The sequence below is a fragment of the Ochotona curzoniae genome, unplaced genomic scaffold, assembly GCF_017591425.1.
Source record: "Ochotona curzoniae isolate NIBS_2020 unplaced genomic scaffold, NIBS_Ocur_1.0 contig_4612, whole genome shotgun sequence".
Lineage (NCBI taxonomy): Eukaryota > Metazoa > Chordata > Mammalia > Lagomorpha > Ochotonidae > Ochotona > Ochotona curzoniae.
The window spans coordinates 12542955-12615043 of NW_024466343.1; positions in this window are offsets into that span (position 1 = coordinate 12542955).

The following is a 72089-nucleotide window of genomic DNA, read 5'->3' on the forward strand; positions in this document are numbered from 1 at the left end:
CTTTGTGTTTGCACCAGTAGAGGCAGTCAACCAAGTCTGGCTCTTCCCTGATCTGGCTCACATAGGGCCCATCCATGTTGTAGCCCTGCCTGGTCTGGTCTGCCCCCACCCCAACTCATGCTCTCCAGTGGGTGGGATGCTCCAACAGGTGGGCCCTCCACATTCCCCCTACCAGCTCTAACCCCTCCCTTCCTAGTCTCTACTAGCATTGCATCAGTCTGGCATGGCCTGCCTCACCTTGGCATTTGCTAGTGGGTGCTGCAGCCTGGCCAGGCCCAGCCTACCCCCAATTCTTGCTGGTGAGAGTTATAGTCTAGCCCATCCCAGTGAGTACCCTATCCCAGCAGTAATATGTATTGGTATGTGTTGTGACCATACTTGGCCTGACCCACACTGTTCTGGTGCTCGGCTTCACCAGCAGTTGATGTGAACTAGTTCAGGCTGGTCTGCCCCTGATCTGTGCCAAATGTATGCCTGTGCTTGCCTTTCCCTGGCCTGGTCTGGGCTGTTCCTTATCATGCTTCTTGTGCTTACCTGCAGGGACTTTGTCCTGCCAGAGGAGTTGCCCAGGCTCCTGCATCAGAACCTCTCCCAATGCCAGATTTTGCACATATCAGTGGGTCCATGAGCCAGCCCTACTCGGTCCATCTCCTGACCTAGTAAGAACAGTGGCCTTTCCTGACTAGCCTTCAACCCATTCTGGTTCTTATTGTTGGATGTTTCAGCCCAGCCAAGGCTCGTCCATACCCAAACACTGCTCACACATGGCTCAGTAGGTGTAGAGACCTAACCGAGTCTGTGCTACATCTACCCAGGCTCTCCAGAGCACCAGATAGTGCTGGTGTCTAGCCCAGTTCGGTGTGCCTAGTCCCAGTTCACAATTGTGCCTAGGAAGATTGCAACTATATCCAGACTAGAATGCAACCACCAATGTGTCCTTGCACTCTCCCGTGGGAATCCCAACCCAGCAAGGGTGTACTCTCACAACTCCCCAACCGAGCCTATTTCCAGCCCTAGATTATGTGCATTCCCATGGTTGCTCTGACCCAGTTGGCTTAGCCTCTCACCTGTCTCAGCCTTTGCCTTTGTTGCTGTGGCCTAGTATCCCTGGCTCATGAAGAACAGTTGGTGTAAGAGTCTAGCTCGGCATGACTTGTGATCCATCCTGATTTCTATTTTTGCTAGTGAGCTGAGGTTTGCTCGGCCCTGCCTGGTCCACCCTGTTCCATTACTGACCCACACATTAGCCGGCCATTGGAGCTACTTTGCCCAGCTTGTCAAAGCCCCAAACCTGGACCATGAATTCACCAACAGGAGCTATGACCCACCAGTGGGGTTTCCCAAGTTCCTTAAAACTTAAATAGCTTCCCAAGAGGAGGAATTTGGGAAGGTATTCAAGTTTAAAGTAGATTTGTTCTGAGGTGTTCATGAATATGAAATTTTATTTAGTAGATCAGCTTTGTAATATTTCATATTTAAAGATTTATGTGTTTTTGTTGGAAAGGCAGATTTACAGAGAGTAGAGACAGAAAGAAGGATCTGTCCACTGGTTAACTCACCAAGTGGCCTCAATGACCACAGCCGAGCTGATGCGAAGTCAGAAACCAGGATCTTCTTCCAGATCTCCCACAGGGGTGCAATGTCCCACATGGACCATCTTCTACTACTTTCCCAGGCCAAAAACAGGGAGCCAAATGGGAAGTTTAGCAGCCAGGATACAAACCTACACCCATATGGGATCCTGGCAAGTGCAAGGTGAGGACTTTAGCTACTGAATCATTGCATTAGGCCCTAGCTTTGTAATATTTTAAATAGGTTGGTTCAAATCATTAATATGCTTGACATGTGCAACCTATGTGTGTATGTATATGTATATATGTATATGTATATATATTCATGAAAAATATGTATATTTCATGAGTATTAAATCTAACCAATTCACCAATGCATTACTCACAGTTATCGATTTTGTTAAAAATATGTAACATACAATCTGTGTTTCAAGAATACAAATATATTGTCTTTAATCTTCATTATCTTGCAGAATAATGGATCTTGTGAAATCAGTTTTCCCATTCTAACAATAATTATGTGTCCTTAATCTAATATCTCCCTGTATCCCCTCCCTTCTCAATCTTTCAGGCTGTGGTAATCTCTAGTTTATTTTCTGTTTAAGTGAGATTAAAGCTTTTAGATTTAGAATGTGAATAAGATCATGGATATTGGTCTTTCTTTCTCTATCTTGCTTCACTCAATGTAACATTCTCCAGTTCATCTGTGAATGGTGGAATTTCAACATTTTTGTATCTGGATTGTGTTCCCTTTTGCATATATATACTATGTTTTCTGTATTCATCTGTTAATGGACATGGGTTACTTCTACAACTTGGCCACTGTGAGTAGTAGTTATAAAAATGAGAATTCAAATATCTCTTCAACAAACTGATTTGATTTCTTTTGGATACATACCCAGTGGTGGGATTTCTGGATGTTTAGTGGATTTTGAACATTGCAGTATAATTTATGGCTATGCATCCATATTTAAAGCTGCCCACATGTTATCTTGACTAAATCTTTTCACAGATGATGTCTCCTAGATTTGGGAAAAAAGTTTGCAATAAGGCACTGATATATTTTAGGACCAAGGCAATTTTCAAGTGCTACTTGGGGAAAATGAAAAGAAAATCATCTTTCATATGTAAGAAATTTTATGAAGGAAAACTAAATCTAAGTTTTCTAGTGTAACTGATAAATTTTGAATGAGTTCTGTACCAAAAGAGCCCCACCATTACATGTGCCTCTACAAAGTGCAACATTAAGATGACAGAAAATGAGGTTGTGGTGGCTCTATAAGGCTCTATATAGAGGTCTTTCTTAAAGAAAGTAGTTGCTTCTCAAATAACCTTTTGCAAAGGCCTATTTGTGCTGGCTAGTTGAAGTGCTAGTGGTAAGAAGGCATTGTTTGGCACCCCTTCCAGGCATAGCTTCAGTTGCAGAGAACTTGCTTGTCCAAAGTCGTGGCCCCATAGGAATGGCCTACAATAAATCACTGATGGAGCATTCATGTAAATGCTGGGTCATTTTATTCCTGAGCAGGGCCAGTTTACAAGGTGACTTTACTTCCAACATTTCTCTATGGGTCTAACAACTGAATTAGGCAATCATCAGGCCAGCATCACATTTCAGCTAGGCCCTTTATCCTCTCCCAATATTTATCTGTTGCAAGAGTTGATTTATGCTAGAATGCACCTCTGCCATCTTCTCCAGCTCAATATATGACACATGGCAAGATCTTTATCGACCATAATAATAATCTACTCCTGGTTGAATAATTTACTTATTATAGGATTCATCTTGTCATCATAAAGAAATTTGAAAGTATGGCATCATAAAAATTAAAAGAAAAATAAGACAAATAAGAAGAAGAGGGTGGGAGTGAGGGAAGAAAAGTATGACGGAAAGAAAGTATTGCAGTCCTCTTCAAACTGTATATGTACATGAAATTCAAAACAAATGCAAATGAAACTTCATCAAGGTACTGAGATCAACTTCAGAGAAAGGAAATACTTTCTGCTGATTGGGACTACAGGTTATGGAGTTGGAGGTTATTTTCTTGTAGAGTTTCCCAGTGTGATACAATGGATATAAATCAAGGACATGTTTGGGATTAGGAGTGCCATGGGATAAACCCATTACATTGGACTCTTTTCTCAATCTCAGTACCTGATGTATTTCTGGGATTAAAACATGGGCATCTATCTACAGATCTCAGTTAACCCAAATGCAACTTTAGAAAGATGAGGTGTAAATTTCCAAAAGTTAGTTCAGCTTTGGTTTCATTTAGCAACACCAGTGTGCCTGGTTCATAAACCCATGCTATTTGATATGTTTTCCGCCTTACTTTATCAAGAAGCATACAGTCAGTCCCTGAAAATGAATCACATAAAACTCAATTACTGATTGAACGTGATCAACCTTATGTATAGTTGTACTCAAGCATTAAGTGCAGTCATTTCTTAGTGACTTTTGTTTTGATTTGTTTTTCTGAGGGTACATCACAATTTAATAGTCTAAAAAAATAGTATCAGGAAAATGTGTCCTGTCCACAATTTCAGTCTCTGCTTCTGAAATCTTTTGAAGCAACTTCACATTTGAAAAAATAAGATCCTTGCAATAATACACAAGAACACAATGAATGTGGCTTGGATTTATCTTCCTTGCCCCACAATTTTATTCTTAAGCCATTACTATAATTTATGAAAGAATAATTTTTCATACTTGTAAAGTTGACAAAAAAGAAATGTCTATTTTTTTGAAGATCACAGAAAAGATAAATCCCCATATGATACTGTATTATAAAATAATAATGATAATAATGATAAAGTAAAAAAATCAAATCTTTATACAGCTTTATAAAGAAGTAAATAAGAATTACCAAATGAAAAGCTTGATTCACAAGTATCCCTTACAAAACCTTCCCACAAACCCCCATTTACAATTATTTTGTGACAAAATTGAGATATACCAACCATTCACTTTCCCCATAGCAATACTTCGTTCGTATCAGCTGGCAAAACTTTTCTTTCTCTTTACAAGAAAAATTGAGCAAGCATATTATAAATTCCTTCACTGTCCTTGAGAAGGTAAATATGGTGACAATATAAATATCATCACCCGATGGAAAAGAATCTTATGTTTTTCTTGTTGTTATTCTAATTATGTTAGTATATCACAAATCTGTGTTTCCAGTAATGAATGATTCCTGAGTGGTGGCAAACAGCAGCTCACTAAGATTGAGCAGTAGCTGAAAAAGCTATCTTTGAGCTCATTCACCATTTTCTTAGCATTGGTCTTCTCTTCCCCCTTTGCCAAAGGCATCTTCACCCCTGTTACAGATTTGATTGTTGACCAACGAGATACAGATTTAGACCCAATTATACAAGCATGCTTGAAGACAATCTGGGAAGGAACAAAGAGGTCAAGACCATAACAAAATTCTCCACATTAAGAAAACAGAAGAAGCAAAACAGAAACACTTCGAGATCACTGAAAACATGGGATGATATTCACATTGATAGCATTTTAGCATAAACAAAAGTTCCATTAAACAGAAGTGAAAAGGTTCAGTGACCCTTAGAAGAGCAAATGATATTCCCAGAAGTTAGGAACAAGGAGAAATCACACATTAGGGCAATGTTTTCACTTTTTTTTTTTTTTTAAATGATTGTGGCAATTACAGGCATGGTCTTGCAGGAAAGGCCATGGATATTGCTACCCAGGCAAGAGTCAACCTATTGGTCATTTGAAATGACCCATTCTGAAATTACCTCTTCTATTTCTTAAAAATTATGGTATCTTCCTTTATTGCCTTCATCTATCAAAGTTAATTTTCAAAACTTTTGTATCCTGTTGCTGTGCCTGACTAAATGGAGTCTTAACCCCTTTTATCTTTTGGAAATTATATCATCTGGCCAGACAATTCTGTTTTTGCTGGAGTCTCAGTGGCTGGCTCACTCCTTTTATTTTTTTCCATTAACCTTTTACCGCCATCAATATTGGCAGAAGAATGTAATTATAAAAGAACAATTACATTAAAAATATAAAACATATTTGTTTTCTAAATTCAAACTTTACAATTCTGGGAAGAACTGGACAGCAGGGAAACTTGAGCTAACTGGCTTACCTGGAGTCATGTACACTGCCTCCCGCCCACAGACACAGGGAAGAGAGAGGAAAGATGGCCAGGACATCTGCTTAGGAAGGAGAGAGGCCAAGCACTGAGCTGACACAGTGATCCTCCCAGGCATAAAAAGTCCATCAGGACTTAATTTTGTCATCAGATAAATATTTGAGAATATGGAAATAACACAAGCATTGTGAAAATTAATATCGAAAGTAAGTTCCTGGCCTCAAAGCTCAGTACGGTGGAGGAAAAAATGATCTGAATTGCCTTAGCTTCTGTTATATTTTTCATTTGAAATTCTCACAATTCTGTCACTGAACATCTTGGGTTTGTTTTGCATGTCATCAACTGTATGAGATGAAGATTTTTTTTTATCCTTTATTAACCATACAATCAAAGTCTCAGGCCCTGCATGAGTCCCCCAGATTTGTGGCTTTCAGATCAGCAGTGTCCTAGTTCAAGAAGGAAATTGCTTTCAGCCGGTATTATTCAAAGAATCTTGTTTCCATTTTATCTTTTATTTAATGCAGCCATGTCATCTAGGGCCTATTCACAAGGACTCCAATTATTTGATAGACAGAAGCCAATGACATATTTCTCTCTTGTTTTCTTATCTATAGGTACAAGTTAAGACATATATTCATTAGAAATTAGGTGTCCATTTGTGACTGGGACAGTTTACGAAAGGACCAAAAAGATTTTCACCAAGAAACAAAATTTTAAAAAAAATCTTTCTGAAACAAAGAGTTCTCCAGTATTTACCAAAAGGAGTGCTCATAGAAATGGCTTACATCACATGAAGGATTTCTCTTTTGATTTCCTGATGACTGATAGAAACTGATATTCTTAGTGTTTGAATAAGGACCCTCAATTATTTCTTAGTAGGGAAGTACAAATAAGCCATAGGGTTTTATTTTCTTTTATTGCCCTGGCTCAGTCAACCTCAGAAATCACTTGTTATAAAAGCCTACCCCTGTTATTTTATGTGACCATATTTCATGATAACCTATTACACTTTTTTTTGAACAAATATAATAAAAGAAACTCGAATGCTCTAGGAGAAAATGATGAAGAGAAAAGAAAAAATGTTCATTACCCCAACTTCATTAGAACACATTTAATGATCAATTGAAATTTCACATCATATTTTATCATATGTACATTTAAGATAATAGTAATAAAAGTTGACTATTATCAGGTTATAATGGATAATCATACATGAGGTTTTAAAACTTGTCTCTGTTGCCTACCCCTCGCCAGGAAAAAATACTGGTGATAATAAGACTGTTAAGTCCTACATGAGCTGGCCATTGAATTTAGGGACCATGCATTCTTTTTATTCACTTTTTTTGAAAGATTTATTTATTTTTATTTCAAAATCAATATACAGAGAGGAGGAGAAACAGAACGGAAAATCTTCCGTTCGATGATTCACTCCCCAACTGACTGCAATGGCCGGTATGAGCCAAACCAAAGCCAGGAGACAGGAGCTTCTTCTGGGTCTCTCACATGAGTGCAGGGTCCCAAGGCTTTGGAACGTCTTCTACTACTTTCCCAGGCCACAAGCAGGGAGCGGGAAGGACTTTAGCCACTAGGCTACTGTGCCGGTCCTGGAATGCTTTATAAATTTAGCCTTATCTCATGAGCCTTTCATATCATTTAATAAAATATTCCTCAAGAAACAATCTTAATGATAACACAATATTCCACAGAATAGTGCATTTACATGTATTTTATGTTAAGAAATAAGAGCTCTTCCTTTCTGAGGATGCAAGCTTCTTACTGTTTGCTTTCATACTGACTCCAAGTGTGCATACAGTTCATGGCTGCTTGGGCCATATCTTTTAGCCACTCATTTTTTTAGTTTAGAAATGGACATAAAACTCAATGTTTCCAAGTGAATTCTGAAAGCACAGATAAACAAGTAATAGACCAACAAATCTAAACAACAGTAACATACTTTTTCTGGTGGTGTTCCTGAACTAATGGTCTGTACCTAACAAGAATCTACATGAGGAATGTGTGAGGATTGAGATGCATCAAAAGACTGTTCATATTTTGGCTTTTGCTACGTAGATTGAGCTATAATTTGGAAGATTTTAGCCTGAATTTTCACTGATGTAAGAGAACGTATTTTGTTATTGCTGTTGTTGTTGTTGTTGTTGTTGTTGGTTTTGTATTTGGGTAAAAGCAAGTATAAAATCTGACGTAAAAATGAGTTTGCTTTTAGCAACGGAAGCAGAGCAAAGAGGACAATGTGGTGTAATAGATAGGAAGAATATAAGCACGAGCCAGATAGCACAGGGCCACTTCACACAAGGCCCGATGGTTATTGTTAAAAAGCTGGTATTACATAACTTTACTTTTTAGGTTTGTGCAGAGAAACGGCATAACTAGGCACACGCTTAAAAATTTGACTCTGATAACGTTTTTGAAAATTTTTTGGCAAGGCAGTAAGGAGAAATTAGTATAAAGCTACAGTAATAATCATGGGAAAGAATTATCACCTTTTATAAATGGTGGTGGCCTGGCTATAGTGAGAAGTGATCATATCTGGGTCACGTGTTAAGGAGAAAACCAACAGAATTTGCTGAGAGTTAACTATGATATAAATGACGAAGAGATGACTCAAATATAACTCCATTTTGTGCTATTAGAGGTAAAAGATAGAAGTTCCCATCTGCTGGGATGGAAGAATGTGAAACAGAAAAAGAATGGAGAAAAATTCATAGCCCTTTTGGAATCTGCTACGTTTGAAATTTCTTCTCAGTACAGAAGTTTTCTAGAACTTACATGAGTTTCTTAGCTAAAAAATATCTTGACAATATCTTGACTATACAGTGGTCTATACCCACAATATCAATATACACTTAACTAGAAGAACAATGGACTTCTGACTGTTGCTGAAGGACTATACTCTTACCGTAAGAGGTAGGGGAAGACAGTGTGGGGAGCGGAAATCCCTGAGCTTATGCATGGGAAAATAAGTGAATAAATAAAATAAGTTTCCATTCCTCTTTCCCCTGTCCATGGCGATCACTATTCTATTTCTTGAATCAATGAATGTGAGTACTTTAGACATTGCTTAAGAGAAATAGGATGATGCATTATTTAACTTACTGTTATTATTTGTTTCACTTTGCATACTGGTTTCAAAGTTCATCCATTTCTTTTACACGTTCCTATCATATTAAGATAGACATTTTTCAATCTAACCCATCATCAAAGAATAGCAAAGCACTCCCAATTCCCAATAATTTTATGTTTGAATAGTTTTGCTAGTGAAGTCTGATGATACATTGGAGTGTGTACTTGGTACCAGGATCTCAGTTTTCCATCCTCTGCTTTTCTGACTCTGAGAGAGGCTCTCAGATTTCCCTCTGCGGTCCTTGGATCAAAGAGTAGGGAAGATTGAAACCAGGCCTGTGTTCTACGTTCTGTATTCTGCGTCTCAGACTACCCTTGAGCTCCTTCAGATTCTGCATTTGCCTGAGTTCTCCTGTGTTTTCCAAAGGTCGAACTAAAGGGCACAATAAAAGCAAAAAAGAAAAAAAAAAAAAAGAAAAGCTGTGAAAGGATGAGAAAGATGCAGAAGACTAGAAAAGAAGAATTTTTTTTCCTGCAGTTTGTAAAAAAGGTCCCTAAAATTTACCACCACTCAGGTTCCTATGCAGAAAATTCCTTTTAAAAAACGTGTGCAAAGTTAAGATATAAAAATGGTAAGAATAGGGGCTGGGCACTATAGTCTAGTGTCTAAAAGTCCTTGCCTTACATGCACCTAGATCCCATATGGGCACCAGTTCTAATCCTGATCGTCCAGTTTGTGATTCAACTTCCTGCCTGTGGCTTGGGAAGGCAGTCAAGGATGGCACAAAAGTGAGACCCTGCATCCACGTGTGAGACCCGGGAGAGGCCCCTGGTTTTGGATTGGCTCAACTCCAGCAGCTGTGGCTACTTGGCTAGTGAATATTTGGAAAGAATATCTTCCTCTCTGTCTCTCCTCCTCTGTATGTCTGACTTTGCAATAAAAGTAAATCGCTCTTTTATAAAATGGGAAGAATAAACTGTAAACTCGTGAAGAATTATGAAGGAAGTCTGAAATTGACATATGCTGTTTAAGGTTTCTTAGCATAGAATGATCTGAGCAGTTTTGAGTGTCAGAAGATTATAATAAATAAATAGTAATTGTTAAACAAAATTCCAATGGGGGAAAAAGTGGGAGATCCTCCCCATATTGGATCCAGTTCTATGGAATCCTGAGCATATGTAACTTTGAAAGAAGTCTGCAGTGAGTAGATGGACCAGAAGGCATTCTTTAGGAAGCATTATGAATTTGCTGTGTGTGAACTGACTGATCAGAACCAGAGGATAGGAAAGAGAAAAATTTCATTTTCAGAAAACGCATACTAAGGTTTAAGGAAGAATGCACAGGTAGACACCTACTGAAGACTAAAAATGGATAAAAGGCAAGAGTTTATGACATGAGGCCTGAATATATTCAGTCATTTAAAAGGCAAAGTCATCATAAGAGAAAATGAGCAAAGTGAATAGGGGCTTACAGAAGACGGGTTTTCAAGAGCTGAGGATGAGCATCCCCAGTCAGTGGAAAGGCCCCGGGCGAGGTCATAAGGCACATGCATTTGTAGTAGTCCAGTGATTTATACAAAGCTGACATTTGGCAAAAATGTGTTGAACAAATCCAGGATCAGGTTGGCACCACTCTGTGTCACCATCAAACAGATCCCTGGAACTACAGAAGGCTGAAGAGGACTAGTATGAGAAGAGAATGAGGACTGCCAGACATGATGGTGGAAAATCATAGACCTCTGCCTATTTCTCCACCCTTGAATTATGTGAATCTCAACTTTCCGGGGCTTTCCTCGGATAGCACATTTTGGTCACAATTCCTCTAGGTGCCAGGGCTATTTAGCATCCCCACTTCTGTTTCTGCACATTCTGTCCCTTCTTCATGGAGTTCTGCTTCAGCTTGTGAGGCACTGATTGGGCTCTAAGCAATTCCTCTTAAGCATTCTCACGAAGCTTCTTACATAGTGTGATCACCACAGTGTCTTCTAACCACCTGATAATTAAAATCACACATAATATTTTAGGTAAACTTTATATCCTTTTTCTCTGTTATAGTAAGATTTCCTTAAGAGTTGAAGTGCATGTATATAGCCCCAACATATAGAGGAGTTATGAGCAGGCACTCAGAGAGTTGTTAGCGGACTGATCCATTAGCTAGATGAATTATCAGTCAAGGACGAAAACCAAGAGGTAAAATGTTGGGGACAAAATAGGATACAGGATTGCAAATTGACATTTGCTATTTATTCCTACTTATTACTCATTTGGCTATTCCTTTCTTGTGGCCCCTATGTGGTACAAATCCCATTTCAAACTTCATAGGCTTAAAGAAGAAATTACATGCAGTAAGCTGAAAACAACCATTTTGAAATGAAACTCTGGAAAAATGGAACCAAGCAATGCTGAGAAAAATTAATACATTACTAGAGTATCCACTTGAGGTCTCTCTGACACTCCTCTGACCATTCGTATCCCAGAAAAGAGTCTTCAAAAGTTCATGGAAATGAAAAGGTTATGTTGCATTCCAACTTTTCTTTGGGCCAAAAAATCACACACACACACACACACACACACACAAACACACACACACATTGATTAATGGATTGAGTTACAGAGACAGGGTGGATGAGGAGAGACAAAGAGAGGGCTTCCGTCTACTGATTTATACTCCCTGAATGGCTGTAACAGCTGCAACTTGTACCAAGCCAGAAGCCAAGGTATTCAACTTGCTTTCCCACATAATGCAGAAGCCCAAACACTGAGACCATTCTCCACTGCTTTCCAATAAAGAGTAGCAAGGAGCTGAAGGGGAAATGGAACAGCTGTCACGTGAACCGCCATCCATATTGGGTGACCACCAACTTTAACATGGGTGGTAGCTTTAACATCACAGTGCTGACCCCCCAAAATTTATCTTTAGACTCCATTTTCCGTGAACTGTCTGAAGTCCACATTTATGCTGATTATCAGAAAAGGTATTTTTTTTATTGTTGGTGTTCTAGTCTCTTTAGTCTAACTACCCTACTTAAAACATTTATTCTTTAAGTAAGGCTTGGAAAGACTCAGGAAGAATCTTGGTTTCAGGTAAAGGATCACATTAGATCCAGGAAAATAATTCTTTATGAGCAGTAGAATTCCACGACCTTCCACAGTTGGGCGCTCAATAATAAACAAACCAGGGTAGAACTGTTGTAACTGCCTGGATTGACAAGGATTTTTGAGTTCAGATTCTAATTGTTTTCCAACTCCGTCCAATGGCACATTCAGTAACTTTGTTATCTTTGTTTTATGTACTGCTCCTCTTGTTTTAGACTGATAAAATCATGTGTGTGTGTGTGTGTGTGTGTGTGTGTGTGTGTGTGTGTGTGTGTAGCACTGCTCCCTGCAGTAACTAAGGATGTATTATATATTTCCTATTCTTAGGAATTTTATCTATCCTTTTCAGAAATAAAAACATATGATGGGATTTACACAAACCAACATTGCAGCTCCAGACTTTCACTTGAGTATCTCTACCTGCAGACAAAAAATACAGTGCATGTACCCCTGACAGGTCCAATTTTGCTGAGTTGATCCCCTTTCCCCTGTTTGGTGTCTTAGGTCCATTACCACGTTACACAGTGTAGGCTGCCAGCATGTTGGTCTGACATTTGTTAATTTTGTGTCCTGTTCATGCTGAAATAATGTCAAGAGTGGGTCACAGTTGCCCCCTCAGTACCTTTCACAGCCCCTCTCATTCCCCAGTTTGTTCATCCCTTCTCTGACACTTCCCTGAGCATCATGGACCCCTCCCAATGAAACCGTGAGCAGAGACATAAGGGCATTCTTCATGACATTTCAGAAGGGAGTAAAGAGCTGAGCATGCTTTTGCTCTCTTTCCCCTGCCTCTCAGGAGAGGACTCCGGTGAAACCTCCCTAACAGTGAATGAACTTGAAATCTGCGTGTGTTTCAAAGGCTCTTTGGTGGCCACAGAAGTGCGTTTCCTGGAACAGTCCCAATGACTGCTGAGAGGAAGGTTCAACTACCTCCTCAGGCAAGTCCTGAGTAAATCCCCCGCTGTGAGAGCAGCGAGCTCTTCCTCTCCTCCTTCAACAGAGAATCTCTTCCTAGATGTGACAACCTTTGACCCAGAGCAGAGCATAACATGATTCCCTTCTGAGAGGGTCCTTGGAAGTCTCCTTGCTACAGGGAATGCCTAATAGCCCCGCTCAACTTGATCGACAGCTATTTTGCCATCAGACTTAATACCGTTTGTCTAAAACAGCTACCATTTCTTTTTTTCTGATGAAGAAAATTGGCATATCGTATGTTGGCAGCTTTTTAAAAATTTTAATATGAAGGGGGAATTAAGAACAGTATTAAAAGAAATTCTGATATCCATCCTCCCCAAAATGTTATTGTAATCGCTCTCACCCTTCCAAACACTGTCACATATCCATTATGCTGTCACGGATCAGTGTACAATTGACAGAGAATAAGATTGAGACAGTCCATCAATCTAATGTCACACCATGTAATAAAAGTCTACAGAAACCCTGTAAATGCTACTTACACAGCCAGATACAGTTCCAAAGTGCCGATTGGTATAAATGTTCTAAACGGCTATAAATAGGTAATGTGTCCTGAGGAAAATCTGACTCTTTAGTGGTATTGAAAAGAGAAAATAGCAGAAATTACAGATTATTACCAATGGAAATAAGGCCAGAGGCCACTCGCATGAAGAGATGGGTCTAGGGAGATAAATGAAATGGAGATAACCCTATGTCAAACAATCTTTCTGATTCACTATTTATAATGGTCTATGTGCTTAAGGCCTTATTGAGTACATGGGGGGAAAAATTTGCCATCTTCACCAAAATTGGAAGAATTTTAAATCTTTTCTGTCTACTTCATATTTCAGTAAGGAAGGAGCTTTTCTGGGTTTTTTTGACAAGCTAAATAAAAATTATATTACTGTATTTACTAATTTCTTACAAGCTAAAATTTAACTATCTAAAAAATTCAAAGCATGTGAACATTAGTCCATGACTTGTTACTAATTCTTGCTCAATCCTTTGAAAGTGAACTCATCAAAGTATTATCTGTTGTTCAATTTGTGGTCTGTACATACTTCAAAAACCTCATAAGAAGCTATCCTCCTTGGCATAGAGCTAAAGTTCTCGCCTTGCGTGTGCCAGGATACCACATGGGCATTGGTTCCAATCCTGGCAGCGCCCCTTCCCATCTAGCTCCCTGCTAGTGGCCTGGGAAAGCAGTCACGGATGGCCCAAAGCCTTGGGATCCTGTATGCATGTGGTAGATTCGAGAGAGGCTCTGGGCTCCTGGCTTCAGATTGGTGCAGCATTGGCTGTTGCGGTCAGTTGGGGAGTGAATCATCATACGGAAGGTCTTCTTTTCTTTCTCTCCTCCTCTCTGTATATCTGACATTCCAACAAAAATAAATACATGTTTTTTTTTTAAAGAAAGAAGCTATCCTCCTTGTGAAAATATGATTAGACATTGGTGGAGAGACCACACATGATTCTCATATATGTGTTATGTTCTTGAACAAGGAGCAGGGGCAGTGCTAGCAATGACAAGGCCTTCCAGAGTATCAGCTTCCAGTGGCTGTGAACAAAATGCAAGCCCTCACACTATGACAACAGAATGCAATCAGCGCTATTGCTCTATAGTTACACATTAGTTTAGAAGTTCATCATTGCTTATACTTAAAATGTATGCTTTGGGCCAGCCTGTGATGAGGAAGGTTGAGCCAATCATTGTGATGTGGCATCCCCTCACGGGCACCTGGTTGAGTCCCAGCTCTCCATTTCTGATGGTGCACCTGGGATATGGAATCCCAGACCTCAGTGAAGTGCCAGGCTCCTGACTGTGCATGCCCGTTCCCTAGCTTTGTGGCTTTTTGAGTAGTTTCTATCTCTCTCATTCTGTTTCTCTGCCCTTTCAAATTCAGGCTGGTTAACTCTTGAAATGGCTGCAATAGTTTAACATGAAGGGCAGGATAGAGCTGAAGCCAGTAGTCAGAAACTCTGTGTTTCTGACATGGGAGGCAGTAAGACAAGCATTTGAGCCATCGTCGGCTGCCAGGTTGGCACATTAACATAAAGGGGAATTGGATGCAGAGGAGCCGTAACTCAAACCAGCACCGTGGGGTGAGATGCTGACCTCCCAAGCAGTGACATAATTCATTGAACAACAATGCTGAACCGCTTGTATCATTTTGATGTCTAAATGACCCATTATTTGACTGAAGTCTACTTTGAAGTCGGATCCACTAAACAAAAATGATGATTTTGAGTTGGAGAATTTTTCAAAGTTTTATTAAGCAACATTTAAAGTTACAAAATGAAATTTGTGTTTTATTATGTTAAAAATAAGCATTTGAAAAGCAATACCTTTTATTTTCATTGTCTTGCCTCCATGTCTAAATATTTAATGATTAATTTCTTATTCTTGTTTGTTAATATTTATTGATGTTGAAATAATTGTAGAAAATATTTTTCATTTTACTACAGAAACAGGATTATGTAAAACATATTCTCTTCATAATTTTTCTTTTTCATTAGTTTTATGGAGATTCTCCACATCAGCATAATTAAGTATGATATATTACTTGAATAACATTCAGAGATCGATAGGTTCCATTATCTTAGGTATTTTCATTGTTGTGGGGATGCCCAGGATTTTTGTTTTATCTCTCTTTTAGAAACAGTACTAGTTTACATCCTTGCATGTATTTACTTATATATGTTTAAGGACAAGTTTTATTTGTTGTTATTTCAGTGGAATTGAATCTCCAAGGTAGTTTCTAAGTGAAATGCTTCTAAAATTTACATTCTATACTATCAGTGTTCAGTATTGTTGTGGCAGGTAAAGTCATGGCCTGTGATGCCAGCATCCAATGTGGGTGCCAGTTAGAGTCCTGGCTTATCCACATCCAATCTAGCTCCTTGATAATGGCCTGGGGAAAAATGGTACATGGCTAGATGTTTAGGCTCCTACTACTACCACCCATGGAGGAGACCCAGGTGAAGCTTTTGATTCCTGCCCATATGGAAGACCCGGTCTGGGTTAAATGATATTACCTACCATCTTCTGGTACTCACAAAAACTGGAGCATAGGGCTTGCCTTGCTGGCCTAGCCCACTGTACTCATCTTGAGTAGGGAGTGTGCCACATTAGGGTTGGCCACAGTACCACCAGAAAGCTGGAGAACTGAATCTAGGGGCAGATTCTGTATGGAATTTTGGACTTGCCTCTATGGGACCACAGTACCACTAGTTTAATTGATAAGCTGGGTTAGTGACCAGATAAACCACACTGGACCACACAACCCACTTGATAATAACCTAGGTGACATTCGTGGAAGCTGGGGAGAACCCACTGGCACATACAAGTACCAGGACTGAGGACAGACCATGCAAAGCAGGACCACTGCCCCCCCACTCTCTTGTGTGAGGACCAGGGCTTGGAGCAGACCTGATAAGGAAACTTGGGGAACTCTCCTAATATGCCACAGTTTCTGCTGTGGAGCACAGAAGCTGGGGTTGGGACTGGGTCAAGAAGGACAAGACTGCAGTACTCATCAGAGTTTTTGTGAGCCTGCTCTGGGGACAAGTCAGGGCTAGGGCAGGCCTCAAAAACCACTGGCATGCATGAGAACCAGGACAAGATGTGGGATGTACCTGCCTGAGGTAGGCTGAGACAACGCCAGCAAAAGCTGAGACTGTAGATGGGCCATGCCAGGCTGGGCCAAAGCACCTGCCAGCACACACAAGACCAGGGACTTGAAATAGTCCTGATAAGAAAACTCTGGGGACTCCCCTGCTAGGCTGATGCTCCCACTGGCAAGTGTGAAAATTGGGACAGTGTGAAGACCAGGTTGGGCAAGGCTACACACCAGTTAGCATGCATGTGAACTGAGTCTGGGAGCAGGCCAAATTGGGCTAGGTTCCAGCACCTACTGACAATTGCAAGAGAGGGACAGGCCACAGCACCAGCCAGATCTGTGAGCGTGCTAATCTGCAATAGTCTGTAGCGCCCATCAGTGAGAGCCAGAACAGGCATGGACCAGTTGGACTAGGCCAAGATACTCAGCAGTGAGTGCCAGGGTTGGGGCCAGCCATGGCAGTCTGGGTAAAAGAACCAGCTGGCACATAGTAGATTTACTGCTGGGAATGGGTTGGGTAAGGGAACTTGAGGAGCTCCCTTGCCAGGCACAGCTCCTGCTGGTGAGCATGAGATCTAGAGCTGGAAGAAGGCTATACCAGTATGAACTGCAGCACCCATTGGCCTATGTGTGAATCATGTCTGAGGGCAGGCCGGGCAGGGTCACTCCACAGCACACACTGGCACAAGTGAGAGCCAAGATAGGGTGCAGGGCAGGCCTTATTGGACTTCAACACTTGCCAGGTCACTTGCGGCTGAAAGTAAACCAGGCTGGGCTAGGCTGCTGCGCCTGCCGGAAAGAGCTGGTAGTAGGGGCAGGGCAGGCTGAGCCAAGCTGTAACACCTGCTGAAAAATGCCAAGACTGAGGAAAGGCCATCTCAGACTGGGCTACAGCATTGCTGGCATATACAACAACCAGAATTGCGAGCAGGCCTCATGGGGGAACTTCAGGTATTTATTCCCATTGTTTCTATTGGTAAGCATAAGAGCTGGATCTGGGGTAGACCAGACCGGGATATGTTGTTGTATCTGCCAGCACACATAAAGGACAGAATGGGTGTGGGCCAACCAGCTGAGGCACCAGGCTGGCAAGTGACGAGACTAGGACTGGGTACAATTTTTATCAAGCTAGACCACAGTATCCCCTGCAGATGCAATGTCTGGGGCCAGAAACATGAATCACAGATGAACTGTGGGCACCCTCCCTGCTAGGCTGTACCTATTGGTGATATGCACAAGAACCGGGGTTGGGAGACAGCCAGGTAGACATGTATTGCATATGTGAAGGCCAGGATTAGGGGCTGGTTGAGTTGAGCTAAGCCACAGCACACATGGGTGTGCACCAGATAGGGTATGGGTTGGCCCAAGTAGTTTGCAACAGAGGCTGGCACATGCACAAACTGGGGCTAGGGAGGGTTGTCGGGGATTCTTCTGACTAGAACGCACCACCCAGTGATGTATGTGAGGACTATGACACCCAAGGCTCATGTGAGACATAGGGCTGGGGTGGAACTGCCTAAGCAGCTGCATTCGTGGGTGTGTGCACTGGCTGAAGCAAGCGACAACCTGCACCTGACCCTGCACTGGCTGACACACACAATCGTCCAGTCTGAGGTCACTCCCGGTGAGGTTTCCTGGGGGACTCTCCAAATAGACTGCTGGACTCAGACCCTGGTGACAGGAAAAATCTCAGGATGTTTGTTCTTACCTTGGAGCGCATGTATTGGGACTGGGCCTCTTTAGTTGTTGATGCCTGCACAGTGGACCATGTTTCCAGATGCACCTGGGGGACATGATGGCCAGATCGTCTAAGCTATCAGGTGAGAAAAATGAAAAACTTGATAAATGGCAATGGAATTGAGTAGATGTTTTCTCTGAAGAGAAATACAAATGGACAGCAAATATATGAAAAGATGTTTAGCATCACTAGTCTTTAGGGATATGCAAATAAATCTCACTGAGATATCATCTCAAATACTTTTAAGGGGACCTATTATATAATCAGTAATTATCAACAAGAATGCAAAGGAAAGAAACCCTTATGCACTATTGGATGAAAATGTATTTGGTACAACCATTATAGAAAATAGATTGGCAGTTTTAAAGAAACTTAGAAGTAAAACTACATTCTAATCTACTAACCCCATTTCTGGGTATGTACTCAAAGAAAATGATGTAAGTCTGTGAAGCAAGTATCTGCACTCTCACATCCACTATATTATTATTCACATCCACTATTATTATTATTCATAGCATCTAATATATAGAAACAAGTTAGATATCTGATGGCATAAGCTAATTCCATGAGACCCTCCATCTCCGTGGGAGACCTGCAAAAAGCGCATGCCTCCTCACTTCGGATTGGCTCAGCTCTGGCCTTCTTGGCCACTGTTAGACTGAATCATCAGACAGAAGATCTTCCTCTCTGTCTCTCTTCCTCTCTGTATATCTGACATTCCAATAAAAATAAATAAATCTTTTAAAAATGATCATGTTTTGTATACGTAATGCATGTAATGATAGCTATAGCTAACGATATTTTATTGTTGCAAACTAAGAGGATCTTTGATAAGAGGATAATTATTATACCTAATGATAGGGAAATTAACCATTTTGATTATAATAATCATTTCACTAACAACCAAATATCAAATGGGTACTTTATAATGCATGAATACATGTAATTGCAGCTATTAGCTAAAATTTAATTCTTATTTTTCAAAAATTTATTTATTTTTATTTACAGAGAAGGAGAGACACAGAGAGAAAAATATTCCTTCCTCTTCATACTCCCCAAGTGGCTGCAACGGCTACAGCTGAGCCAATCCAAATCCAGGAGCCAGGAGTCTCTTCCAGGTCTCTCATGTAGATACATAATCCCAAGGCTTTTAGCATCCTCTACTGCTTTTCCAGGCCATATGCCAGGAGTTGGATTGGAAGTGTAGCAGCCAAGGCATGAACTGATACTCATATTGAATCTAGATGGTTCAGGTTGGAGGTTTAGCCAATTGTAATGAGCTCTACTCCCTAAATGACTGTAATAACATGAGCTAAGTAGGTCTAAAAGCCAGGAGCTTCCCATGTGGGCAGAGGGATCTAAGAACATGGATCATCCTCCATCACTCTTTACAGGCAAGCATCAATGGAGCAGTCAGAACTGAAACTGGCACCCATATAAGATGCTGGCACCACAAACTGATTCTTAACCTACTTCACCACAGTGGTGACCCATCAGATTTAGTTGTTTAAGCTGAGAACAAATTGAAAGTGTTTTTCATGCTGAAAAGACACAATCCAATTTCTGAAAAATCACTGTATCGCACATGATATGTAGTGCCAGTATACGAAAAAATTTTGTTTTAATAATTTTACCTGTGCACTGAGGCTGTCAAAAGCAACACTAATGTAAATAAAATGTGCAGATATTTAATTGATATTTTACATTGTATGAATATAAATGGGCGGGACACAGAAACCATTGAAAACCCCAAGAAGCAGTTAGATATGGAAACTCGTATACCGTTTTAGCAAAAGATAATAAACTGTAAAAAGACTAGAAATGGAAAAGCAGAATTGAGGCTTTCATGTGTGATAAAGCAAAGAAAATGAGTGTATGGGAAACTAACATGAAATAAATTAATTTCACTAAGATTTGTTAGTGGAGATTTCTCTAGGTGCTTTCTCTTTCCACTCCGAGAGACGGAATTTTGGGTAGTTCTCATTTATCAGAAGTTATTCTTTCTATGAGATCAGAGAAATTCTAAAAGTAGCTTCATTCTGTAGCTGCCTGATTTTGTAATTGCCTTCAGCTCAAAATGATCAACATGACAGAGCGGGCCCATTGTCTAATCTAAATTATTTTATTTTTCTAAGAACTGCCATGGAAAAAGGAGAATCATTGGAACACTGGTTTTGTTTTTTGCTGTTTGCACATTGATGATATATTTGTAACTGGATCTTCAGCATGAGACTTACTGTTTGAATTATGTAACTGTGTATAATTCTTTGTTCTCACTTTTCTTGTAATGTTAGTCTTTTATTTTCCCTCCTTTCATACGATATCCAGAAAAGCTTTCTTTTTTTTTAAGATTTGCTTTATTTTTATTGGAAAAGCAGATATACAGAGAAGAGAGACAGAGAGGAAGATCTTCCGTCCGATGATTCACTCCCCAAGTGAGCGCAACGGGTCAGTGCTATGCCCATCCGAAGCCAGGAGCCTCTTCCGGGTCTCCCACACGGGTGCAGGGTCCCAAAGCTTTGGGCTGTCCTGGACTGCTTTCCCGGGCCACAGGCAGGGAGCTGGATGGGAAGTGGAGCTGCCGGGATTAGAACCAGTGCCCAAATGGGCGAGGACCTTAACCACTGCGCCACCACGCCAGGCCCCAGAGAAGCTTTTATAAATGCTTTTCTTATAAGATAAGCAAGGTGGAAAATGGGAAATGTACCATGTAATAGTCAGTCCGAGGACTGAGGGTGCATGAGTCTGGCTTGAGTGTGCTCTCAGTTTGAAGGTCTCTCTCCTCCCGTGAATCCTTACCATGTGGAAATGCAGTTACATACATCCATCTTTCCTGGATACCCCCCCCCGCCAAAACTCAAATCATGTAAGTGTTAGACTTTCAATCAGATATGCCAAGCAGAAATTATAGTGCCCTTCCACACACATTGCCACCAAATAATCAATTTACTTTTCCACAATTTCATCACCCTTGGTAAACCCAGGCATGAAAATAGTGAATATAAATTGCAGACTTGAATAATTTAAAAATTTTAGATAGCTTTCACCACACTATGTTGTTACAATCATTTTATTTCATTATTATGTATTACTGTTGATTTCATATCATGACTAAATTATAAGCTAAATTTCATCAAACAAAGGTACTTAGGGGAAAAAATATCGGATTTTGTGGTTCATTGCTATCCACAATTTTAGGCATCCACTGCAGGGTCATGAAAAGTATCCCTAATGTGCAATTAAACACTAAATATTTATCTGAACACAAAATCTAGCTTTTAGATTGACAATTTAAGACTTCTACTTTAATGCAGTGAAATTATGACACTTTAGCTCTCATTAATAGAGCTTCAAAACAGTACATTCCTCTGAATATAACAGGATACAAACTTGTTTTTAACCTTTATTTCAAAGTAGAAAAAAAAACACATGTCCATAAGTCAGAAAATTATAATATACCGGTTTCTTTAAGACATGAGATGCCAACATCCTCTGTCATCAATGGTTTTAACGACTGTACAAGTTGACAGTGTCTACAATGACAATAGTGAAATTTAGGAATATGTGTTCTCACCCTCAGCATCGGCATGTGATAATGTGCTAAAATAGTAATGAGCTTCTCCAATCTTGCAAAGTAGGACTCTATCTCTTGGAGCAAAAGTTTAAAAATTCCAGCTCTTTTTGATGTGCTTTCCTTGGTTGTAATATTGAGTATGGCGATGGAAGGTTCTTTTGGGCTAACCATGATTCTGTGTTAAACAATGATGGCATTTTTGAACAACTACATAATCATTAATTCCATAGACCTGCCATGACAAAGTACCACAAATCAAGTGGCTTAAGTAACAGATATTTACTGTCTCATGTTTCTGGAGATCAGAAGTCCAAGATCAAAGAATTGCCTGGACTGCTTCCTTCTGAAGGCTATAGGGAGCATGTGCTGCATGTGTCCCTTTCAACTTCTGGTGGTTTATTGTCAATATTTGGCAGTCCTTGGCTTCAGATGCATTAGCCACCTCTGACTTCAGCTTTATATGGTGCTACCTAAGCGTGCGTGAGTATATTCAAGTTTCCCCTTTCTGTAATGACGCTAGTTATGTGCATTGGATCAGGGCCCACCTTGATGACCTTATTTAACTTGACCTCCTGGAAAGATCATTTTTACCAAATAAGTCACATTCCAAACAATGCATAAATTGTGCAAGGACACTTTTCAATATATTTCCCAAAGCAGCAAATGCTAAATTTTAATTATGTGAATGTGATGTCATTCACTGCAGCTGCCTTTATTTTAGCTCTTGTTCTGTATTTGTTTTCTTATATACCAAATATCTAGAAAGTGTGCATTTTCAGAGTTTTTTTAATATAAATAGAACATATTTTGACCTAAATCATTACTTCCTAACTTGGAGCATCTTCATTTAATGCATTTGCAGAGTGTGAATTTGTGTCTGTATGTGTATGGGAGCAGACAGGGGAAGAAGAGCGCGTTTGTATTCAAAGACTCAGTCCTCTTTAGATTACTGAGTGATTTTATACTTGCCAACAGCTTCATATTATATGAATCTAAACTACTCACATTGTGAAATCCTCTTCATTCGTATAGCTTACAGAGTAATTGCCTGCCACTGTCCCTTTTTTGTAATTTACTTTTAACCATAAAGGAAAGCCTTATTTTAATTCTCTTGAATGCCAAATCATTCAGCACTGAAGGTATCATTTTAGTGTGCTGTATAATCTTACTCAAAGCAAAAAGTAAATGTACCATGTCAGCAACAAATGATCCATTCTGAACGCTGATTTTAGGAGCTCTACTGCTCAGATCATCCAAGCTCTATGAGGAAGCATTTGGAACTTAAAACTCAGCACAAAGGGCCAAGAGAAACTTTGGTAGTGGGGTCAGTGATACTATGAGCCAGGTTTTTGCTGGGTGTGTGAAGGGTGATGCTGACGAAGTCAAAGAGCCTATCAACTTAAGAACCAAGAAATGTCTAGAAATATAGCTCACCACACTTCAACTTTGAATCTTGATATTTATTCACTGATTTCATCCTTTTTACCTAAACTCTATTAGATGCTGCACCAAAGTGGCAAGGCAATGTATATGACAAGTTAAACAGATATTAGAGCAATATGATAGGAAGAAATGAAGATGACAATAAAAGAAGTATTGTGTGTTAGGTGATAGGTGAATTGCTAAAGATTTGAAAATGTATTGATCAAAATCACAAATGCCTGACATTAAGCAGATCATGGATAATGGAACAATACATGACTTAAGTTTTCAACTCTTGGAAGGTTGCTCAAGTCCTCGTTATCCTCCTGCCAGAAAGGAGAGGGAAAGACACAGAGATCCAGATTTCATTTTAGGATTTCAATTGCGAAGTGACATATATCAGCTCTGTTACGAACATATAGAAAGAAATTAATTTCACGGCTATACTGAGCTTAAAGGAAGATCAAAATACAGAAGTTACATTACTAAAATTATGTTCATGAATTGAGAATATTAAGGGGGAAATGTAATACAATCATAATTAACGCATATTGGGCAGCAAGGGAGAAGAGGAAAAGCATGTTACATATTTTGATGTGAAGAAAATTCCTGTCTTACTCTAAAGAAACAACATTAATGCTCAGTCACGTGGACCAATGATTAGTGATGGAAAGCGGTTAAACATTTTAGACACATAAAACAGTCTTTGACCAAGCTTTGAAATAATAGAAATTCTGGAGATCCAGTAAGAGAAAATTCAATACCTGTGTGGGAGTAAGGGTATTGTGTTAGGGTGGAATGACAAATGAAGACTCTTGAAATATAAGCAAGAAGACCATTGCACAATAGTTTTGGCATGGTCCTAAAATTGCAGAAAGGCATTTAAGAGTGTTTACTAAAAGAGACCAGAGTGGTACCCATGAGGCTAATCCTCTACCTTGTGGTGCTGGCATCCCACATGGGAGCTGCTTCATATCCTGTCGCTCCATTTTCTATCTAGTTCTGTATTTATGGCCTGAGAAAGAAGCATAGGATGGCCTAACTCCTTAGGACCCTGCACTTGTAGGGGAATGAAAAAAAAGGTGCTGGCTCCCAGCTTCAGATCAGCTCAGCTCTGTTAGTTGCAACTATTTGGGGAGTGAACTAGCAGATGAAAAATCATCTATTTCTCCTTCTATAAGATCTGCCTTTCAAATAAAAGAAAATAAATCTTTTAAAAGAGAATTTTTACCAAAGAAAATGATCATGAGATCTTGAGTTGTTCATTTTTAACTGGTTGATAATTACATAAAAATGGAAAATGTATGGAGAAAGACTGAATGGAGCCAGGCAGAATAATCAAGTTGCTTTGCAGTATCTAAATGGAAAGCTCATAGGATTAGAGCTAGATGGATGTGGGCAATACGAGTTTAGACCAAAGAATGATTAGATGTTGGTTTTAAGGATAGGAAGCTGTCAAGGACAATTATTGGACCCCTTGTATGTACACTAAGATATTAATGGTCATTGATACAGGTGGGAAAAATTTAGAAGAGATGTAAATCGAAAGAATCAGAAATATGGAAGAAATCAGTTTGAAATTATTGACCTAGACATTCTGTCTCTGGACAGATTTACCTAGCCACTTAAGAAATCTTTTGCATAGATATGTTAGAATATCAAGAAGTAAATCTTGATAGAATTTATGGAGAAAATTTTTTTTTATCTTATTACCATTGTTTGAGCAGTGAAAAGGTGTTGATAAAATTAACAAGTGATTGTAATTATGTGGGAACTTGAGATTTTAAAGGAAAGGGGCAATGTAGTTTAGAGAGGACAATTATGATGAAATTTTCGCTTGTTTTAATTGTTTAGGCTAGATTGATAACATTTTCAAGTGGCAGAATTAAATACGGCTGTAGATTTAAAGACTGAGGGTTTTTTTTTTTTTTTTTGCCCATGCTGTTTTTTTTTGTCTTTAATATTACTCTCTTCACTTTGTTACTGTATTTTTCATCTTACATAAAAAAATGGAAAATTATTCTTGGCAACATAGTGGGTATGCCTTTTCTAGATGACTTACAGGTGTGGAATGGAGCAGTAGGAAGTGCAGGCTAATTTGTCAGGTACCATGCAAAGCAAAACAATTTTCTTATAATGCATTATTGCATCTTCATAAAAATATGAAATGCATTTAAAAAGTAATGGATTACCAATTATTTCACTTGGTTTTGTATCTCAGACAGAAGCAAATGTTAAACTAAAATTGGAACTCAGACTAAATTCAAATCATGAATCATTATACTTGCATGATAGTATTGTGAATCATTGTTCCCTAAGTACTGTGGTCATGTTAAGTCAGAATTTTGTTTAAATGTGTTTTTTATACTCACATTGGAAAACATTCCCTTCTCAAGAGAACCATTACCCTTTTGCTTGACCATCTTTTGTAAATATGGAACTATAATACAAATGATTAATATATTCTCTGACTGTAGATATTTTAACAGTAAAAGAAAAAATCTAAACCTATGAAAACAGCTGGCAAACATATTTTCTTCTTCAAGTGTGGCCATTAAAAAACAAAGCCATAAGCCTTCTGAACAGTCATGAATTAGGGGGTGTTTTCTCCATTATATTGTTTAAAAAATTGAGGGACTGGTCTTTTATAACATATTGCAATAATTATGACTTAAACTTGGACAACCCATGTGACACCTTGTTTGAGCAATTGACAATAAACTCTGCCTTATACTTCCGGGTAAATCACGATAATTGTTTTTCATCAGGGAAAATATTAGGGTGAATTTGCACATTGAGTGATATGGAAGAGAGCAAGAGAGAATTCAAACTGCTTAACAATAAGCTCAATTTGAAATGTATGTAATGAAGTGACAACAATAATGTTGCAGCTCAGTAATGCAGTCCTAAAATGCAGCAAACCAATTATACTTTCAGTTGAAAGTTCATGTCCTTATCATAAGGTTTGTTTTTAAATTTTAGGACTAGATTGTAAATAAAGATGAGTTGGATTTTTATTATCTGCGTCCATCTCTGACTGTAATAATAAAAAAAAAAAGCTGAAGAAATAAGAAAGAGAGCACTGCGTGTCCACAATGTGTCGAGTGCCCTAGAAGAACTCACTAAATACTTAGGATTACTCATTGATATAATTGTTGCCATAAAGAATCACACCTGGGAGCCATTTAAAAATCAATTTAACAACATGTTATTTCTTCCATCGCTTCTTCCTCGTGTCATGTATCATTTCATTCCTTGTAGCTCATGATTTGTGGGGTTTTTTTTTGAAAGCATTCAATAACTCCTAGGTTAATGTTAGTCTCTTTTTACTTTTCACTCATTTTTTTATTTCTCAAAAATAAATGCAACCTCAGGCTTGAACCATATCCTAAAGCAGGTGATCATTAATAATCCAAATTAGAGTGTTATCTAGAAATACATGCTGTTTGGGAGCAGTGTTACTGTATGTCACACACAAATATAGGGTCCTGTGCATTTATTCTTTATAAATATATTTACATCCTCCTCTGTGCTCACTCCATAATGTGTTTTAGCAGAAAAAGTAACAAAAACAGCACCAACTGCATCCTTTTTTTACAACCTACCATATTTGTCTTATTAGAATAATATCCCCTTCATGTAGCAAGATACTTATCTTTCCTAGCAAAGAACCAAATCTAGAAGTAATGATATTATTAGTCTGTTTGGAAGGGTCATCCTGGTTCCTTTTCCTGTTCCCCATACCTATTAACATAACTTGATTTTTCTGCATGTTCCCAAGGATGTCCTCTTGGTATTGCTGATTGTCATCTTAGGCAGTTCAGAAATTCTCATTTTAATTACCTCTGTCCATTATTCATTTCCCATGCTTTCCAAACAGGAGTGAAAAGAGACTTCTGGATGTTTCCATCTTGGTTATTCCAAAGGACATCTTGTTTAATTAAAAAGTGTTGTTAGAAAACACTCCCTAGGTATTTGAAGATAGCTAAGTCTTTGAAACCTATCTGTCTATCATATACTTAACATAATGAAAATGATCTAAAAAAAGTTATATTTATTTCAATATAAGGCCAATTGAAAAAATGTGTAATCAAATTGTACCAACAGGGGTTTATTTCAGAAGGGTAGTCTAGAGTTTATGAGTTATTTATTCAATCCTTTGTAAACATTTTTAATGAAATAAATTCATTTAGCTCCAGAAGACAGTACATGGGCATATAAAAATACATCCTTCCTTCCTCAGCAATTAGCAATCAACCCAATTTGCAGCACCCATCTTGGATTATTAGTCATTATTATCAATAGCTTCTTCTGTTTTCTTACTCAGTTTTTTTATGTGAATATATATTATCCCATCTGTTTTCAACAAAGCTTCCAGACCTTTGCATTTGTCCTATATCTATTGTTAGTGTTCTCCAAGCAAAATAATGTCAGTCTTTCCCATTTTTCTCTTTTATTATTTGTAAATGATGCATTTATAGAGTAAGGATTTTGAAGAACAAATTCATTTGTCCTACAGTTTTTCTAATATCAATTTTAGTATAATTTATTCATTGAGTACCTTTTTTTTTTCCTATTGCCACATACTGAATGGTCACAATTTAGGGAAAAAATGAACTGACATTGCAATGAATAGCAAGCATGGAAAGGCATGAATTAGTCAAAGGGTTTCTCTGCTACCCTGGAGGTAGAATTGCCTTCTAAGCTCATTGTTAGCAAATTCAGTTCCGAGGTGTTGAGGACTGAAATCCCTACTGGCTTACGTTTTTTTCTCAGCTCACAGAGAGAATGTTCTCACTTCAAGGGCAGCAACAGAACATTGAATCCTTCTTGTATGTGTCCTGACCTCTGTATTTTTGTTTTGCTGTTGAACAGAGAAATCTCTCAACTTTGAAATGTTGCATGTGGTTAGATGGGTATAGTCAGATAAACTCCTTCTTCATCTACCCAGAGTTGATGGGTTGGTCTGATGAGCCTCTTAACTCTGGAAAAAAGTCTTTGACATGTAACATGACCATAATCAGGGCATGTTCAGACTCAAAGCTACAGTAAGATATCTGGGAGGCCATTGTAGAATTTTGCCTACCATGATGTTTGTTACTTCCTGACTTGATTCAGGCTTCTCTAAGAATACACCATAGAATGAGTGACTCACAAACAATAGAAACTGAGATCAGAGTGCCATTAGATTTCAGAGTGTAGTGGAACTTTGCTTCCAGGTTCAGGGGTGACTTCCATTATCATTGTGAGCGCACATAGCAGAAAGAAATTCATGGAATCTCTTATAAGTCAAATAATCCCATAAGGAATACTTCATTCTCATGATTGCCTTCCAAAGTCATCATTTCATAACTCTAAGACACTAGGCTTTAGGATTTCAATTTGTGAATTTGGTTAGAAGGAACATAGACTCTCAACACATACTTCTATAATATTTTATTTGCTTTATTTTTCCCATATTTTTAAGAAAATTCTAGATTTTTTTCTTTTATTTCTGTATTATCTTTTGTGGCTGTTGTTTTCTGGAAGGGCTTTTAACAGTATATGCGTGTTTATAGCATGTCTTGGGATATGTAGTATCTGTGCTTTTATTGTTTTATTTTGGTTAAATGAACATTTTATTTACTTCACTTTACTTGAAAAGTAGCACACATACACACATACACACACACACACACACACACACACACTAGTGAATAAATGAGGGACCATTTCTGTGGTTTCACTTCCCAAACGCTACAATGTCTTAGTAAGAATATGTTGAGTTTTCTATTCCTTTCATGTTCTACTTATTTCCTTACTCTCTTATAATTTTCATCGTACAGATCTTTCACATCCTTAGTTGAATTTACTTTAAATTATTTAAAATTTTTGTAGCTAGTACAAATGGGACCGATTTTATAAGTTCTGTCTCAATCATGGCCTTATTAGTATGTACAAGTGTTATTAATTTCTGTAATAATATATTTATATGTACCACTGTGTGTGTGAGTATGATAGAGTACTACTCAATCATAAAGAAACATGAAGTGGATGCACTTGGAAACAATAATGCTTAAATGAGCCAGTCCCCAAAACACAAATGTATTATTTTTGTCATGTATATGGTAGTCAATTTAGAATTAAAAATATAATAAAAAAACTGATCATTGTTTATAGCCATCATTTATATTCCTGTGGAACAGTGGTGTTCCTACTTTTATTTGTTGAACATTGCATTTAGTGGCACATTATACCCTTGAATATAAATGAAAAGTATGTTATAAAAATATAAGAAAAAAAAAGTCAAGAAAAATATGAAGAAAAAAATGGGGACATTACTTTGAGAGGATATGAGGAAAGGAACTATAGTTACCCTATAATTATAATTATTTTCTTTTTATAATAACAATTTCCAAAATGAAAGATAAACTTTAATTAATGTGAATCTTTTAAGATACAAAGGAGCTAAGCACTTTTTTTGCGTGATATAGTTATCAGATGATACATTAGCCAATAAGAGAAAGAACTCAGATAAATGTTTAAATAAATAAAATATATGCATAGATTTATTTTTATACAAAATAGTTTGAAATCTATACATAATTTTTCCAAATATATACTTTAATAAACTTTTTGGTGATAACCTGCATAGAAGTTTCTATCCATTCATAGTAAACCTATTCATTTGACGGTTTCCAATGAAATTATTTGTTTGCATCTTTATTTGAGAGACACATGTAGAACGTCTAAAAAAGTATCCATATCTCCTGGCTCACTCCCTAATCCCTATAACACCTGGAGGCTTGTCATGATGAAGGCAAGCAATTTAAATTTATTAAAGATTTATTTTTATTATTTTTTCATTGGAAAGGTGGATATACAGAGAGGAGAGACAGAGAGGAAGATCTTCCGTCTGATGATTCACTCCCCAAGTGAGCACAACGGGCCGATGCTATGCCAATCTGAAGCCAGGAGCCTCTTCCGGGTCTCCCACGCGGGTGCAGGGTCCCAAAGCTTTGGGCTGTCCTGGACTGCTTTCCTGGGCCACAGGCAGGGAGCTGGAAGGGAAGCAGGGCTGCCGGGATTAGAACCGGCGCCCATATGGGATCCTGGGCGTGCAAGGCAAGGACCTTTAACCACTTGCGCCACCGCACTGGGCCCAAGCAATTTAAATTTAAATTTATCATTCCATGATGCTCATTCTGGTGAAAGGAAGGAATTGGGGTGAATCTCTTAGGTTTGAAATTTGAAATTGTCTATTTTTTCTAATGGAGAAATCTGCCTGAAATGCATCATTATGATTTTAGATTTTTCTCTTTCTTTAATCTTTATTAGTTCTAGGAAAGCTTTTTGTTACAAATTGAGCCTACCTTAATTTCTCACTGTTTATTGCAAAAAAGATACATGACTGGAACTTCAGAGTGAATTCTGAACCTTTCCAAGCAGAATTTTACCCAAACAGTCTAGATCTATCACTTTGAAGAAATTCCCCTACTTTTCATGCTTCGTCAATACGCATGCTGCTACATGCCTTAAGCTACTGAGGTGCTTATGGAAGCTTGTTCGCATATTCTAAACTTAGCTAGCATTTACTTCCTAGGTTCTCTGAAATGAATTCTACATATATTAAATTGTACTTTTGTACCACATCCAGGAAGCAAGGACAAACAATCCTGATTTACAGTCATCCTAAAAATTAAAATCTAATAAATTTGTCCTATATTTTTGCATATGAAGTGACAAACATCTAAGATATACAGGTTCAGAGTTTACCTTACCATCATATCATTTCCCTCACAATTTGTCTTGTAATATTTCCTCAATGAACTACGTAAAATGCCTAGTGGGGTTAGGCCACCCCCTGTAATGCTGCCATTGTATGTGGATGCTGGTTTGGATCCCAAATGACCTGCGTTAAATTCAGTTTCCATCTTCAGGAAGTAGCATAATGCAGCCCAAATGTTGAGAATCTGCCATAAACATGAGGAAGCAGAAAACATTTTGTCTCCAGGCTTCAGCCTGCACCAGCCCAGGTTGTTGCAGAAATATGGTGAGAGACTCTGGTGATGGAAGTTTCTCTATCTTTCAAATAAATATATGCATCTTAAAAATTCATCAAAATGAATGCAAGACAATAATTATGATAATTAAACACTGACTTTTTCATTGGCACAAAATTAAGACAGTGTGAAAAGGGAAATTTAGCAAAGAGATTTTTCAGTAATTGCTCGTAGCTCACTGCTTTCTTTTCTCAACCAACAACCAGGCTTAAATATATATTTTCCTAACCTCCAGTTTCTGGAATTAATTCCTCTTCTCTGCTTCCTAGATGTCTGCTTATTTGCCTTTTTCCTCAACTACCTCCCACCCCTTTTTGGTAGTTTAGAATTCTAGTGCAATTCTCAGAGTAAAATGCTTATATTTCTACAAACCTTCATGTTTCCTTAGAGGTTTTAAGACAACATTGAATTGTGATTGGCAATATCTATTGTCAGGGACCTGCCTCTCCTTTTGAAATAAACAATGGGTTAGGCAGTCTTCTGAAGTACACAGGCACCACTCCAGGCTATTATTTTGAATAATCTGCTCTGGCACAAGAACATTCCTGCAAGATGTTGAATGCCCTAAAATATGCAATGCGACATGAGTGCCTACAGCACCTCAGGGTAAAGAGTGAGACCAGTGTAAGAGTGAATGATGGAGCCTTTGTGTTTTACTCAATGTTCAGGCAGGTGTGTTGGCATTTACACATTCCTATGTGACGTAGCATTCAGAAGGAGATGAGACTCTTTGATGATTATACATGTTTACTTTAAAGATTTCATGATCTTGCTAAGATGGTTTGCTTCTAATTGTCATGTTGTTTCTTCCTTTCTCGCTTGTATTGTTTTATGAGAGAGGAGATTTTTATAAAGCTACATTTCCTGGTGGATTAATTTTGCTAATATTCAATGGAATCAAAGGGAATTCCAGTGTACTCTTGTATTAAAAGGAAAAATAACTGTTGATATCTCAAGAAGAAATTTATAGGGTTTGCTGTAAGGTGAAGAATCCAAGGGCTATGCATTCTAGGATTTAGTACTTTTTATAACTAGAATTTGTTGCTAAATTGAAGAAAAGCATGAAAATCACATGCAAATTATGACTGAATGTGAGCATTAGAAATTAGAGGAAAAAGAGTTGGAAGAGGAAATGAAAGAGGAAGAAGTGAATGTAAGTAAAGAGGTGAGACTCTCATAAGCAGGCCTGGCGTAGTAGCCTAGTGGTTAAACCCTCCCCTTGCAGGCTCTGGGATTCCATGAGGCTGCTGGGGTATATTCTGGCTGCTCATCTTCCCATTCAGCTCCTTCCTTGTAGCCTGGAAAAGCAATTGATGATGACCCAAAGATCGGGACTCTACCTGTGTGAGAGGCCAGAAGAAGCTTCTGGTTCCTGGCTTCCGATTGGATCAGCTCTGGTCATGAAAGTGAGGAGATCTTTCTCTCTGTCTTTACCACTGTAAATCTGAATTTTCCATAAAAATAATAAATAAGTTTTAAAAAAGAATGTCACAAGCACATACACACCTTTGCATTAAATAAAACATATCCACAAAATTGAATACTTACTAGTGTAGTCATAAACATCAATAGCATGTATCAACTACTTTTTACATAAATGATTCTGAAACTGATTTTGAAGAGTGCTTCAAAAGAAAATTTCTTAAGGAATTAGCAAACCAGTAGAGGATTACATCATTAATCTAATCTCACAGACCAGAAGCCCTTTTTAAGGGCTAAAGGTGAATAGACGCTTTATTTGTTCTCAATGGCTCCCACTTGCTCTTTCCAGAGATGAAGTTATTTAGAAGACATGGACTCTGTATGCCCTTTATCTCCCGTCTTTAGCCATCTCTACTCAGAGGATTGCCTCTCTGTCCCTTCGGGACCTGTTTCTGAAACTAACTTTTGCTAGCCTAGTGATTTTTTCACACAAGTTGATTCATTGATCCAGAAAACTGTCACTCATCTATGAATAACCTTCACCCACAGTCTCCCTACGAGTGATTTATAAACATAACAGACTTAGAACACTATTTGGCAATAGGAAGTTATCAGTAATTTTTACCATTAATAGTAATAATAATAATAGCATTGCATTAAGTTGATTTAAGTTTCAGGATCATAAATACTGTTAATGTTCTAGATATTTAGGAAATATGGAGGAAAGTGGTAGTGATTCTGAATGCAGGAAAATTTGAAGGAAGAAAGTTAATTTTGAAAAGAAACTTAGAAATAGGTGTAAACAAAATCATGGCTACTAGACTTTGTGTCATCGATTTCATCCAGTGAATTTTAAGTGTACGATTATCTCTCAACACAATGCTGTCACTGATCTTTATTTTGAGAATCGGGATTACCATAAACACTCTCAGGATAATCCATTGAAGAGATGTTTTCTTTTCAATGATTAAAGCAAATTATGATAATAATGGATCTTTAGATTGTTTCCTAAATTGTGCTAATGTGACTTTTTTCATGTCTTCAAAACGAAAAACTGTATTACTATTCTGTATATCTCACTTACTGAGCAGTAAAAGTGCAGTGTTGTATTTGATCCAAGACCTCACATATGTAACTCAGTCAAAGACACTGAATTGAAAGGACTGATCTTACGCCAAATTTTTTTTCTTTTTTTTTTTTTAAGATTTATTTATTTTTATTGGAATGGCATATATACAGAGAGAAGACATAGAGAGGAAGATCACTCCCCAAGGGGTCACAATGGCTAGAGCTGAGCTGATCTGAAGCCAACAGCCAGGAACTTCCTCTGGGTCTCCCGCATGGGTACATGTGGGGAGCAGGGTGCTGGAGCTGCTTCCCAGAATAGGAAAGCTGGAATAGGAAAGGCCTTTGCAGAATGGCGGTTGGCTAAGGGTCAGGAGGCGGGGTTGGTCTCGCCAGCAGGTAAACAGGAAGTCACAGGGATAGGCTAATGCCCTTGCTGCGATTATGTCATTGCTACTGACAGATCAGGTATCACCGAGTGGACCCACAGGGAGAAGTGTTTGGTGGAGAGCAGTATAAAAGCAGCTGGTGAAAACTAAGAGGGGGATGACCAGGAGAAAGATGGGGAGAAGAATGACGGACGGAACGGGAATAACAGGGCAACAGAGAGGGGAAGAGAGGTTAAGATCTTCAAGTGAAAAAACAGCAGAGAGGGGCACAAAAGCAGTAGGAAGCAATGCAAAACTATGGGGAGATGAACGAGAAGGAAGGATGGCAGAGAGAGGGCTGGAGAAGCAGGGAGCAAAGCTAAGACCAATGGGGAAAGGGGCAGTGGAGAGAAGGGTTTAAACACAGACACTTTTGGCAATAAGGGGTCTGGTTGCAGTTCTGGCTTTTCCCAGACCCTCAAGAGTGTGCCTCCTTATTTAGTGTCACTGCTAGGCAGTGACAGGTACAGCTCTCAAGACCTTGGGTCATCCTCTGGTTCTTCCCAGGGCAACAAGCAGGGAGCTGGAAGGAAAATGGAGCAGCTAAGATGCAAATCAGTGCTTATATAAGATCTTGGTGTGAGAAAGGCAAGAACTCAGCTACTGAGCCTTCATGCAGAAACCTGATGCTAAATTTTCAAACACATTTGAAATTTTGTATTAATATGAGGAGGAAAGATTTCATTTATCCTAACCATAAAACTCTAAGAAGACAGATCTAAGATCTTGTCTTCCTTTCCCTCAATTTCCCCTTCCTTCCTTTTTCTCTTTGACTTTATAAAAGCATAATTTCAGTTTACTTTGTAACTTCAGAATAGATGTACCAATAGTCATACTGTAATATAAGTAGAAAGACCACATTTCTACAGAAGTGTAGTTAAGAGATATAAACAATAACCAAATATTGAGTCGCTTCATTTCTATATGTTTTAATCTTTTTATTAACTATTACACACCAGAGAAAAAAATATAATATTTATCTTTTTGAGACTGATTTATTTCACTAAGCATAGCTTCCAATTACATTAGGTTTATTGCAAGAAGGGTTTCTTGGGATCCGGCAGTGTGGCCTAGTGGCTACGGTGCTCACTTTGAATGCCCTGGGATCCCATATGGGCACCAGTTCTAATCCCAGAAGTTTGACTTTCCATCTAGCTCCCTGGTAAAGCAGTCAAGGATGGTCCAAAACCTTGGGACCCTGCACCCACATGGGAGATCTGGAGGAAGCTCCTGGCTCCTGGCTTTTGATGGGCGCAGCACCGGCCTTTGTGGTTACTTGGGGAGTGAATCATCAGACGGGAGATCTTCCTCTCTGTCCTTCTTCCTCTCTGTATATCTGAATTTGCAATAAAAATAAACAAATCTTTATAAAAGGGGGAGGTTCTTTGTCCAGTCATCAGTTGATGGACACCAGGGTTGATTCTGTGTCTTGGCTATTATGAATTGAATTGCAATAAACTGGGGATATAGATATTCTAAAACAAATTTTAATTTCATTTCCTTTTAGTGTATTCCTAGGAGTAGGATGAATGTGTCATATGGTAGACCGTTTTTGTTTGTTTGAGTTATGAGAATTCCCCATATTGTATTCCAGAATGGCTGTACCTTTATTTTTCTGCCAACAATGATTTAGGGTACCTTTTCCAATAATCCTCACCTGTATTTATTATATATATATATATATATATATATATATATATATATATATATTTTAACTTTTGGCTATTCTAAATAGGTTAATGCAAAACCTTGTTGTGGGTTTTACTTGAATCTTCCTGCTGGATAGTGATTCTAAGCATTTATTGATAGATCTGGGGTTTTTTTTTCATGTTTGTTTTGTTTTGTTTTGGTTGTTTTGCTTTTGTGTTTTTTTTTGTTTTGGCAGTGCAGAAGCTTCTTCAATGATGTAATCCCATTGGTCTATTTTATTTTATTTTTATTTTCTTGGCTGTTGTCTAGTGAATTTTCTAAGAAGTCTTTTCCTATATAAATATTTTGGAGTTTTCATGTTTTTTTTTGTGTGTGATGATAGAAGGTCATAGATTTAGATTCTTGATCCATTGTGGTTTGGTTTTCCACACAATGTAAGGTAATAGTCCTGATTCATATTTCTGTGTGCATACATCCAACTCTCCCAACACAATTTGTGGAAGAGGCCGTCGCTTCTCCAGGGATTGATTTTGAGTTCATTTGGGTAGATGTCTGTTTTGTGCCATTAACGGTCTTTTTGATTGTAACTGCCTTACAATGTGCCTTGAAATTTGATGTTGTGATGCTTCTGGCTTTGCCTTTGTTGTTTAAGATCATTTTTAGCTATTCAGGGTCTATTGTGTTTTCATGGGATTTTTCAGATCACTTTTTTTAAACTTGAAGATTAGAATAATTAATATCATTATAATGTCCATTGTACCAAGGTGGCACTCTGATACTGTATTTTAGAGGTATTTTATGATATGATGGATTGTCACATGGTCTCTGAAATTACATAGGAATAGTCATGCCAAGCTTAAACCCTTTCCCTTGAGTGTGAACAGAATTTAAGACTTGCTGTTAACTATTAGAAGATGACAAACGTGACATACAATGCAGACGAGAGGTTGGGTTATATAGGATTGCTCTGTATCTTAGAAGGAGAACTTACCTGTGTTCAAGAAAGCAAGTTACTATGTTGGGAAGGCACACCGATCCAAAAATCAGCTTGAAATTTAAAACAGCTTCTGATAAATTTCTCTCAAGAAACTCAAAGCTGCTAAAAGCTAGGTATTCTTTCTAGAAGAATTTGTGTTACAAACATTTCAGAGGTTAATATGGCAAATTATTATTATTACTTAGGCAAATATGGTGCCTAAGTTTTAATTGTAACCTTGTGATACCTTGGAACACAAGAGCCAAGCCATCCCTAGATTTCTAATCCACAGAAACTGTGACATTATAAATATGTATGTGCTTGATTCTAAGAAAGGATTCTCAGGAAGTTTCTGGTAATATTGTCATGGATCTGCTGGTATGTAATACAATGAAAATTTTGGAACACATCTTGAAAGTCATTCACTAAGGGCTTTTGATCATAATAATTTGGCAATTCCATCTTTTAAAAGAAAAATCTGTGACCCAGGGTTGTGGCCTAGTGGCTAAAGTCATCGCCTTAAATGAATGAGGATCCCATATGGGCGCCAGTTCTAATCCTGGCAGCTCTACTTCCCATCCAGCTTCCTGCTTGTGGCCTGGGAAAGCAGTAGAGGGCGGCCCAAAGCCTTGGGATTCTGCACCCGTATGGGAAACCTGAAAGAAGTTCCTGGATCCTGGCTTCGGATCGGCATAGCACCGGCCTTTGCATTCACATGGGGAGTGAATCATTGGAGGGATGATCTTTCTTTCTGTCTCTCCTCTTTGTATCTAACTTTCCAATGAAAATAAAAAATAAATCTTTAAAAAAAGCTAAAGAAAAATTGATGCTACCATGTGGAGCATGAAAGGAAGGAGCAAAAATAAATAAGTAAAGCACAGATTGGAGGTTGCTCCTGCAGATGAATGGGGGGGGGGGGGGAATTTAAAATGATTTGCTATAGATGTTGTGCTGTTGTTCTTTGGTTTCCTATTTACCTGTGTCTAGAACTTAACCCAGGGGTTAAAGTCCTCACCTTGCACGAACCAGGATCCCACATGCGCGCTACTTCATGTCAGGCAATCCCACTTCCCATCCATCTCCCTGCTTGTGGCGTGGGAAGGCAGTTCAGGACAGCTCAGAGCCTTGGGACCCTGCACCTGCATGGAGACTCAGAGGAAGCTCCAGGCTCCTGGCTTAAGATCAGCTCAGCTCCAGCCATTGCAGCTGCTTGGGGAGTGATTCAATGGACAGATCTTGCTCTCTGTCTCTCCTCCTCTTTGTATGTCTGCCATTCAAATAAAAATAAAAAGAAATCTTAAAACAAAATCAAACAACAACAACAACAATAAATACAGTGCTGTATCTCCTGAGGGGACCATTTCCCTTTAATGGTGCCTGCCATGTGGAAGTGGTCTAGGGCTATCTCCACCAGGGAGCAATCCATCAGACTCTGTTCCGTAATTAAACTCTGTAAACTAAAAATATCTTCCTCTCACACTCTCAATCGCCTCTAAATCTAACAAGCAATTCGAAGTGCTACAGCCGTCTCAACAACCATATTTTGGATCTTTTAAGCTGCTTTGGTTTATGATAAAATCTCAGGAACAGCCAAATAGAAGAGATGTGGAATCAGAGAACAGAAAATTCAGAGCTTCTGTGTTTTGTGTATTACACCACCCTTCCAGCACTTGAGAGGGCTTTTCAAGCTGGAAGATGCTGATGCCCTTTATGTGGTTCATTTTGGAAATTCTCCTGTACAGGCATGATTGGTTGAGGAATTTGTAACTGGTAAGTGCTCTCACTCTTCGCCCTCTTTTCCTGGATGCTGAGAGAGTTAAAATTCTAAAAGTCTAGTCATACTCATCTCTTCTGGTACCCATCCAGGTACCTAATAGGCTCCCTGTAAGAGTCACATCATTGGCATAAACTCCAGCATGGCTGAAAAGTGCTTCTTATCATAACAGAAAACGATCTGCAATAACTAAATAAATATCAAGATATTATAAACTCTGTTCTAGTATCTGGTTAAAAGAGAAGAGAAAAAAATATATACAGGAATCTTCAAAAACCTCATCAAAAATAACTATTGTGTTTTAATTCCATTTTTCACAATTTTTGAAGCCTTCCTTCCAGGGATTTCTTTTTACACCCCAGAGGGGAATTCAGGTAGATCACAGCACTCTCCCTGAGATGAGAAGGATTTGTCATTCTAGGGACATGAAAGTGTCCGGTGTGTATACAGCACGGTGCAGAGGTAGAAAGCAGTACAGAGAACTCCAGAGATTGTCAGAGAATCCCTTGAGTGTATCCCACTGAGTAATGCTCAGTACATGTGAGGAAATTATTGAGTCTGGGCATGAAATCAGAGGATGTGAACATCTCCTCACTGAGGGAGAAGCATGGTGCTACTCCAACCAGCCAGAATGGAAAATTTCATGATGTACCATGTATAGAGTATATTGCACAGAAGGTGTTTGTCTACACAGAGGGATAAAATTAGCCTTAAACTAAATGCTGCTCCATTTTCATATAACAAAGCTTAGCTGTAAGCCCTATGACTTAACTGTATCCCAGAGGGAAGCTCAGCAATAATCTGGCATCCGCCTCCAAAAAATTATTAGAAATGCAAAGGAGCAGAAAATGTATAATAAGGGGCGGAAATGAGGCTAACAAAAAGCCATAAGGAAACTTCTCTAGGTGACAGATATGTTTATGATCATAATTGAAGTGGTGGTTTGCTAAGTAGATATATAGGTCAAAACTTATCAGACCGTACATACTAATTATGCATAGTTTACTGCACAGTCTACCAATTACTAAGCAATAAAGCAGTTATTAAGAATATTTTCCTACAAAAGACGGAATGAGAGGCAAAAAAATAGAAATGATCAAGTCGTTCAATGCGTTTTTCTCATGAACCATAGTATAAGGAGTCAGTAGGAGGAAGAGACAGAATTTTTTTTAACTCTTTACATTTTTATTTTTTATTATACAGTTCCAAATGTTCAGGGATTCCCCTCCTCACTGATTCGCCCTGTATTATAATTTATTATTATATAGTTTTTCAAAACCCTTCACAAGTACATCATTCTACTACCTAAGTGTACATTGACATTGCAGGTATAGACAATAGTAGAAAGTCTAGCATCCTATTTTCAAGATGTATTTAATGGTTTTATTGGGAGCCCAACTTTCATTTGGGAGTAGAAGGAGCAGAGATGCATACTGTGCTGTATCTTCACTTCTTGGTATGATATTCTCCATTATGCAGTATCAGAATAACAATCAAATGGTAAAGCAGGCAGGAGAGAGAGAGAGCAACTATGCCAAGCTTGAATTCAAATATTAACTAAAACTCTGGTGATAACCATTTTAGTCATTCCCAATGACCAAAGACCTTCCAACAGACCTGCTTTTTGGACACTATAATTACATCAAACCTTCACCCTTAATCCATCAAGCATTAAGATATCAGAGTTCAGGGCCCAACGGTGTGGCCTAGTGGCTAAGGTCCTTGCCTTGAACACACCCGGGATCCCATATGGGTGCCGGTTCTAATCCCGGCAGCTCCACTTCCCATCCAGCTCCCTGCTTGTGGCCTGGGAAAGCAGTCGAGGATGGCCCAAAGCCTTGGGACCCTGTACCCATGTGGGATACCCAGAAGAAGTTCCTGGATCCTGGCTTAGGCTCGGCATAGCATTGGCCGTTGCGCTCACTTGGGGAGTGAATCATTGGATGGAAGATCTTCCTCTCTGTCTCTCCTCCTCTCTGTATATCTGACTTTCCAATAAATAAATAAATCTTTTAAAAAAAAGATATCAGAGTTCAAATTTCTGTATGAGGGTTAGGGAGCCAAATTCTCCTGTACCCACAGCAATGATATCTATTATTTGGAGGAAAGCTAGAGTACAAGAGAGTCATTTGTGATCCTTCATAAAATCCCACACATTCAGCTCTGAGAACTTTTGAAATATTGTAATCCTCATATCTTATGGGACATATTTTTCATTGTATACTGTCTCCACCTGTTCCATTCAGTCCCCACTTTTCTTCAATAGTCAACTAATTTTATGGGACCTGCCAAATTTCTGCTTAACTCCAAGTATTTCTGCTTTTTGAAACCAAATGCAAATCTTTACCACAACCTGTTTTCACACTGATATCTCTTGGCTGTGCCAAAACTAGAGTGATGCCTTTCCAAAAAGAAGAAAAATATCAAAATAATGACTTCCTCCTCCCTCCAGTCCCATTATCACTTTAATATCATGAACTTCTGTTTTTTTCTAAAGATCTTCCATTTGAAAAGAATGAAAAGCAACACTGTTATCCTAAAACTGTTATATAAAACTCTGATGTTGATGTTGAAACATTACTTGTGTTTCCCACAAAACATTGACAAGACAATTGAAAACAAACCATATATGTAACAGGTTTTATCCAGAGATCACAATGAAAGTGCTGCTGAGGAACTGCTAGTTTCTCGCTAACACTTGTAGATCATGTTTCTGCATGGAGTTTCTGGACAAGGTCACTTAGTTGCTCAATTGCTAAAAGCCTCCTTCTCTTTAACAGTATACTCAGAATAGTTTTGATATCTTTAACCCATTTTAAAATTTTAAAATCCTATTACAATTTTTTTGGCCAGTCTTTCCATAATGTTCTATGGTTCCCTCCCATGAGTTTTCTGTTTTGACAAGCTAATTGCTGATCTCAGCCCCATCCCCAACATGCACACGTACACGCACACACACACACACACACACACACACACACACACACTTCTTGTGTACAGACATGCTTCCTTTGTATAGGTGCACTCTTGAAGGTTTCTGAATGTTGAACCTGAACGCACTCAGTTAGTCCACTGCAAATCTTTCAGAGATGGTTGGCAAAGAGCAAATTTGGCTAGGAAGCAGAACAGTGATTCTCTCATTTGGCCCATGCTGCACATCTGCCAGGGTGGTTCCTATGATTCTTGTGCTCCTTTGATCATTTTCATTTATTTAAGCTTGTGCCCTGTCCTGGGAAAACGCCCACATCTCAAGGTCAGTGTTTTATGGCATGCCTCAGAAGCACCACTTTTAAGATACTAGTTACTTGGAGGGTCTCTCCGTGTCTATCTCTATGTATCTTCCAAATGGATCTATAATTTTTTTAATGGCACTTAGGCCCATTCTCTTTGGCTCAATGTTCTGCCTGGTTGGCAAGGAAGGGGGATGAGGAGAATGTAATGGAGCCTGCAAGGCCAAACACTGTTTCCCATTTTCAGTGGAAGCCCGGTTACCAAGCCAGAGCCACTGGATTAGATCTGTTCTTCACTTGGAATTTCTCTCAAGACTGCTGTCCCATTTGGCTTAACTGGAACCCCAAAGCAGCAGTTAAATGTGCATATGTTGAGTATTTAATTTACTGAATTATTTTTCTGCCCCTTGGAGATAGCAACCAGGAGTGTAGAATTTGGACAAGGATACCAAGGAATGGGACAGAGAATCTGAAACAGTATACTGATCTGATCAGAGGATAAGACAGAGAGAGATGGAACCACAGCACCAGGCAACCAGGTACAGTGAAAGCAAGCAGAGAAAGGCTTTTGCCTGCAGTGTATAAAATAAATTCTATGGTCAATAGCCCCCTGCTGCCCATTTTCTACATGCTGGCCACTTCCCTGACCCTCCCTAAGGATGCTCTGGAGATTGGTGTCTCCAAGATAGTTTCTTCCTGGAATTTTGCATTCCTGTGTCCTCAGAGTCTGGGATAAGAAAGTTTCAGAATATTCTGTTAGGATGCTCTTCAGCCCTAAGACATACATAAAATCTTTCCAGTCTGTGTGACATAATCCCTTTTGAAAGCCAACTGGAGTTGTGTCATCCCCATTTGTGTCATCCCAAACACTGCATTATAACAGTATAGCACTGAATTTTGTATCAGTGTTGATTTATATTTGTCTCTGAACTCCATGAGGCAAAAATGTTCTGAGGAAAGGAAATAGATATTAGATATTATTTCATATTACATCTTTATGGAGATTACAGTTGATTAGCTTTTTAATATTCCAATTGGGCAAAATATGGAAATATGGAAATAGGACTATGGCTGTGTTATGACTTTGCTTATAAAATGTCTTCAAAGAGAAATCTATTTCCCAGATAAGTCATTTACCATTTACTTCTATCCAGCAGACATTCACACATGTTAAGATTTTATAATAAGACATCCACAACAGTGCAGCTTCATTTACTCTAGCTCCTGATTCCCAAATAGTATCAATAATTTAGGGGATATGGGGAGGGATTCTAACCACCCTAGAACTAAAATGTGCAGCATCAATGATATAAAAAATGTATTTTTGGTTGACCTCAATGAAATAAGTTATAATATGGATAAAGTATTTTTCTAACTTGATTACTATAATGTCATCTCATAATCCAGGTTTTATTTCACAGAAAGATGTGGATGTGTCATTATGCACACTAACAGCAGTTCTTGCAATGGGCCTTATATTAATCTTCTTTAAACCAGAGGATATCATAGCAGAGATAGAATAACTTTCTCCAGGTCACGAGGCTGATGCATTTTGCAATTTAACTCCAACATGTGTTCATCTCACTGAAACCCTGACACCACTCTATGTGCCACATATAGACATTCTGTGGAATATTATAAAGCTTTCCTTCAGCAAGTGTGTCCATAACAAAATGTTTTAGTCATGGGTGGAAGGGAAAAAGAAATTTGTCATGGATATGCTTGATGATGTAATGCATAAAATAGACTAAAAGTCATGTGTTACTTCAGTAATATCTGTCATTGGACTTACTTTAGCTTATTTCTCAAGTACTGCATTTTTATTTCAAAATATTTAGCTATAGAAATGGAATTTCATTTCCTTACTTTTTCTAGGAGACCAGGATACATGTACATCTCTTCAAATGAGACACCTGGCTTATTGTGGGATCAATCTAATCTGTCCTTTGGAAAGTTTACAATAGCTCAAAGAAAGAGTTTTCATATAGTTTAGGAACAATTTTATCAGCAAAATCATTTTATACATTAGTAGAATTAATTTAAAATTAATACAAAATTTATATTTAAAAAGATAATGTACCCTAAATCACAAAGCAGAAAGCCGATGCCAAATATAAATAAAATAAGAAAAACTGACTTTTGCCCCATGCTTAAATCAATTCTTCAAAAAAATGTGTGAAGTCTGTTTTTTCTTCATTATGAATTGCAAGTTTCATAACTTTTGGATGAAATTTAGTAGTCAGACATTCTGTATAGCATTAATATAGGAAGACATCAAAGGGAAAAATGAATAAATATCAGGCTGTATTTCTACCAGGAAAATTATTGTGCACAATTTTTTATAATTCAAACATTTTCAAAAATAATATTTAATATATAAAGAAAATGCTCCTGGAGGTACTGTGGGTTTTCTCATGTATTATTTACTTACAAGAGATGTAAGGACTACACTAAAAAATGTAAAAATCAAAAAAGACTCCAGCTCATAAAGGGTGCAATGTTTTTTTCTATTCTGATTTTAAAATATATTTGTAGATTATAAGCTGCTAAAAACAGAACAGGGTGAGAGTGGAGCAGGTGGACAGGAGGAGGCTTGTATCCCAACCCTCAAGACTCTCAGATCCTCATGAAGGATTATCAGTATAGGCACCAAGGACTACATCCCAACTGCCAAGGAGACCACAGGGAATTGGAGTGCCTTCGGAGGCCGAGAAATATAAGGTCATCCACCCCCATCTGGATCTACCACATGGGATGGAAGAACCCCAAATCCTTCCTCACAGGATCCAAGGTCATCGGAACAACAGACAGGAGCCCTGAGCAGTCCACAGAAAGAGAAGAACAGTAAATTTCTTTCAGGACTAGGGAGGGGAGCTTTCTCTGGTCCTTGCTGGGTTCCAACTTTGGGTCACCACTCTCTCTTGCAATGACCATCAGGATCGCTCCAGAACCCCCTCAAAACAAACGAACAAACAAACCAAAAACTAGAATAGATAGAGAACAACAAGGAAAGCTTAGAATCAGACAGGAAACGGAAAGCATGGATTCACATATACCTTACTAGGTAGGACACAAAGATTAGTTACTCCTCACTAAGGTATTGAAGATTTCTCTGCACACCCTTCCTAAAACTGTTCTGCACTCAAACTGTTGACATATGTCTTGTTAGAGTTATAAGCCAATTTAGACTACCCGAAAAACTGTCATGTTCAGCAAAATTATGTTTCAACACTATAAACTGCTAAATACTAAAATGAAAATAGACACAAGACAGATAAGACAGCTGAATAGTACCCTATAGCTATTTTAAGGCATATAAAAGCTAGTTGTATATAAACTAAAATTGAAATGTCAATGAAGTAGTCACAGGATGTGGTTCAGAGCTTGCACTTTCTAACATATTGGTTACTCAATACCATATCAATTAATTCCATAACGTTTTAAATTGTTGATGTTATGTTGGGGCTTTTAATTGATCGGGATGATACTCTGCCAGCTCTACCTTCAGACCACAGATGATCTGCCCAAGAAACCATTGAATTTATCTGGAAAATAAGATGCTGGACTCTATGCTTGGTACATGCTTGGAATGAAAGAATCTTGACTGAATTTGAACTATAATACTGCAACACGGTGGAAGAATCCACCATGGGGGGAGAGGTTGGGGGAATCCCAGAGCCTATGAAACCATGTCACATAATGCAATATAATTAATAAAATAAAAAAACCAGAACAGGGTGTCCAAATATGTCTTCATTGTAATATAACAAAGTGGACTTCGATGAGTGTCTATGACTCAGCCAACTTCTAATATCCTGGTACTTAACTCATTGCAGAAGTTGTAATCTAACCTGTAAATTTGAAGTTTGCATTGTACATGGCAAATCAAGGCAATTTCTCAGGCAATTCTAAGTAATGCAATAACTTTCTTCTCTGCTTCAGGAAAATACAAAATACCAAGTCACTGCTATGTTTCTTCTTACCATATTACTGATGAAAGCACAAACGAACCCAGGGCTCAGAATTAATTCTGCAGAAACTATTAATTCTCTAGCATTCATTATGAGTGTAATAACCAATTTTTATTATTAAATACCCTTGTATTGTGGGTTTGCAAAACTAGGTTTATTAAATCTAATTGGAAATCAATCTTCAGAATGGAGTCAAAAGCTACAAAATAACTGCATTGGATCTGCAATTTAGGTTCTTAACTCATTTTCACCACTTGTTCATCATATTTGAAACCTAACATCTCCTCTGCTTTGCTTGAAGTTCTGATCATTAAAACTCATCAATTTTGCCTCCAATATCATCATTAATGTGTCAGCTCTGAAATGTAACCTAAAATTTGTCCTATATGTCTCCGTAGCTCAGGGAAACTAAAAGACCAATGCACAATAAAAGCGGCGCTTCTCTCTCTCTCTCTCTCTCTCTCTCTCTCTCTCTCTCTCTCTCTCAACATTTAAAGGCCCCCTGTGGAGGTGACTTGTGAAAAATTACCCACATTTTCTCCCCCTGACACACATCCCTAGCAAAGGACTAGAGGCTACATGTTTGGGCATCTTATCAAACTGTGCTGCAGTATTTAGGCAAGTCAAAAATGAGGAAAATGTTTGAATTCGCTACATTTTCTTTATAAGGATATCCTCTTGATTAGTTATAATTTTGTGAAGGAAGCACAGTTTCAGTGCTGCCTTTGAATCCTGGGTCAAGAAATACTACCAATATTTCTGTTTTCTACCAAGCATTTCAGTGAACTAGTGCTTTGTTGGGCCAATGTAAGTATTCAGAATTTTATTTCTATGCCTTACATGGAAAGGTGTATTTCCTTGTACATAAACAGCAGAATTTCCTGATTTCGCACTATATTATTATATTTTAATTCCATTATGAATGTTTGAAAAATGTCCATTTTGACCCTTATTGTATTTTCCCTTTCTTTCCTCCCTTTTTCCCCCTCTATTACCTATCCATCTTTTTCCTTCCTTCTTCCAATCTTCCTTCCCTCCCTCTTTTTCTTCTTGTTTTCTTTTCTTCCTTTCTTCTTTCCTCCCTTCCTTCCTTTTTCTTTATTTCTTGAAGGTTCCAATGGTAAGAAAAGAACAGAGCTTGAGTAGAAACAACCCTGAAACTTTGAAATAAGAACAAACTAAAAACAAATACTTCTCTTGGTGAACTCAGGGGGATTAGTTAAAACAGTTATTGTATAACTTCTTTTGCACTTCACAATAGGTTATAATTTTATTCATGTTTACAAAGACATCAGAGCAAAACTCTACATGAATAGGCCATTAGTACATGGTCACAATTTAATCTAAAGTTTTATTTACAATAATTAATTTTGTGAAAATATATTCTATGAGCCAGCATTGTGATGCATCAAGTTAAGCTCCTGTCAACAGTGCTAGATCCCATAGTGCAATGACAGTTCGAGTCCTGGCTGTTCTGCTTCCTATCTAACTCCATGCTAATGAACCTGAGAAAGTAGTGGAAGATTGTCCCAGTACTTTGGCCCGTGCCATTCATCTGGGAGAATCAGGATCCTGGTTTAGGCCTTGCCTGGCTTCCTCTGACACAGGCTTTTGGGGAGCGAACCACTGGATGGATGGCTCTCTCTTCCTGTTTCCCTCTCTGTAACTTTTATTTCAAACGAACAAGCAGACAAACTATATGTGCACATATTTATCATTTGCCACATGCATGCTTAAAATTCCCATGACCTTTTGGGCAGCTCAATTTTAAAAAAACTATATTTTGCCATCTTAGCATTTACATAGAATTTTTATAAACCAGTTTGCTCATAGAATATCTTGTCTGTTTCTTTTTACAGAAATAGTTATGCTTTAAGTCATATCCCTTGAGAAATACTATCTGAGTCTATTGTGATATAATTTTCAAATTATATTAATAGCAAGAAAAAGAAATGTTATATTACAAACACACATAACACATACACAAATCTGCATTTGTATATATGTTCAATCTTATAACAATGCACCTACTTGCACAAATGTTTCTATTATTTTTTTACATCTCCATTATAAAATGTATCTGTCCCTTTAAATAATTTACAGATCTCCACAAATATTTTTCTTTATTCATTCTGGATAATGTGAAAGAACTTTTAATTTGTCTCCATATACTTTTTTATTTTGTTGTAACTTTTTTTTTTTTTGCTTTTCCTTTGAATTTATATTTCAGATTTTCATACAGATCAGGTAGACCAGACACAGGCTCCATAAGAAATGGGGAGCCAAGGGAAATAGATTCTTATTGGAGTTGCGCTACAGAAGGAATATCATATTGCTGGCCCAGGTTCTTCTAATGCTTGGCATTGGTTTCTTCCCCTTAGTGATTCATTGTGAATTCATCTGTGGCACTCTGTCATCTGTTAGTCTCTCAGTTCTTACTATGTTCCATAGCTCATACATGGACTCAATCCCATAGTCCCAAAACAAGATTTCTTAACCTATATTGAATGAACTGCCCCATTTGCGCTTGCCCTGACCTTTTGCTTTCTGGTATTTCTATTTTTGCTTTTTTTTTTGTTAGTTTGGTTTTAATTAGTTATCATATAATAGATTCATACATGCCATCACAGTTTTAAAGATATTTCACTTTAGTATCATAAAACCACGCTGTTGTACACCTCTAGATAGAACACCTCTATTCTCTCCTAAGATGTTCACCATATTTTAGGATTATGTAAGAGTCAGTTCTCCCAATTCTACACATGGTGTGTCTCACAGGAATAATTGCAAATTAAGGGGCTTCTAAGTGGATTAGAATGATTGATATGTTAAAATTTTTATTTCCTTACTAATGAGGACAGGTTTGATTATTTGTAACTTCCATTGATATTAATCACTCTAAGAGTAACACCAAAGATAGTGAAAATGCTGATGCCTTAGATAATAAAATGTGTAATCTAATATTTAAGTCAGAGAGCATGGTTATGTGTAGCCTAGTGATGCTAACAAACTGCATGACATAAGACAGATTGATGTAGGCTAAGAGGTAGGTGGCAAGAAGGAGTTGAGGACAGTGGTACTCCCCTTGACTGTACCCACACCATCACCTGTGTCAAAGTCCTGTCTGCACCACCTAGCTCACCTTTGCTTTCCAGGCAGTGAAAAAGCACATCCTCCTTACAATTACCAACAGAGACCTTGTTGGCAGCAGCCAAAAATGACCAACATGGCTGCTGAAATGGCATTTAGGTCATTACAATGACAGTGACTGACAGTTTTTCTCAGTTGGAGAAACTTCTATCACTTTACCAGGTTTTCAAAAAATGGGCAAGGAAAGATGGATACTTAATACCCTCTTGAAACTTGGTTCCATTCAAATAATCAATTAAGCTAAGCCCTAGGCACAAACACCTATACATCCAGTTCCTATAAATGAATGGACCTGGACCTCCTGGAGTACAATTCTCTTGTGTATGCCCAAACTCCTTCCTAAGTGTGTACTTTCACTATGCATGTAAATAAATCTTTTTTCTCTAATGATCTTTATGTAGGTTTATCTCATCTGGGATTCTTTTCTCTGTTTCCATACATTTTAAACCATTAGTGTAAAGTTAGTAAATTTTATGCATTTCAGAAAAATAATTTCCATAATTCAGTGATAGCCTTCTCCCTGTCTCCCTCCCTCCATCCCTTTCTCCCTGCTCATCTCTTTTAATGTCCATAATGATACATTACTTTATAACCACATGTTTAATACCCTTCTAAATAAATGCTTCTACAAGTCAAAACTAGAAACACCATTATTTTGCAAACATGATCATGCCTAACTCAACCTGTCACTACCCCCAGCTCTTAGCAGATCATTGAAAATTACACTTCCACAGATGTGGACCCACATAACCCCCCACAGAATCTGCCCCCCACCTGGTTCTCTTACATTATGGTTAGTGTTATTGCCCACCCTAACATGACCCATCCCCTGTTCTGAAAATCACTGGTGGGTACTACGATCTGTCTCTGCCAGGTAAACCCCAGCCCTAGCTTTTGTGTACATTTGTAAGTTAATGGAAATCTATGCCAAGTAGCTCAACCCAGGTCTCCCACTTGGTGGGTTTATCAGTCTGACCCAGAAAGGTCTCTGGCTTACCCCCTCCAAACCATTGAGTCTCAGCTCCCTCACATATCCACAAGCACTGTGGCCTTGTTAGTGGAAATTTCCAAAAAGTCTTTACTCATCTGTAGCTTACTTCTTCAGCAGTCCTCTCCCCCTCGCATTTTCGTACCCCTTCCGTGAGCAATCCATAATCCCTGTGCCTAGGAGCACAAGGGTTGCCAAGGTCAGTCTTCCAAGCCGTCTTTTGGTGGGGTGGCATGCTGGCCCGGAATCCTGACTGCCCACCAGAAATTCAAGATCACAGACAGGTTGTGAGGCCTGTTTCCCTGGCATGTGTGTAGGTTTAAGACCTCACCCCTCTGTCCACCTGGAATACAAATGTGCATGCAAGACCCTAGGCATGGCCTATGTGCACATCATGCTAGCCTGGTGCCTTTTCCTTTGTGATCAAAACATATATGTGATCTCAGGCATATTTTGCCAGGAGTGGGGAGATTGGATCATATGGTAGAACTAGTTTCAGATTTGCTAAGTAGTCTCCATAGTGCATTCTATACTTGTGCTAGTATACATTTCTACCAATAGTGCGTTAGCATACATTTTTCCATATACTGATTTTTAACTATAGAAAGTTAACCACTCTAACTTGGATGAACTGATTCTTCATTGTGATTTTTATTTGCACTTTCCTGATCCCACACATCTTTTCAGGTGCCTGTTGGCACTTTGTATTTCATTCATTAAAAAAATCCTATTGGGCCCGGTGCGGTGGCGCAAGTGGTTAAGGTCCTCGCCTAGCACGCCCGGGATCCCATATGGGCACCAGTTCTAATCCTGGCAGCCCCGCTTCCCATCCAGCTCCCTGCCTGTGCCCTGGGAAAGCAGTAGAGGACGGCCCAAAGCCTTGGGACCCTGCACCCGCGTGGGAGACCCGGAAGAGTCTCCTGGCTTCGGATTGGCATAGCATCGACCGTTGCGCTCACTTGGGGAGTGAATCATCGGATGGAAGATCTTCCTCTCTGTCTCTCCTCTCTGTATATCCGCCTTTCCAATCACAAAATAATAAAAATAACTCTTTAAAAAAATCCTATTGTGTTTTTTGCCTATTTCTTAGCTGAAATGTTTTTAATTTGTTTAATTTCTAGGGGACCTTGTATATTCTAGATATTAAAACTTTATCCTGTGTATAACTTGCTGCTATTTTTTTTGTCATTCTATTCATAGTTTCTTCACTGTGTTAACTGTTTACTTTGTTGTTCAGTAGCTTTGTAGCTTGATGCAATCCCCTTTGTCTCTTTTTGGCTTTTATTGCTTATGTTTTGGGGTCTTTTCCAATAAGTGATTGCCTATGCCAATATATTGTACTGCATGTCCCCAGTAATCTGATGTTTTCAGCTTTTATTTATTATTTATTTATTTATTTAGATATAAGGTATAAGGTAGTAGCTTTGTTTCATATGCTGGCATGCAAATTCTATTTTCTCAACCTCATTTGTTGAAGAGATTATTGTTTCTCCAGGGAGTGGAGACACCACTTGGTTGCAGATAGCATGGAAGAGTTTCTTGGATTCTAATGTGTTGTGACATCCACATGTCTATTCTGTGCCAGTAGCAATCTGTTTTAGTCATAACTGTTGTATAACATGTCTTGAAATCTGATATTGTGGTGCCTTTACCTTTTTTTTTTTATTGTTTAAGATTGCTTTAGCTATTTGGGGTCTCTTGGGTTTCCATCTGAATTTTATGATCGCTTTTTCTTAAATCCAAGGAGGTGATACTTGGAACTTTGATTACTAAGGTCACATCAAATCTGTAAATGGCTTTGGATAGTATGAAGATGTTAATGATATTAATTTTTCCAACCTATGAATACATAAGATTTTTCCTGCCTTCTGTTTCTTATATTTTAAAGATATTTGATCTTTAAATGTATTCCAAGGTAATATATTTCTTGGAGCTATCTTGAATGGACTGATGTTGCAAGTTGTGCCTCAGCCTTGGTGTCTCGGCTTTATATGCTGCAAATGTCTCAAATTCTTGTGTAAGTTCTAACAATATCTTAGCATAGTCTTTTGTTTCCATCATGTCTTTCACTAACGGGAATAATTTCACTTCTTGTTTTTCCATTTTTGTCCCTTTATTTTGTTATCCATTGCAATGATACTGGCTCCATCACTCAATGGAGTGAACAGTGATGATGAAAACAAATATCCTTGTATAGTTCTGGATGTTAAAGGAAATGCTATCGATTTGTTTTAAGTCACTGTGTACACGAGCATTAGGGACATGTACATTTACATGACCCTTTCTTTTTTCTCTTTTAGCAGTTTTGTCTTCATGTATATGCTTTTCTGATATTAAAATAGCTACTCTTGCTCTTTTTTTCTTCTTTCATGGAATATCTTTTTCTAATCTTTCAGTTTGAATATGCATGTATTTTTGCTGACAAGCGAAGTTTCTTGTAACTAACACTTAGATGGATCGTGCTTTCTCATTTATTCTCCCAGCCTGTGTAATTTCATTGTGACACTCATTTTATTTACATTCAAGTTTAAAACTGGTAAGTAATGACTCAGACCTGACTGCTTTTTTTTTTTTTGTTTGCTTAACAACTGTTCCTTCTATTGGAAGGATCTAATTACAGGATCCTCCTTCCAATTCGTTAACGATTCTGATGACCTTTTTTATCTTTCAATGTGTATTAGACCTTTATATGTTTTCTGATTTTCACATAATGTTTTAAGTGCTTGGGCTATGTCTTTCCATTATCTCTTAGCATAAAAGTTTTCTGATAACAACTATATTTTAACCTAATTGGAAAGCAATTACCAAAAGTTAGGTTTTACTCTCCTGCACATTTTAGAGATTTTTCTTTGCTTTGTACTTATGAAAGTTTGAATATAATGTGTCATGGTGAAGGCCTCTGATCATTTCTGTTTGGGTTTCATGTGCTTGTATTTAAATACATGTCTCAGGCCCAGTACAATAGCGTAGTGGTTAAGGTTCTCACCTTGCACATACCTGGGATCCCATATGGGTGCCAGTTCTAATCCTGGCAGCTCCATTTCCCATCCAGCTCCCTGCTTGTGGCCTGGAAGAGCAGTCAAGGATGGCCCAAAGCTTTGGGACCCTGCACCCGCGTGGGAGACCCGGAAGAGGTCCTGGCGCCTGGATTCAGATTGGCTCAGCTCCAGCCGTTGTTGCCGCTTGGGGAGTAAATTATCGGGTAGAAGATCTTTGCCTCTCTGTCTCTCCTCCTCTCTGTACATCTGCCTTTCCAATAAAAACAAATAAATCTTTAAATATATATATATATGTCTCTATATTAGAAACATTTTTATCAATGTTTTTCTGATTTACTTTAATAAACCACCCGGTGTTCCATGTTCTATTCCTTCAGGAGCTCTTAAGACACATATATTTGTGTTTTTCATGGCATTACATAAATTCTGAACAAAGCTTTCAGATTTTCTAATTTTTCATTCTGTGTGTGTGCGTGTGCATGTGTGTGATTTCTTTTGTGTTATTTCTGAGAGCGGGCTCAGAAGTGGACCATGAAGGACGTAAACCGGTGCCCTTATGAAATTCTGGACCACAGGGTACAGCATTACTATGCACTATGGATGGTCCCTGAGTGAAATATTTCGAAAGATTTTTTTTAATATAGTTCAGATGCTATTTCTTCTGCCAAATTAAATCTATGTTACTGCTTGCAACTGTGTTTTATTTTGAGATTTTAGTACTTCATTTCTGATATCTCAGCTGAATGTTTATTTAGAGTCTTTCTCTGCAAAATTTTTCATCCACATCTTGTAGAAACATCTTTACTTTTTCTAATTCCTTCTCTGTTTTCTTGAGTAACCTTACCATCATTCTTTTAAATGTTTTCAGGTATTTTTCAATCTTCACAACCTAATAATGCACCATTAAGGTGTTTGTAAATTCATACTATTCTCCTTTTTCATACATCTTTTTACATTTTAAGAGATGTTTAAGGTAGAATTTACAGAGATGAGACATAGAACAGTTTCCCATGAGCTAATTCATTCTCCAAATGGCCACAACTGCCAGAGTTTAGCTCATCGGAGACTGGGTGCAGGGAGCTTCTTCAGATCTCCCACATGGGTGTAGGGTCCCAAGGATTCGAGCCATTCTCTGCCCCTTTCTCTGCCCTTAAGTAAATAGCTGTATTAGGAGTGGAGAAGTTAGTACATAAACCAGAGCTCATATGGGATACTAGCAGCCCCTAAGAGCAGATTATACTACCACATCAGTCCCCTTTAAGCATGTTTTGCAAATGTACCTTTATGGACTGCTTGGACTCTCAGTAGATATCCAGACATGTGCCATGCGTGCAGCAGAGAAAACGTCAGTGGGTTCCATGGAGTTCTCTCTGAAACAAAATTTAACCTTTGGTACCACATTGGCTGCAGCCACCAGTCATGTTGCTCTGGACAGATGTCATTCCCATCAACATCCAGCAGCCACTTTGGGTGGAGAAGTGAAGGAAACTGCATGGCCTCCATTCCTGAAGCTAAGTGCGCATGCTACCCACTCTTAGTTCTCCAAGAATGTTTCAAAATCAGGTTGGGACCACAGGGTTGTCCCTAAGGAAAGCAGTTGTATTTGGCTGAATCAGCTTACTCTCACCTTGCTGTGATAAGATGGTGGTTTCTCTGTGTCCATCAGCCAAATCAGTTCTTTTTCTGCTGGATGCTGCTTGTTTGTACACTCTTGGCTGCCCTAGGGAGTCTCTCTTCCTTATGTTTTTTACTGAAAACTTTTCCATTATCCCTTGGGGACACAGTGCTTCCCTTGTTTATCTGAGCTCTCCCTGTTACTCAAATCAGTCGAAGTATATTTTCCTTTTCAGCAATCTATAACCTCCGTACATATATTTCTCATGTCAAAAACAACAGTCAGGGCCCAGTCACCCCAGGAAAAGGATCATTTATCTTGATGTTCTTTAGCGACTTTGTCTTCAGTGGGGATGCTGGAAACTTGACTTTTTCCTTGGCCATATTATTATGAAGATAAATGGAATAATTGTAAATTTAAACCATATATTATGCAATTCCCTTATCAAAGGACTTGTATGAGGTCCTCAAGTATTAGAGAGGGAATAGGCAAATATATAACATAGAACTCTTTGAACAAATCTTTTGGATCATATATTGATGCTGAAAATGCATTCACAATTTCAAGTCTCCTTTTAATCTTAAGGAAGAATATATTCATTAAGGTTTTCCAACATGAAGTTTTATCTACTTTTCTATAAGTTTCTTTAAGTTTCTGTAAGTTTCCCGCTTGATATAAAGCAGTTTGTATAATAAGGTAGAGGAAAAGATATTTGCTTTCCAGTCAGATACACAAAAGTTGTTATCTCTGCTCTACCATTTGTTCGATCTAAGTACATTCTTTGTGAAAATGGCAGAGTTCTTTGTATTTTTGCATATACCAGCTACAGATGTATTTTCCTAACAGTGGCTTTATTCTTTCTTAAGTCCCTTGTTTAATTTCTTTATCTTACTACAACTTCTTAAAGTCTAATTATAGTATCAGACTTTAAGTCCAGTCACTGTGGTATTGTCTTGAGCTGGTTGATGTTTTATCACTTCTTCTAGGACCAGTTATGAATGTTATCAAAATGCCAATAACTTACTCCTTTAGCAGGAAGAAATCCTTTGGGATATGCTGAATCTTTGAAGATGATTTTTTACTGCTATATTGTAAGTATATTAATTTTTAAATCACTACTCTCAAGTAAAATAAATGTAGCCATATTGTTTTAATCCCTGAAAATCAAGCCAAAGAGACTATATTGCATTTTTACTCCATACAAGTTTTGGTCCATTTAATGTTAGTCTTCTTGTTTAATAAATAACTGCTCTTTTGAAAAACAATCAATTTAAGTACTTGTGAAATTTAATTTTAAGATTCTTTTTGTTTAGAATAGTTTCTTAAATGATCATGAAACAGTTTCTGTTTTTGTAGAATATTCAAAAATAAAATTCATGTAAATGACTTCAGCTTAGCTTACAAAAATTGTCTATGAAACAGAAAGCTTCTCCAAATGATTGTCACCAAGTTATTTTGGGATGTTTTACTAAATATAAAGATGTAGTAAATATGAATGTAAATTAATTAAAAGAGTAGCTTTCAGGTATGTCTTTGTTTTATCCATATTTTCTTTTTTCCCTCCTGCCTGAATGATTTAGTTGTAGTGCCACAAAACCTGTAACTTATCCTCAGAGAATTTAGGATGAAGAAATAGAAACATGACAAAACTTACCAATCAAGGAAAATAGATCTTTATTGTACTACACTGTCAGGTTTTCTGTAATTTTGAAAATGCACAAATTAGGAACATGAATGCATACATAGATGAGAAAATGCATGATACACTTTGGTGGACGTCAGGTACTTTCAGTTTACCAAACAGAAAATGCTCAGGCCCTCATGAAGATAGTGACATGATATAGCAGTGGAGTATTATATCAACACTTATACGTGTTTTATTATTGTCATTGATAGTCTGGTAACGTGCATGCTGTACGCAGAGGGTCTCTGTGGATCCCTGACTCAACTGGCACATTCAGCATTCAAAACTTGCTGGAGCTTGTTCAGCTTCCAAGCCTCCATACCAGAGCTTATTTCCTGGATTCTATCTAAGAAAAGAAAGCACCATCACCTGGACATTTCAACATCTTTGTAATCCATCCCTTTGGCTTTTATCATCTTCCTATTCATGAGCTCTATGTAACTCACTCAACAAAGTTGACTGAAACAATTTGAAATGCTGTGAGTGACATAGGAATACGATGTCAGGAAACAACCTAAGGACTCTAAAGCTCTCAATTTTTAGACTGATTTGAGCAGTTTCTTAAAGTCATGTGGTTAGTAAAATGTGAAGAGATGCAACGGACAGAACTCCAAGGACCCACTTTTCTACAAAGCTGCTTTCTGCTTTCCACTTTCTCAATGCCTTTTCCAAGGAAGGAAGTGACATTTGGTTGAGAGCCAGCCTTCATCAGTCCAAAAATGATCATGTACTCTAGACTATATCCCTTCTTTTAGACTGTTCCCTAAAAGCAATTGCATTCTCGTTTGTACACAGTGCTCTGGGTTTAGCTCCCTTTGTTATGGCCTGCTCAGTGCATATTTTAACAATTATAAATTTTAACTTAAAAACCCAGCAATCCTAATCAGCTCTTCTATTTTTGTTGTTTAACTTTCATTTTCTCCTACAGTAATGTATATCTTTGTTAACCATTGCAAGAACTAAGTAAACAGATTTACTCTCAGCACTTTCTCCTTCTCTTGTATTCACCATTCTGGTTTCCATAAGAATTATCTTGTGGAAACAAGCAATTTCATTTGTATGACTTATTCTTATTGTAGAACTTTCAAATTATTTTACTGTTACCAAGACAATTAAATATAAAATCTTGGCTTGACCTTCTAAGTAATGTGACCTGTGGGTTTGCAGGTGATGAAGTTATGTGAAATCTAAGTTTGCTGAGACAGAGGAGCTATTCCCCATCTTCTCCACTCACTGAAATTCTGATAATTCTTGCAATTCTAATGATATTGACTTGAAGTGCATTTATTTTGTGAAAATCCTTCACTTTTTCTTATTCAATTTATAATTCTTCTTACACTGTTTACACAAAACATAGCTTTTATGTCTTTAAAGAATATTTTAGTTTGCTAACTGCCATATATAATTTTAAAATATGCATTTCCCTGTAGTTGTAGAATAGAAATTCCACAAAAAGCTGCACTGGGTGCCCTTTTAGTATTTTCATGAATACTAATACAGAAGTCTGTATTAGAGCAGCCTGGTATCAGAGGTAACACAACTATGCTGACCTGAACCAACTCTAAGAGGGTTAAAGTGTCTGGGGTCATTCTTTTTTTTTTTTAAGATTAATTTGTTTTTTTAATTGGAAAGTCAGATATACAGAGATGAGGAGAGACAGAGAGGAAGATCTTCCGTCCAAGGATTCACAGGATTCACTACCCAAATGACGGCAACGGCCGGTGCTGCACCAATCTGAAGCAGGAGCCAGGAACTTCTTTCCAGGTCTCCCACACGAGTGCAGTGTCCCAAAGCTTTGGGCCGTCCTTGACTGCTTTCCCAGGCCACAAGCAGGGAGCTGGATGGGAAGTGGAGCTGCCAGGATTGGAACTGACACCCATATGGAATCTTGTGCGCGTGTAAGGTGAGGACCTTAACCATTACGCTATCGCGCCAGGCCCTGGGCTCATTCTTAAACAAGAATGGTCATTTCTGCTAAGCTGAAAGGTCAAAGCGGAAAGGAAGAGAGTCAGTTTATTGACTCCACAGAAAGTAAAGGTTTGAGTTTTTAGTTTTAACAAAGCATGATTTCCAATTTCCAGTGGAAACTCTTTGAATGTGCTTTAAGAAAATGATATAATTTTCTGGACCTCAAAAAATTCTTATAAAATAACTCGTGGAGGAGTTAAGCATAAAAGCATATAAATGACGTTTTCTATGATATATGTGTAACTTAAAAACAACTTCCTTCTAACCTTCTTAAAATGTGGACTACGTCCTAGACGGCAGATTTTTTTTTTTTTCCAGAATCATGACTTGATTTAGTAGTTTCAGTAATATCTTCTTGTTTTACCATGAAAAGCTATAAGATCCTTTATTTATCAAGGGCTTACCAAATAATAATTATATTTTACAAATACTATCTCAACTAATTTAAACAATTACCCGCACTTCAAAAGTGGCAGCACCAGGTGTTAGTAGGGCTTTTCTTCAATCTCAGGTCCATGCTGTTTCTTACACCTCACACTGTTACAGGAGATCTTTGCACATCTGAAAACTTTTTCCAACCTGATAGGTTATGATACGATGTTAAGAAACCTTTTATCATCTCTGAAATCCTCATCACATCTTTGGAAAGAGAAATGGTTTGTTACACATTCCTAATTTTTGTTGTAGCACTCTTCATGAACAGGATTTGCACAGTTACCTTGCTCAATGGACTCATGAGTGACATTGCTGGCTGAGACTACTTGCAGGACATGCTTTAAGATATCAGGTGTTGTTTTATGTGTTTTAAATGCTAAATATCAGTTTTTCACAGTCACATAAAGTATTACACTTTTTTATTTCTACATGAGGAAATAAAAATTCCAAGTGATTAAAAATAAAACCTTAATAGAGATAAAATTTGGATCTGTATCTAGCACCAGATTTACAATGGTTTCATATTTTTTGTGTTTGAAAATTTATGAATAATGAATGACAAAATGGTTAATTGCTTTCTTGTTTTTCTGTAAAAATAGAATTACTAGGAAAATGGCATTAACTTGGAAAATTTATTATTTATTTAGGTCAGTCATCTGGTACTTTGCAAGACATATCAAACTATGAGCAATAATCCCCTGTAAATTTCCACTATCAGCACTACAATTGGGTGAACAAAACATCTGCAAAGTTATTACTCAGTTTTACTTTTTACCCTGAAAAAATGGAAAATGTCATCTGTAGACAGGAGCTATCTTAACACAATATTTAGCTATTTTATGTTGGTTATTCTGCCTCTTGGAGGGGGTTTGTTAATAAACAGTGACACATGACATGATGCATTTTGCACTGCAATGAAGCCACACTTGAACTGCTTGGTGATGCCTGAACATCCTGCTCTGTCAGATGCTGTCTTCCTTAGCAATGGGAGTTCTGGAATTTGCTTCTGATATGTTGGTGCCCCCATCACTGGGGGATAAAAAGGAATAGTATCAGACAGTCAAGAGCACATTTTTCTATTCTTTTGTACGCTAACATTTTTGTTTTAAATATGGGCTTCTAATAATAATATAGTTAAAATACAAGTGAAATAAGATATTTAGGAAAAAAGTCTTGCACTCCTCTATCTTTCAAACCATTAACTTCGTCTCTACTATAATCCAAGCTTTTTATTCTCCTTCTGAGTTTTTCTAATTAAATACAAACATACGGGCCCGGCACAGGAGCCTAGTGGCTAGAGTCCTCACTTGCACACACCGGGATTCCATATGGATGCTCACTTCTCTCTTGGCGGCCCCGCTTCGCATCCAGCTCCCTGCTTGTGGCCTAGGGAATCAGTCAATGACTTCCCAAAGCCTTGGGACCCTGCACTCATGTGGGAGACCTGGAAGAGGTTCTGGACTCCTGGCTTTGGACCAACTCAGCTCTAGCCGTTGTCACCGTTTGGGAAGTGACTCATCAGACAGATGGCCTTTCTCTCTGTCCTCCTCTCTATATATCTGCCTTTCAAATTAAAAAAAATGAACAAATTGTAAAAAATATTAAAAAATAAATTAAAAAAATTCTCATTTCCCCCATATCTGCATGTGTAAAAGGATAATATCCACATAATTTGCACATTCTTTCTTTTTTTTTTATGTTCTTTTTTTTTAATTTATTGTTGCTTACATTATATTATGTAGTACAGTTTTATAGGCGCTGGGGATCCCCCCCACCCCTCCCATACCCCTCCCCCCATGGTGGATTCCTCCACCTTGTTGCATAACCATAGTTCAAGTTCAGTTGAGATTCATTGCTTGCAAACACATGCCTAGCATAAAGTTCAACGTCTTATTGTCCAGATAAGTTCAGTGGCCTCTTGGGGAGACCTTCTATGGTCTGAAGATAGGTCTAACAGAGTAAAGATCCAGTCAGTTAAAAGCCCCAACAAGGCCTCAGTATCAATATACAACATTATGGAATTAATTGACATAGTATTGGGTAAACAATATGTTAAAAATAATGCAAGTTCCATTCTTCGAAACATCTGGGTTGAGACAGTATCAATGACAGGTTCAAAAAATAACAAACAACCAAACAAAAAATTACAGGTTAAATCAAGGCAAACATGTGGTATCTAATCTTTTGGGATTCGCTCATTTCCCTTAGCATTATAGTTTCCAGATCTTTTCATAGCAGATTATTAATTAATTCTATGATAATTTAATCAATAGATTCCACATAAGAAGAAAATAGTTATGCCAGAGGTTTGGAGAATAATACAATATTTGCCCAATTTGCTGTGCTTTCTTCTCTGTCCCATTTGCTGCTTGGTGCAATGATTCGATCTGGCCAAGGTAAGTGAGCTACACATGCACTTCCCATCAGAGACAGTGAAAATACAGTATGCAGTTCCTGGTTCTCTCATTACGGAGTGAACAGGGAAGTTCATGGTTCCTGAAGGGGCAGCTCCAGAATGAGGGTGCGTATTCTAGCAGCTCCAGAATGAGGGTGCGTATTCCAGTGCTTGACTGCTGTCATTTAGGGCTTCTTCTGATGTTGCACACAATTGTACCTTTGCATTTGGAGGAATTTTTCATGTTTAGTAGCAAATAAGCCCTCAGATTTCTCTGTTATTTTTGAAACTGGATATAGCCATCGCTACATTGATTTAAAAAAAAAAAAAACAATTTCCAAGCAAAGTATTTAACGTTGCTTCTCTTGTCTAACTCCTTTTGTTTTATAACAGTCAAGGACATCAACATGTTGCTCATAAATGTTGCCATATTATAGGCCTCTTGCTCTTGGCTCTAGACTATGCCTCATCATGACCATGCCTGAGCGTCCAAATGCCCCGAACCCATAACCTGAGTGAATCTAGACCTTATTTCCTAGTTCATGACCATGAATGCACATGAAGAGTCTTATAAACTTTCTCGGGAGCATATAATATATTCACCATCTCTTTCATTACAGTTGTTCAAAATCTCAAGCCAACCAAACCAAAGAGGGAGGAGCCCAAAGTCTATCACTCCTATCTTCAAAATACACTCATCATTCATTTTTAACACTGTGTTCATTACTCATGTTACAACCGAAGCATCTTTCTGGTGGGGATTGCAGTCACTTTCCTAACCTCTCTGCTCCTTTTGAGAAACCTTTGGAGTTATAGAAAGTCATAAATAGCTATGCTTTTAAACATTAAATGATAATATCTTCATGACTTCCAAGAGCATTTAGAATTAAATGTATTAGGGGCTGACATTGTGGCATGCTAGGTAAAGGCAATGATGCTTGTGTTTTATAGGCAGTAATTTGAGTCCCAGTTGCTCCACTTCCTATCTAGGTCTCAGTAAATGTCCCGGGAAGAAGCAATGCAAGATGGTTCAAGTGTTTGGATCCCTGAAATCCATGTTGACAATACAGATGGAGCTCTAGGCTCCTGATTTAGGTCTGGCCAAAGCTGTTTATAGCAGTTGTGTAAGAAGTGAACCAAGGATAGAAGGTCTCTCTCTGTCTCTCCATTTTTCTCTGTAACTCTTTTAAAGTCAATAAACAAATAAAAAACGTATCTTTAATTGTAGCTTATGAGACTCAGTAAATTGTACTTCTGGTCTAATATACTGGTTAATATTCCCATCTGTAATTGCATGATTAAATATTCTTATCATCATATTTAAGGTAAACCTTCTCTGATTGCTCAATTAGATATACTTCTGCCCTATATCTCCACCAATGAATACAGGGAGGCAATTTCCAAGAATCTCAGTGGATGCCAGAGGCATGAGTAATTTCAAACACTATATATACTATGTTTTTTTTTTCCCCCTATACATGCCTATGGTCAAATTATAGATTAGGCATAGTAAGAAATTACTAATAATAACTAGTAGGAAAATAAAATAATCATAACAATATAATCTAATAAAAGTTATGTGAGTTTATTTTCTTCTTGGAAAGTGATGGAAATGGGTCTATGGAATGCACAAACTCTGTTATCTTTACATTAATATAGATACCTTAAGATATTTTTATTGTCATTTAAGCTTTTCACTTCATGGACACACTTTATGACTTCTATTACCACATATATATTGCCATCATCATTCCCCTTGGGTTTTGGAGACTTACTAAATGAAACCAAGGTGCCTTTAATGTCAAAATTAAGATAACAATAGCAGTTAAAAGTCTTATCTGAAAAATGCAATGATTACTATTTGACTAACAAGCAGACAGTATATGGATGTGGATATTCTTTGAAACTGGCGACACACTTCTCTGAGAGGAACATTCGTGGATGGCCTATGATTTTTTTTCTCATGATTTAATTCCATATAGACAGATTTCCTCTTCCACTCCTGCCCAATGTCCACCCACCGTATTGCGATAATAGTATGTTTCCTCAACAGCATTAAAAAATCCATCACACCTCTATTTAAGCGTATCATGACACTGTAACTATATATATATATGGACTCGCAGTGTAACTGTTAAATTGACAAGAAGATAACATTGGGAATTCATCTCTTATTTTGGAGTGGAAACGCATACTGCAATATAGCTTCATGTCTACATATGATAGTCTCCATTATATATTTGCCTTTTGGGAATCAGCTTATTTTACTGAGCATGATGGTCTCTAGTTGGAATCCTTTTGTGCAAATGGCATAATACTGAGTACTATTTCATAGAGTAGATATAACATGGTTTCTTTATCCATTCCTCTTTAGACAGGCACCTGGGTTGTTTCCATGTATTTGTAATTGCAGATTGTGCTGCTGCAAATATAAAATCACAGGTAAATTTCTCATATGCAGAATTCATTTCTTCTAGATATATTCCTAGCAGTGAGATAACTATGTCATGTTGTAGATGAGTTTCCAGTTGTTTTAGCATTCTGCACACTGACATTAATAGTGTCTGTGCTAGCCTACACTACAAAAACAATGGAGTGGCATGCCTTTCAATGTCATGCTTTTCTGCATGCTTATATTTAACATCAATAATACCATTAATAATGAAACCTGGAAATAGGCCTGTTTAACATCCACATTTACCCAAAGAACATTAGAAGTACACTGCTAAATCTCTTGTGAAGTTAAATTACTGTTGCTTGTTCCCTCACAGAAAGCAGACATATTTTATTTTTGCTTTCTACAAAACTACAAAAAAGAAGCGAGGACTCAAAAAGACATAATTTTAAAATCTTGCCTAATTTTTACTAATATTACTTCATGCTAGCTGATAATTCTTCTCTGCTACTTGTAGGAATACTGTCTTTGTCTTCTTATTTGGCAAATACCTATAAATAAGTAACTACTTTATTGTGTATACTTTTTTCCAGTGATAATCCTCAGCTTTGTCACATCCATGGATGTACTGTGTGTGTGTGTTTTGTGCTTATACAACAGGCTGCAAAAGAATCTTCAAAAGCACATTGAACAACTAAGCAATGATAACTTGCTAATGGACTCTTTCAATCACATACTGTGCAATACCATTAAATTGTTTCCATGGTGGTTTTGACAACATTGCCTCTGAACATAATTGAATGTCATCCGTTTATATGTTTGCAAATAAGGTCCCAGTGACATTACACCTGGGAGTGCGTACACTTGGCTGTCTGTTTATGACAGAGGAGCCAGACATATGGCCTGTGGACTTGCTTTGGCCCCAGAGCTTCTGTAAAGTCATCCTACCAGTTTTCAGCCAGGCTGCCCTGACACTGTGAATCAGCTCTGTCGCAAGCAATGCTTCCTATCAGCAAATGAAGGAAAATGGAGCTTCCCCAACTGCCAGTTAAACAGTGTCTCTCAGCCTCAGATGAAAAAGGTGCTTGATGCATGCAAGAAAATATTGTGTGCTGTACAAATGAAAGAGAAAACAAGTAGAAAGGGCAATATTCCAAAGAATGCTGCCAACAGACAAAAAAAAAAAAAAGAAGAAGAAAAAACAGAAATACTGCCTCATGAACATCAATCTGTTTTAATTCAAATACTTGGTCTTTCTTTCTAAAGAATTCTTGTGATATTGGGCAAATCTCTCATTTTATTTCCTCCTATGTAAATTTGAGGAGTTGAATTGGTTTTTCCAACTTTTTAAAATAATAATGGTTTAATTTTCTTTCCCAGACCTTAAATTTTACATTTTTTCTATTATACCAGCCATATCCATTACTGTTTTCAATTATTAAAAACTTATACAACTACCAGATTAGAATTTGTGATTGGCATGATGATTGAAATATCGTGTTCATATCATACCAGCAAAAATTTTGCTTAATTTTCTTTGCCAAATTAAGTTACAGAAAATATATTAGTGTCAGCAACCATATTGCATATATTTGTAGAGTCTATAAGTGTTTAAATAAACATTCAGTAAACACTGTGATTTGAACTCAGATGTTAGATTTTAAAGGGATAATAATTGTATCAATGGAGAAATTGGTAAAACAATACCAAATTAACAAAAAACATGTATTTATACCTCAAATGTACTAAAAGAAAGTCTATCAATATTCTCACTCAATGAAACAAAGAACGGTGATAATGAAATGTTACCTGTCAATATTCACCTCAAAAAAGGGCTAATTTATCTGTCAGTTTTTAAATCTGAAATGCAATCTGTGGAAATAAGCTTAACTCAAAAATAGAGTTGAAGACTTAGGCTTTCTTGAAAAACAAAGCAATTTGATTTCACTCATAATGGTTTACAATGTTAAAGGTTCTGATAAGTTCCAAATTTTCTCATATATTTGGCCAGAAAAACTGCTTTTGAAAAATGTAAGTTCATGTTTTAGTTAGCTATTCAATAAATGTAGATTTTGGAAGGAATAAGAGTATAGTAGACCATGTCCATGACCACATAGTTATATGTCATGATAGCTACACAACTAACATCAGTAACTTTCACTTCTGCAAATCCAGCACAGTTGTTTCAAAAGGAAATGTTTAATGTAATTAACTAAAATTATAATACATACAGTATTGAAGTTAATATTTCTCACAAATCATTCAGCTGACTTAAAATGCAATCATTCTTCAGATACTAACCACAGTTTCGATTTCATGAAAAATAATCATTTGGTGTTAACCATATCGATTCAATAATTTGATTAGCTTTTGTTGGCAGGAAAGACTGGCATTTAAATTATAAGCCACATTTAGAGAATTTTATATGCGTATTAGGGTTATTCATTTTACTTAGTTTCATCATACTCTTCCTTCTATACCTTTTATTTGCCCTATTTTCATTTTCTCAACAGCATTTGGTGTTGTCAGTGTTCCAGATTTTGGTAATTCTGAGAGTTGTGTAGTGGTATGACATTGCTGTTTCAAAATGTACTTTCCTGAAGGCATATGCATAGGAGGAGCACACTCTCATGTACTCACAGAGCCCCTCATGGTGAGTACCCCTGAGAGATGGCTGGCAGCTCCGCCCTGTCTTGCCGCCAACCAAAAGCCAGGGGCAGGTCAGGTGGGGCGGGTCCCAGTCTCAGGGCAAGGAGTAGGCTTAAGCCCCCCCAAGGTGGCACTTGTCGGGGGCGCTCCTGCCGGACAGAACCCCGCTGGGGGCTCAGCCATAGTCCCCGCCGCAGGGTAGGCAGCGTCCTTGGCTTTGGGCTGCCAGTGCACCAAATGGTGCCAGGCTGTGCCCAGCGACAACATCTGGGGTTTTTATGATATGACATAGCAGCTTAGGGACACCCATATATAAGGCCAGCTTTAGTGTAGGTGAGACATGAATTACTGGTGATTCCCAGGAACAGGGTCATGAAATCTTAATGCTAGTGTGGGACTGAGACCAGAAGGTTTGGACTGAGCAAACCTTAGCCCACAAGCATGATTAGAAAACAGGATGGAGCTCAGGACATGCCCAGCTAGGTTTTGGCAGCAACTGGTCTACATTAACCACAGAGTTGAGCCGCAGTGTCTAAGGCAGTTATCGTCTCCCTTGGCACAAGTGTGGACTGGAATAAGATGTACTGGGCCGGGCCAGACTGCAACACCTTTCTGGTGCTCTGGAGGACCAGGGTAGATGTGGGACAGACTAGGCTAGGTCTCAAACCCAACTGAGCCATATACGAGCTATATGGGGGTGTGGACGAGCCATGTCTGGGCTGAAACATCCTACAGCAAGAACCAGAATGGGATGAAGGCCAGTTAAGAAAGGCCACTGGGGCCCAGCGTGGTGGCACAGTGGTTAAGGTCCTCGCCTTGCACGCCCAGGATCCCATATGGGCTCCGGTTCTAATCCTGGCAGCCCCGCTTCCCTTCCAGCTCCCTGCCTGTGGCCCGGGAAAGCAGTCAAGGACGGCCCAAAGCTTTGGGACCCTGCACCCGCGTGGGAGACCCGGAAGAGGCTCCTGGCTTCGGATCGGCATAGTATCGGCCATTGAGCTCACTTGGGGAGTGAATCATCGGACGGAAGATCTTCCTCTCTGTCTCTCCTCTCTGTATATCCACCTTTCCAATAATAAAAAAAAAATAATAATAAAAATAAATCTTAAAAAAAAAAGAAAGGCCACTGTTCCTGCTAGGACAGGAGGCAAACTGGCACATGAACCCACTGGTATGCACGAAACCTGGCACTTGGAGGGATTCTGATGGAGGAGCCCGGGCAACTCCTCTGGCAGGACACAGACCCTGCAGGTCAGTGCAAGAAACGTGGAAGGTAACAGCCAAGAGGTCATGGAAGTGTCCCACTGGCATGCAATTGGCATCGTTTGGGGGCAGACCAGGCTGAATCTGTTCATGTCATCCACTGGTAAATCCAAACACCAGAACAGTGTGGGTTGAACCAGGTCCAGTCACGACAAAAGCAATACACAACTTGGAATGCCAAGGTGAGGTAGCCTGAGCCAGATGCAGCCGCAGCGCCCAACCAGCACAAGCGAGAATCAGGAAGGGAGGTGGCAGAGCTGGCAGAGGAATAAGGAGTGGTTCCCTAGCTGAACAGCTACTTCCACTGGGAAGCGTGAGCTGGGTAGGGGGTAGGCCAGACCAGGCAGGGTCACAGCACCTGCGCACCTCATGTGGACCAGATCGGGTGAAAACCAGGCTGGGCTGACTATTCCTACTGGCGCAATCTACAATCAGAGAGGGTGAGGGTTGTTGGGGCTTGGTCGTAGCATCAGCTGGTGGAGGCTGGTACAGGGGGCTAGTCATATCGCGTTGAACCACAGGGCCACCTAGAGAGGGCACAACCTGGGACTGGGAATGACCTGGGAAGGAAATAGTGGGCTCCTCCCTCTTGGGTCATCACCTTCCACAGGAGGGCATGAGAACTAGGACAGGGGCTGGGGTGGTTACATAGACACCCCACAATATCCGTGAGGGCTGGTTGGATGAGATGGATGGATGGAATTAGGTCGCAATACACGTTGACAAGTATGTGAGCAGAAGGGAATGTGGGACAGACCGGACTAGTCTGCCATACATACTGGCAGGCCAGTGTAGGGGGTGGGCCTGGTTGGAGTTACTGTGGGCTGCTCTGACTGGGCTGCAGCTCCTACTGATTTGTGTGAGGTCCAAGTGTGTCCTGGGCAGAACCAGGCCGGACTGTAACACCCATTGGTTCCAGTGGAGGACATGGATGGAGACAGAACCGACCCAGCAACTTCAACCACCAGCTGTTCGGGGCGATGGACTGTGCTGGGTCCTATGCTTGCTAGAACATGCAGGAATCTGGACTGGGAATACCTCAAATTTCTTTGAGGATCTCCCCAGTCGAGACATCGAACTCAGAATCCTAACCAAGAAAAGACAGAACAAGTCAATCAACAACCTCAGCTATCTGTTGGCAGCAAATACTGGGCAAATGGAGACTCTAGAAGGGACTGTGTTAATCACTGGATTCTTCAATGACTACATCGTGCTTGGATTGGCGAGACTGGTAGCGCTCCATGAATGGTGAACTATTGAAACCACTTGATTGAGTATCTCAGACCATGCCCCACATCCGGGACTTAGAGTGGGTGGGAAACTGGGTGGGGTTTCTCCCTCTATATCCCCCTTTACCTCAGATACATGAAGGAAGCAATGTGGAAATGATGGTCTTATCCACTCCCCTGTAGCCCTTGAACCTTTTTTACCCTAATTAACTATGTAAAGATTGTCAAAATATAATAAAAAACATATATATTTTTAAAATATGTGTTAATAGATTCTTTTTAATTTTTATTCTAAAGTCAGATATACAAAGAGAAGGAGAGGCAGAGGGGGAAATCTTCCATCTGATGATTCACTACCAAGCAGGTGTAGGGTCCCAAGGCTTTGGGCCATCCTCAACTGCTTTCCCAGGCCACAGATAGGGAGACAGATGGAATCAAGGCTGCTGGGATTAGAATTGGCGCAGATATGGGAACCCTTGGCACTTATAAGGTGAGGACTTTACCCTCTAGACTACCACACTGGGCACAAAATATGTAAATGGATTCTATTTTACATTTATTTGCTGTTTTTGCAAGATTCACTTATTTGTTTGCAAGACAGACAAGAGAAAGATAAAGGAAAAAAGAAAATGAAAGGGAACAACCTCTTAGTTCACTCCATAAATGGCTGCAATCACTAGGGCTGGGCCCAGCCAAGGCAGGAACTTCATCCATGTCTTCTACGTATGTGTAGGGGCTCTCTCCTTCTCTTTTCAAGTAAATAAAGCTCAAGAGAAAGAAAAAAGAAAGACAAATATTTATCTATTACTCCACTCTCCAAATAATGGAATGGCTTAATATTTGAAGATTTATTTTATTATTATTATTTTAAATTTGAATGAGTTATGGAGAGAAGGAAAAGATCTTCCATGCATTGGTTCAGTCCACAAATGGTCATAACAACAGCTGCTGTGCTGATCTTGAGGCAGAAGCTGGGAGCCAGGAATCAGGAACCAGGAGTCAGGTGCTTCTTCTGCGTAATAATAGTAATGAGAGGAATTGGATGATATACAGGACGAAGATTTAAGTAGATGGGATTTTAAGGATGAGGGAAGAGAGAGAATGGTTTGAAAACAACACTTTGAAACCAAAGTAATTACTGAATTTTTGATTCAAAACTAGAAAGGCCATAAAGAAAATTAATCATAATCTGACAGATTGGCAAGGAGACGTATTGGTTTTGTGGGGCCATGTTCTCATTCATTAAAAAAAGCAAATACAGGAGTTGGTGAGATAGCCTAGTAGCTAAAATCCTCGCCTTGCATGCTCCTAGGATCCCAAATGGGTGCCAGTTCTAATACCAGCAGCCCTGCTTCCCATCCAGCTTCCTGCTTGTGGCCTGGAGAAGCAGTAGAGGATGGCCCGAATCCTTGGGACCCAGCACCTATATGGGATACCTGGAGGAGGCTCCTGGGTCCTGGCTTTGGATCTGTTCATCTTTAGCAGCAATGGCCACTTTGAGGGTGAATTTTTGGACACATGATTTTCTTCTCTGTCTCTCCTCTTCTCTGTATATCTGACTTTCCAATAGTAATAAAAATCTTTTAAAAATTATTTTAAAATAAGCAAATACATGATAGAAAAGTGGTTGAAGATATAAGAGATTTTACTAAAGAACAGATGTCAGTTCCACAGATCAACACGGCCGAATATAGAGAAGTAAAACAATGTGATTGACATCAATAGAGTTCCACGGCAATTAGGGTTTGTGGAAATGTGTGTTTCACAATAAATAAATCAAAGAAACCCTCTGTTGAATTAAATGCCGTGGTGATATCAATTGTATAGGTTAATAGTGAGGAATTGCTTAGGTTTTACCACATTTCTCCAATTTTTATTAAATTTACTTATTTTTGTATTTTACGATAGTTTCATAAGCTCTGGGATTTTCTTTGTCTTTCCCCTCCACTCACTGGTTTCTCCTATACCATTACACTCTTGATTCATACAGGCAGTTAGAGAGCTGGAAGAGTTGCTTTCTCAATTAACAAAGATTCACTGAGCACCCACTATGTACACTGCATTATTATGGATGCTCAAGATCCAGTTTTAGTCAAAACACAGTTATTACCTTATGAAACACACACGTGAATTATGTGCGTGTGTGTGTGAGACACATAAAAGAGGAACAACTACATTGATTAAATCAATCAAGAGATGTTCAATTTAATAATGCTCCAATAGATTTTGTAAATATACTTCTGTAATAGTCCAACCAAAGAATAAGCCTTACTTAGTAGAACAAGCATTCGAATATTGAAATTCAGGGGAAAATTGAATAATAATAATGCCAGGTACCTAAAAATGGTCTATAATAAAAATAAACTTGAGGACCTTGCAGCAGGCCAAGTCTGGGAGGGGTCCGGGCCTTGGGGTTGGGGGCAGTTCACAACTCCCTACAGTGTGGTGGCTGTGGGGTTTGCCCCTGCCGGGCCAGATCCAAGGCTGGGGACTCAAGCCAAAGCCACTGCCAAAAGGCAATGAACAAGTCCTTGGCTTTGGGAAGTCAGTGCAACAAATGGTGCATGGCTGTGCCTGCTGGCCACACAGTGGCGAGCCCTGGGATTTTTAGGATATGAAATTGCAGCTTAGGGACACCCATGAATAAGGCCAGTTTTAGTGTAGATGAGAGATGAATTCTGGGTGATTCGCAGTAACAGGGTCATGAAACTTTCGCGCAGGCGTGGAGACTGATGCCTTATCGTTTGGAGGGGACTGTCCATAAGAACTATTTGGGTCAGACTGATTCAACAACCAAAACAGGAATCCTGAGATGGGCTATTAGCATGGAGCATCACTGACTGCCACACACCAGTCCACACCAAAGCTTTGGATGGGGGCATGTCTGGCAGGGCTAGGTACCATTACTTGACTGGGTGGTGGAATAGTGGACCAGTCACAGTTGGCAGGGTCAAGACACTAAGCAGCATGCGAGAGAACTTGGTCCAGGGGTAAAGTCTGTGGGGGAAGTGTGGGCCGAACCCTGTGGAAAAATAAGTCCCATAGGTTAGCTCATGAGGTGGGGTGGCATGGTGATGGGCTGAGCTAGAAGTGACCATGGCACCTGCCATCACTTATGGGTAAAGGAAACAATGGCAATCTGGGCAAATCAAGGCTGCATCCTAAAAATATGATGTGGGGTGGGCAGAGCTGCAACTGGAAAGGGGTGGACTGGGTTGAGCCAAGCAAACCTCAACTCACAAAAAAGAAAAGAAACCAGGATGGAGTACATGTCAGTTCAACCTAGACTCTTACCCCAACTGGTCTTCATGAGGCAGAAATATTACGGCACAGTATCAAAGGGTAAGGCTGAGACAGGTGAGGGGCCAAGTCAACTAGGTCAGAGCACCCACTGACATGCGCACAATCTAGGGTTGGGAATAGACTGTGGAGGAGCTGTGAGAATACACCTTTGCTGGCTTGGTATTCCCATGGGAGGGTGCAGAGGCTGGAGTGGGGGCTGCATTCTGGTCTAGATATGGCTGCAATCTCTCTCTCTCTCTCTCTCCATTCCTCCCTCCCTCCCCCTCTTTCTTTCTCTCCATCCC